Source organism: Pinus tabuliformis, chromosome Q, assembly GCF_031772625.1.
Source record: "Pinus tabuliformis cultivar Carrire ecotype Pingquan chromosome Q, CPIR1, whole genome shotgun sequence".
NCBI lineage: Eukaryota > Viridiplantae > Streptophyta > Pinopsida > Pinales > Pinaceae > Pinus > Pinus tabuliformis.
Genome location: NC_142296.1, coordinates 311,969,082 through 312,041,170, shown reverse-complemented (window position 1 = coordinate 312,041,170; position 72,089 = coordinate 311,969,082). Strand labels below are relative to the sequence as shown.

Genomic DNA, 72,089 nt, shown 5'->3' with positions numbered 1-72,089 from the left:
CAAGTACAGAAAGACATCCTTCAACCAAAGCACAAAACTAAACACCCTCATTTCATAGCTAGCCTAAAATCTCCACAGAACAGAGACAAATTATAAAGAGAGAGCCCTCTCTGATTACAGTGTGGCTAGGCACTGTAATCCAAAGATTGGTTAGTGGTTACCCCGGCCGTATTCCCTTAGAGTCAAAGGGAACAACCTGGGTGTTAACATGTCCTACCTAAACAAACCTAGGAGCGCATGGGCAGGCCCGCACTACAATGGTCCCCTATCCAGCTATAGATGGTGAACCAACAGAAGATCTTGCTTATGGGAAGACTGCAGGGAGTTACAGTAGACATCGACGGTGTAAGCACACTAATAAATTTTGAGGTCATAGAAATTGTGGATGACAGTAACCCATATCCTGCATTATTGGGGATAGACTAGGAAATAGATATGAATGGAGTCATCAACCTAAAGAAACGAAAAATGATATTTGAGAAAAAAATCTCTCCACGTAGTGGTTCCGCGAGACCCAGCCGAAGGAGCGCGTTATACCAAACTAGTTCGCAACGAGGACAACGATGATGAACTGGATTGTATTTACCAGATCATTGCGCCGGATCAAGACCGAGTGAATCTGACCATGGACAGACGAATCTCATGTGATCGTGACAGTTCTTGCACATCGAATTCAGATGAAGAGATTGAGCGGTGGCAGAACTAATTGCATGAGGTAATGACTCTAAATTGTAATATGATGGTTAGATCGCTATGTCGTGCAACCATGGAAGCAAGGTACAGGCCAATGGATGAGGATGCCACGTAGGTGGTCGACTAGCACGAAACGATAATTCTGAGACAAAGGTCGCAGGATGACCCTACAAAGACACCGTGCGCAATGATTGTCCACAAATGGAGCCCATGCCCAAAGATTCAGCGAAAGTGGCGCAGATATCAGAAGCAGGTACGCGCAAGGGTTAGGGGGAAATCCCGTTCACCAGCAGCCTGTGACAAAGTCAGCAGGGGAACAGGGGGAAGTTCGCTCAGCGTTCGCTCGAGAAAATGACCCACCAGGAAATTGCGGATACCACGGGTTCAATGGGCCTATACCAGAAGGGAGGCACAGATGACAGTGTCAAGAAGTAAACAGACAGGAGCCCAGACTAAGCAGGGTAGTAGCAGGTCTCGCGAAATCAAGAACCTATGGGCACGGATCCGAAAGAAAAGCGCGCTAGTTGGGGAAGGAAGCAGCAAAATGAAAGGTAGTGATGCCCACAAAGGCCACACAAGTCTGCGCATAAGGAAATCGGGCCAGGTTGGGTATCCCGTAGAACACGAACGCGCCACGACCCTGCTATCATGGTTGTGCCCGCACCTATGGAAGGATACACCCCACACAGCGGCGCACGAAGAGATAACAGCTACAAAGACACTCGGAAGGTGCTCGCAGCCCGGGCTAGCAGGGAAGTTCCGAAATCGCACCAGGGGTGCGACCACCTGACTAGCTGTAGGAAGCATAGTCCCAGCACCCCAAGCAGTTGAAAGAGGGCATGGGACTATAAACGAGTTTGCGGGAGGCTGATGCGGCAAAAAGGTTCTCTACACTGTCATGTGAGCCACAACATCCAGCAGCGCCCGGGTGACAGCGTTGCCGCGCGGAAAACTCGAGAATTGACTGTTAACATCACTATTCCTGACAAGAAAGTCAAGTTAGGTTAAGGAGAAGTGGGCGGCGGGCCATTAAGACGAAAGTTTCAAGCTAGATACAAAAAGATCTGCTGCCTAAACGGTGTTAATAAGCTAGAAGTACAGGGATGGGATTCATTCAAATTTACATGTTCATCTAATAACCTCTGGATGGCACTGGGATATTTGAGATTGGAACCAGTAACGACCAGAAAACACTCGGCTACCAAGGTTTCCATGAGTACCATGGCAAGAACCCGAGCACGGTTCGCGGAAGAACTATACTCAACCCAGGAGGCACTAGATGAAGCCGTCGCGGTCCCCGAAGTCCCAAAATCCCCACACACACCGCGGTCTCAGAAAAATAAGCAGCCGATGGGGCCAGTCAGGATATCACCGAGGTTCAATAAGCTATCAGGAGCTGAAAAGGGCAAAGCAATCACCACCGAACCTGAGGAGGATGATGAAGATTTGCAAGCTTTGATCGATCAGATTGACGCACAAGATGAGGACGAAGAGGATGCTTTCCAAATTCTGCCATGACCCCCATATATTCCCCCATGGATCGGCATGGTCAAGCTACCTAAGGACGTGGACACTGCAAAGAATACGCTCCAAACCCCGCTTCTTCTAGATGAGATAAGGTTCGATGGGCTACCACTGGGCCGAGTCCCGAGTATCAAGTTCGAAGATTGGGACCTTGCAAACAGTGACAAGTTCCCCGAATTGGCCGAAGACAAATTACTGTCGCGGAAGTGGTTACTAGGTGTGGAGAAGGCGGGGTTACTCAATCTAAGGTGGATACCTCACTATCACTACACAACCCTCACCATCTGTGTTATCCGGCAGTTACTATGTCTGGTACATGATGGGTTTCTCTGGTTGGAGGAGCCGATTCCGATCACAATTGATTTAGTAAATAGGATTACCCACTTGCCAGTAAAAGGGAATGACCCCATAAACATAGCCGGGACAAGTAGCGATGTGGTTCGCGCCAAAACAATGAAGGCTAAATATAAGTTGGAGAAGCGAAAGCGAGGGTATGCAATAGCAAGCATCAAAGACTGAGGGGTGTGAATTGCTACCCAGTTACTAGCCAGTAAACTAATGAGGAAATGTCGTGCAGATGAGGTGCCAGCTCCTGTCATTGCGCTTGCGGAACAGTGCGCGGCAGGGGTTCAGTTTAACTGGGCATAGTTCTTATGCAACAAATTTTTGACAAACTGTCAGGAAGCACAGGACAAAGGTAAGACATTTTATTATGCATGGTTGCTACTATCAATCCTTCTGGTTGCAGGAGAACTGCCGCAGGGTAGCCAGTTTCCCAGCATTGAAGACAACCTACCGGAAGCAGTGCGGTATACTTCGCTCTGGGCTACAAAGGATGCAGCAAGGGCTTCTGACATCAGGGTTTTTTGGACCTTCATGGAGGGTACTATCTGGACACAGATCGCTCACAGACCACGCATGTCTCCAACAATCTACAACACTTTGCAAAGCATGGCCGAGTTCAAAGCAGACATGCATAACTTATATATCCAGGCACGGAAGGATCTGAAGCGAGCATGGGTCACGCTTCCATTCATGGCAACAGATGATGCTATTTATGCGGTGTTAGCAACATGGGCCCTAGAATGGCACGCCCCCGCCAAGGCTATACTAGAAAAAATGGCAGCGCAACAGCGTAAAAAGGACCTCCAACAGCGACTCACTAACTTGGCAGAAAAGGCTCATCAAGGACAATAGGCAGCTTCGCAGAAGGAAGCACCCAAGGAAGTGCTAACCGAAGGAACCACGACAGATCAGGAAATGGCCTCGGACCACGATATGCAACAGGAGAAGGAGATACAGGAACGCACGGACCATCTTACCGAATCAAACCCCGTCAAGCGACCGCGCAGCATGGAATCACCGCACACACGCAAAAAGTCAAAGATAGCCAAAGCTCTAGAGAAGGAGTTTCTTGACAGCAGCAAACTGCTGAGTAATGTCCCTACCGATGCATTGACGAAACTGATCACCGAGCAGACAACTGTGTTGGGGGAGATCCGAGTGCAGTTTCAGGCACTACAGGTCGACCCCCGAGCGGGGCAAGCCTACAATTAACCGAGGGCACAGCCGCAGCCGACCTGATGGTGCATACCAATACAATGAACACCTTAGTGTTGCCAGCAGGTGCTATCTTGGCCGAAGTAGAGGGGGATGTGCAAAGTTGGGGATTGAATCTGGCCGCTCTTCCTAGAGAAACCTTATACCAACTACAGGATGGGATAACCACTGAGCTTCGTGCCTGGGAAGGTTGTGCCCTCCAAACAGTGATGGAGCATAAGGAAAATCTGGAGTAGGTCAGTCTCCAGTGAGATGATTTGATCTCACACACCCAGGAAGTGGAACAGGCCGTGATGGCTGCTTGCAGCAAGGTCCCGGAGTTAGCTATCCCAGCCGAACTTCCAACCACTGACAAGATTCATTACATGGCCACAGGATTCTGTATGGCCCAAGAGGAGGCGCGAAGGCTCAATGGGAATTAAATCTACAAATTACAGAACTAAGACTGAAGGCACAGCTGGCCACACCGCCGGAAATCCAGGAGCAGCGCCGCGGTGAAATTCAAGCAGGATTGGAAATGATAAAGTGTGTTGTACGAGATTGCTCGGGACTGTTAGATCAGTCCCTCCTTACGCTCACCGCCCTCCAGGAAGACCCAACCATACAACAGGTAGAAACCGAGGCACGGGAGTTGCAGCAGGCTTATGACACAGTCCAAGGGACTGTGCAGACGGTCGCTATCATGCAGCGGTTGGCTAAAATGAAGGAGGCCTAGGCTCTCAAGACACAAGTTGACGCCACGCGGCAAAAGGAGGCAGTGCTTAAGGAACGCATCCAGCCTTGGATTGATGAAGCATTCGCGGTCTCCACAGCCATAGAAGGAAAGATAACGCACATGCAGGCAGTATGTGATCCCAGACAGGTAACTCCAAGTGATACGGATGCATCAGCGGCTCGCGTAGAACAGGTACAGAAGCTAGCGGCCGAGTGTGTTGCAAGCACAAGCGATGCGCAGAAATTGTTGAACGACCTCTGCGTGAAGATTACCGCACCAGCCGAGTGACTCGGGACGAGTCACGATGATTGTGTTGGGGGATTGTTGGGTAGCAGAGGGCCCGCATAATAGTGTTGGGGCTCAAAGCCCGCAATTTTGGGAAAGGTATGGTAAGGACTCCGTGAAGTGCGCGGAGTGCGAATTGTAAATGAGTCTAGTCAAAGGGTTGTCCGCCCAAAAATAATACAAAATAATAGGAAGTAAGTCGGCTTTCCCATGGTCCTGAATATATAAATAGAGTAAGGTTCTATGGATAGAAGTCAGTTTTTGGTATGTACTTTTGGATCTGGAATGTAATGGGTTTTTGAAGAACGAAATCTTGAAGCGTCTGTAAGTCCAAGTCAAGGGTGTTGGTAGGGAGATAGAAGCTCTGTAGCTATGTGCGATAAGGCCTAGTAGAGTCCGCAGCTGTGTGCATGGACCCCTGCAGCTAAGTGCGCAGGGCGGATCTAGATGTATTAGTGGAAGAATTAAATAAAGATAAGTTGATTCTAAAATTCTATGTTAAATCTAAACTATTGTGGATTTGGCTAATTTATGGTTGATATAATTGTTTTATGCACGTATACTTATGTTGTGAGTTTCTGCAAATCTATATCTTTCTGGGTGCGCGAACTGGTTGATTATATTAAATGTTTGCTTAAAGACCATAAAAAGTAGAACTAATCCATAACAACGCATTAATAAGTATTAAGGAGTCTCCTGGGTTCGGATCTACACGGAGCAGAGTGGCGCGAAGCCACAGAACGGTGTGCGAACCCTCTAGACCACATCAAGACATCCCAAGGATGCGGAAACCTGGTTCCAGCACCCTTCCCCTCTACCTCGGGTGAGACCTCAGTTCGCACTCCGCGGGCTGTTGCCAAAAGGGTCGGTAGCTGCGGGATTTGTTTGGATAAATAACTCTTCCGAACCTGGGTCAGGCCCATATAAGCCAACACCTCCTCTGCTTAGATGTCTTTGATTCCATAGCCAACCCTAGCTCAGTGGGAGAGGAAATTAGGGTTCAGTGCTCATGGAAAATGATGATTTAGGCACCCTTGGGAATACAATTCCCTTTGGCATTCACTTAACCTTTTGAAACTTTACCCTTTCACTTGACTATTTCCTTTGACAAATTGATCCTTTGATGGCCTGGAATCTTTGGAACACTGAGTTAACAGCTTGGGAACCTTGTACTTATTACATTTAAATAACACAAAATTACATGATGAAATAAGCATTTCTCTTTACAAATCATCTTCACATGGTGAAGAGAGGTCATTGATCATTTTGATACTTGTTGGCTTTATGCAATGGAAATGGTGTTTTATTGGACCTTGAAAACCCTAGGACCTAATGGTAACCTTGACTGATGAAAATTGATGGTGCCATGACTGATATGATGACATGATGACTTTGACCTCATGACTGATGTATATTCATCAAGGTATGACAATGTGCCAACAAGAGGTAAATTTCTAAGAGTAAAGGAAACCCTAATTCAACCTTCACTGACCAAATTTTTGCATGATGACCTAGTGGAATGACAAAAATTTCAAAATGGGACCCTAACATGATATGAAAAGAGGATTTTGATCACTGATGGCAGTATGCAAATATTGACACTAACAAAACCTACAATTTTTTTACTTGTTTGGAAAAATTATCAGAATGTGATATCGAGGGCATACGATATCGGTTTTGAGTGATTCAAGTTGTGTTGGATTCAGGTCATCGAGATCTATGCTCTAGTATAGTTTTCGAACATTTTTGAACACTTTGAAACCTAATCACCAAGCAAAAGAAGGAGAAGCATATATGAGCTATTTCTGATATATTTTGAGCTAATACACCTCACACGTGTGAAGGAAATTAGTCACGTCATCTGCTATAGAAAAGGGTCAAGTCTAGCAAAGTTATACTAGAAGCTGAATCAAGGGAGAAGTCATAGTATTCATCAAGCCAAATTACAAAAATGAAGTCTTTCCATCCAAGCGAAGGGAAAACAAGGTACAAAAGTTGGTCAAAATCCATCACACGAGTTGCAACTAGGGTTTCTAAAGAGGCTATGGGTTGCAGGTCTGATCCAATAAGCTGAAATATGAAGGATAACCGAGAAGGAGGGAGGAGCAAGCATTTTGACCATCATTGACTCAAGGAAGAAGAAACAAATCAAGGAAGCCTTGTGACTTGGTCTTGGAGTGGTTAGTAGGTCAAGGGTCTTGGTCTTGGTATTCTTCACTTGAAGTTTCTATAAGAAGAAGAATTTGTTTGTGTTTTCCTCTCAAGTTGGAGAGGTTTTGGCCCAGTTGATCACCTACATTCTATGTCTTGTCTCCTTATTGTTTATGCTTTGGTACCTGTTTGGTGAAGAAGAACACTATAATAACCTAAGTTAAGAGAAGAACCTAATTTAAAGAAGTAAAAAGCATTCACAAGTAGTTATCATTATAAGGGAAATCACCTCATTCCTATGCCCTAGATTTCTCAACATGGTTTCAAAGCTAAGTTGACAAATCAAGGGTGGGCATCTCAATAAGGGAAATTCAAGCATTCAAGGACTAAAACTCTAGAAGGGCATCAAAGCATATCTAAAATATCATCTCATCCTAAAATCTTTCTGAATTCAAGGTCTACATCATATTCTTAGAGGAAGTAACAAAACCCTAGATTGATCTAAGAAGAAGTCTACACTAGAAGAAGTCTTGGGATGCTCGCTCAAGCCATCATCAAGGAAAGAGACCACAAATACCCTACCTCTACTCAAGTTGAAGAGATCTAAAAATAAAAGTAACTTGAAGTCTACTCATACAAGAGAAGCAAGATCAAGGACGTTGTCATCATCATCAAGTGTTCTAAGGTGATCTCCCTCTCGTTTGAGCAAAGGATCACTATTGAAGAAAACTATATTCATCAAGGAGAAGTTTTCTATTATCTATATCATCATCAAATTCAAGGAAGCAACAAGTTGAAGAATCATATTCACAAGTAAGTATATTTATGTCTGCATTTGAATTTGTCAAAATGTCTTTTTACAAGGAAAACAACAAGTTGGTTGGGGCTTCAAATTTTCTTGCATGGAAGAAAAGGATAGATCTGAATCTCATAGAAAATGAGGTCATGGAACATGTTAAGGGCTTAATCACCAAACCTCCAAAAGAATATGCTCAAGCACTTGCAATATATATGAAAGGGGAAGTAAGGACTCAAAGGATTCTCGTAGAATCCATCAAGGATCCCCTCATTCCCTATGTATCTAAACTTGAAACTTCAAAAGAAATATATGACAAACTGGTAGAGTTGTTTTCTATAAGAAATGTAGGTGAAGTAATCTTGTTAAGACAAGAACTCTTCAAGCTAAGGATATCAAAAGAAGAAGGAATAGCTTCATACTTTATGAAGATATGTGAATAAGGGACCAACTTCAAGATCTGGGAGAAATAACGTATGACAAGGAAATGACTATTGTAGTACTAAATGCACTACCAGATAAATGGGATAACTTACATCAAGCATATATGTGAAAAAAGAAGCTACTCCATTCAAGGATCTATGGTCACTATGCAATATTGAAGAAACTAGGTTGAAGGAAAAAACTGATGTAGGATCAAATGAGAAAATTCAAGCATATGCTACAATAACAAAAAGAAAAGGAAAATTTAGTCCTCATAAAATGAAGAAGAATGTGGCTAAAGTTCAATGCTATGGATGTCAAGAATATGGGAATTACAAGAGATATTGTCCTAAGCTCAAGGAAGACAATAACAAAAGAGGAAGAGAAGAAGCCCATATCACCAAAGAAGTGGAGGAAGTTGAAAAGAAGAAATCCAAGAAAGAGGAAGTTGAAGATCTCTACTATGATTGAGATAGTCTTCCTCGCCTAGTTCTTTTCAAGTTTCTGTTTTTCAAGTTTTCTATTGTAAGATGTGGCTAGCATGAGTCACTAAGGAGCATGATAGGATGCATCATGGCATCATAGAAGCATAGGATTGAAATCAAGAGCCTATGACATCATCATAAGGGAGCATGAAGGATAGCTGAAATAGAAGTCTATGGTTGTCATCTATAGAAGGATGTAACTCTTGGTAACCTCATTTGAAGCATAAGGAGTACTCATGAGAAAAAGAAATTCATCTAGTATAGAGCTCATTATACATCATTCAAAAGGAGCATTTGCAAGATGAGGATGAGCAAGATCCTTCGTTGGAATCTTCATTGGAAGGTTCACTTTTTGAAAGAATCAAGTGTCTCGCCAGGAACTCCAACCTATATGGGATTCATGGGATGATGGTATGATGTCGAAAGAAGTGATGCAGGTCAAGGGATTGAAGTTATTTCAATCAAGGAATCGTCCAAGGAATTCTAGATGACCAAAAGAAAGAGATGAGGTATGTATGCGTGTACTTGATAACATAGAGTAATGTCATATGGTTGCAGATATCATGAATGAAACTCTACCTCAAGAGCATGATCAAAATAAATGATCTTCTCTTGTGAAAGGATGCATGAAGGCATGGTTCACACATTAACTAGATGAAATCAACATAATATGTCCTCATACGAAATATGAGGTGGTTTACAAAGTTAAAGGAACTATGATTGGAAGTTCCTGTGAGGAAATGTGTGAATAAACAAAAAGGAAGAGATCGTGAAAAATGCAACTATGGAGAAGGCAATCAACATCCAAGGACTAGAAGATGACTATGATATCTCCAAGGGAAATATATGAAGATCCTGATAAAGTCTAGATTAAAAAATAAAAATCTAAAAATAAATAAAAATAATTAATTAATTAATTAATTAAAAAAAGGACCCTTGAATATTGTATATCTTTTTGGAGATGTGTCAATACATGCAAGATGTTGATGCAAACAAGGAGATGTCATGATGAAAGACCATCACAAAGATATTTTTGATTTTATGTTCATCTTCTACTTTTGAATAATATTTGGATGGGCTAATGCACGGCTACCAAAGGAAGAGTTGTAGATGTCATCTACCACTGACACTCATGTGGTAGGATGAAAGATCATGAAGGAAACATGATGCGAAGAAGGTAGCAAGGAATTAAGGAAAGGCCAAATATGGACTAATGGATCACTTTCCAATAAAAGAAAGGATGACATCACTGACATGATTCGTAAATGAAAGTGATGGATGATCGATGCCCTACGAATAAGTCCTAAAAGGATGAAGGCTCATGAATAATTAAAATGAATTTCATGACATCAAAAAGAGGAGCTCTTCAAGCAGCCAGTTGTCCCATGATCTCCACCTAAAGATTTGTTGAAAGCAAGTCCCTAGTCAAGAGGGAGCTTGGATAAGTCCTTGATTAAGAGGGAGCTTGGGTACATTCCTTTTATGGAATGGGTTAGTCATCCCTAGTTAAGAGGGAGTGACACATATGGTTCTCTACTTCATGTGTCATGCACTCGACCATGACTAACAGCAGTAAGTCTTAGTGAAGGCCATGAGGAGATATAGACACGTCATTATTTTCTTCACCTGGGAAGATAAAATGGAGGATTGGGTAAGCATCTGATACTCTTTGAGGATGTGGTAGGGCATCCAAGATAAGAGTAGTCATAAAGGACCAATATTCTTTGAGGACTAGGAATCCAAGATAAGAAATTCCTGGTGGGACATACTCTGAAGGAACCCGAGTGGTGTATGTTCTGAGAGAGACAACGATAGAGTTGTTAGTCAAAGCCTTGCTATGTGACAATGCTAGAGGATATGATGCTAAACAGATGGGTTACCAATCTAACTCTTCTTATGATAATTCTTCAAATTGAGAATGTCCAAGTACCTTGTATGGATTATGAATACCTCCCTAGTTTAGAGGGAGTGTTGAAATATGTAACTAGGTTCGATCTTCACAATGACATGTGTAATCATGATTTTATGTAATTGATGTAAAGAATAAAAATAAAATTATTTTGTAACGCTTGTGTCATGGGTTTCATGCTCAAGGAATTTTATTTTATAGTTAAGCCTCTCATTGTGAGCCTTTAAGGTTGGTTTTCATGTCATAAAGTCTAATGAGTCAATGTCAAAGATTGAAGACCCATTTGAATATATTATACGCTGTAAAAAGTGAAGTTAATTGTGTCACAAACCCTCCAAGACCTTGACACAAGCCATACCTCATGTCGGTCTTCAAAAGAGATGAATATGTTTCTAGTATGGCAAGTCAGCCTACCCCTTGGCACAAGTCGGCTTATTTCTATAGGAAGATCATTATATATTGAAGGATCTCAACCTCCATTAGGACACTACTCAATCAAGCATAAGACAAGAGAGATAGAAGTGTGAAGATCATAACAAAGGAACCTAATCACCAAGAAAAAAAAGGAGAAGCATATTCGAGCTATTTTTGATCTATTTTGAGCTAATACACCTCACAAGTGGGAATGACATCAGTGTCATTTGATGTAGAAAAGGGTCGAGGCTAGCAAAGTTATACTAGAAGTTCAATCAAGGGAGAAGTCATAGTATTCATCAAGTCGAATTACAAAAATGAAGTCTTTCCATCCAAGCAAAGGGAAAACAAGGTACAAAAGTTGGTCAACATCCATCACATGTGCTGCAACTATGGTTTTTGAAGAGGCTGAGGGTTGCAGGTCTGATCCAGGAAGCCGAAATCTAAAGGATAACCTAGGAGGAGGGAGGAGCAAGCAATTTGACCATCGTTGACTCAAGGAAGAAGAAACAAATCAAGGAAACCTTGTGACTTGGTCTTGGAGTGGTTAGTAGGTCAAGGGTCTTGGTCTTGGTCTTGGTATTCATCACTTGAAGTTTCTATAAGAAGAAGAATTTGTTTGGGTTTTCCTCTTAAGTTAGAGAGGTTTTGGCCTTGGTTGATCGCCTACATTTTGTTGGGTCCCTATAATACTAGTGATTACCCCATTACTATTGTAGTTGTATCCCTTATTAATATTTTTGTGCCCCTATTGTCCCCATATTGTTATACTTTGCCCCATATAATCCATTTATTGTTATTTTTGTGACTTTATATTATTATTGTTAGGTCGACTGGATTATATTGTGACTCCTTAGACTCCTATATATAGAAAGGAGGTTTTGTCATTTGAATCATCCAAGAATTGCTCATTTGTGTAATGTAAAGGAGATTTCCCCTCAAAGAGGCTAAATTCTAAGGCGTTGATCTCTCTTTTCTATCTTTTTGTGAGGTGGTTTCATAACATTTGGTATCAGAGCTTTGGATTCTAGGGTTTCGCTGCTCCAAACAGGTCATCGTGGCATTTTCACTATAACTTTTTTCTGCGACGTTTCAAAAACTAAAAAAAAACCCATTTGAGAAGAAATCGCGCTGAATCTTGAGTCCAAATTTCAGAGCTTTTCGCACTATATTTGCGGAGATATGATCTAAGGAAGTTTGTCTTTTTGCAGACTCCTGAATTACATTCCAAACAAGTGACCTGGGGAAAATCATCATAAATTTCTCTCTAAGCATCGGATTGAAATTTTGTAAGAAGGTACAAAAAGGGGAGGGACTGTAGTTTCTTGTGTATATTTTTCAGAGCCAAAGGTCGAAACAGTGACTCATGGCACATCGTACAAGTTCGCTCTACTGAACTAGTCTATAATCAAGTCATCTTGGGAGATTGTGCATAACTCTTCCTTGGAGAATCCAATTTGGATCAGAGTGGTGGCATTCGAAAGAGGACACAGAGGGATAATACAAGTCGCAATTTCATAACTAGATGATCCAAAATTGCAGAGATACATCAGATTCAATATCAAGCTTCTACAAAGTGAAAAAAGGTGTGTAGTTTTTTTAAAATTTTTGCATAAGCTTGGTTTGAAAAATTAGTTTAAATCAGTAATTGATGCCCCGAGGAAAGAAAATGCAAACACCTAGTAAGCAACCTGAAATCTCTAGCGTGACTCATGAATAAGAGGAAGAAATGCAACATGATATATCAAAATTACGAGACCAAGTGCAACAAGTGTCACTTGCACAAAAAGCAACAGAATCTAAGATGGATGGTTTAAGGAAAGATGTAGAAGCTAATATGGATTGTTTAAAGAAAGGCGTAGAAGCTAAGATGGATGGCATGGAAGCTAAGATGAATGGCATGAACGCTAAAATTGATGGCATGGATGATAAGATGGAAGAATTGAAGATAAATATGAATAAGTTGCTACAAGAAATGGTCACTAATGGTGAAAAGGTAGTAAAGGAAACTCATGATGAGAACAAAAGAAATGTTAATCGTGATTCTATAGACTCTAATGTTAGATCGAAGACCCACCATATTCCAAAAATCGATATGAGGAAGTTCAATGGCAAGGATCCCGCAACATGGATATTACAGATGGAGCAATTTTTCGATCTCAATAATGTGCAAAACACACAAAAGGTACGTATTGCAACTTTATATTTAGAACCAAATCAGTTTGCATGGTATCAATGGCTTTGCTCTCGTAAAAAATTTATCACTTGGGCAATTTTTACGGAATAATTGACAGCACATTATGAAGATACAAAAAGCAACACTTTTTTTAGCCAATTAATAAGTCTCAAACAAAAGGGTTCAATAATGGGGCACATTGAGGAACTGTTCCAAAAATTGAACATAAGAGTAAAAAATATTCCAGAGGAGCATAGGATTGATGTGTTCATAGGGACTTTAAAGGATAATATCCAACATGATGTTCGCCTTTGGGAACCTGATTCATTAGAGAAGACATTCAGGTTAGCAAGAAAAATGGAAAGCAAAATTATGGCAACCAGGAAACATACCACTCACAACTATAAAGATGGAAGTGTTGCTGCCCCTAATCTTCCACAACCTATAATATTGACACCAAAACAATTGGAAGAAAAAATAGCAAAAGGGCTTTGTTACAGTTGTGATAGCAAATACACTAAAGGTCATAAGTGTGCTGAGAAGAAATTATTCTACATAGATTGTGAAGAGGAAGAAGAAAAGGAGCAAGAAAGGTCAAAAGAAGAGGATATACTCCAGAAACAAAGCCTAGATAAAGATGAAATGAATCCAACCATATCTTGTAATTCATTGGCGGGAATTACCACTCCTCATACCATCAAGATAGAAGGACAAATCAAGAAGAAAAAGGTAATAGTGTTGATTGATTCAAGAAGTACCCACAATTTTATTCATTGTAAGGTAGCAAAAGAATTGAATTGCTTCTTATATCCAGCACCAGAGTGTCAAGTGATGGTTGCAAATGGAAGAACAATAAATTGCTCTGGAAAGTGCCATAATATCAAACTATCTATGGGAGAATATGTATTGACTAGCCCAATTCTTTCCATTCCAATGGGAGGTGTTGATGTTGTACTAGGAGTCCAATGGCTACAATATTTGGGTACAATAGCTTTTAATTTTCAAGAACTTTTCATGAAATTTCCTGTGGAAGGAAAGGAAGTTGAATTAAGGGGTATTGCAGGGAAACCGGGAAAGATAATCAGCTCTAATTGTATGACAAAGCTTCTAAAAAATGAACAAAGAGGTGTAATTGCACAATTATGTTCGCTAGATGTTTCCACATTGGAATCATATATTTCTCCAGACCTCCAAAAAGCCATGGAAAATCATTCCAAGGTATTTGAGACTCCCAAAGGTCTCCCACCTATTCATGATCATGGTCATGCTATTCATTTGATTCGAGGAAGTGTTCCTCCAAACATCAGGCCGTACAGATATCCCTATGCCCAAAAGAGTGAAATTGAACATATGGTTGCATAAATGTTAGAGGCGGGTATAATTCAACCGAGTCAAAGTTCTTTCTCTACTCCAGTAGTATTGGTGCACAAGAAGGATGGATCATGGCACATGTGTCCGGATTATAGGGAGCTCAACAAGCTCACTATTAAAGATAAGTTTCCCATTCCTGTCATTGATGAATTACTGGATGAATTGCATGGATAAACTTACTTCACCAAGTTGGATCTTCGTTCAGGATATCATCAAATCAGAATGAAGATTGAATACATTCTGAAAACAGCGTTTAGAACTCATGAGGGTCATTATGAATTTTTGGTCATGCATTTTGGCCTTACCAATGCACCTTCAACATTTCAAGGTTTGATGAATTCCATTTTCAAACCATTCCTTAGAAAATTTGTGTTAGTATTTTTTGATGATATACTAATCTACAGCAAGTCTTGGAAGGATCATGTTGAACATGTTGACAGGGTGCTACAACTATTGGAAGAGAAAAAATTATATGCAAAAAGATCCAAATGTTTCTTTGGAGTACAAGAGGTGGAATATCTGGGTCATATTGTATCTCATGAAGGAGTTAAGGTAGACCCTAGCAAAATTAAAGCCATTAAGGAATGGAAAATCCCCACATCCATAAAGCATCTGCAAGGATTTCTCGGGTTGACACGGTATTATCGCAAGTTTGTTAAGAATTATGGAAGAATAGCAGCACCTCTAACAACATTATTGAAGAAAGATGCATTTTCATGGACTCCAGAAGCAACAAAGGCCTTCGAGCATCTTAAAGATGCAATGTGCCAAGCACCGGTCTTAGCTACACCAGACTTCACAAAAACCTTTATTGTGGAATGTGATGCTTCAAGAAATGGAATTGGTGTTGTTTTAATGCAAGATGAAAGACCCATTGCTTTTGAAAGTTGTCCAATCAAGGGAAAGTTTTTACACAGCTATTTATGAGAAGGAAATGTTGGCAATACTCCATGCACTTAAGAAATGGCGACCCTACCTAATGGGAAGACACTTCAAGGTAAAAATGGATCATGATAGCCTTAAATACTTTTTAGAACAAAGAATATCCTCTGAAGAGCAACAAAAGTGGGTTACAAAGATGTTGGGCTGTGACTTTGAAATCATCTACAAAAAAGGGAAGCAAAATGTGGTGGCAGATGCACTCTCAAGAAAGGATGAGGATGTGGAAGCATTGTTGTGCGCCATTTCTATTATCCAACTAGATTGGATAAACGAAGCAAGGGAGGAATGGAAGAATGACGAAGAAGTGTGGGCACTTATTCGAAAGTTACAACAAGACTCCAATACGTCTGATACGTTTAGCTGGAAAAATGTTATGGTACAAAGATCGCTTATACCTCTATAAGAATTCCCAGCTAAAACAAAAGATTCTTATGGAATTGCACACTTCTCCCTTAGGAGGTCACTCGGGATTTTTAAAAACTTACCCCAGGGTTAAGAAGGAATTTTTTTGGGAGGGCCTTAAATCAGATATTCAAAAGTTTGTGGCGGAATGTTTGGTTTGCCAACAAAATAAAGTTGAAACAATTAAGACACCGGGTCTATTACAACCTTTATCCATTCCAAGCCAACGTTGGGAGGAGGTTTCAATGGACTTTATCACAGTTTTACCCAAGTCTGAGGGAAAGAGTGTCATCATGGTGGTAGTTGACAGACTTACCAAGTATGCACACTTTTGTGCATTATCACATCCATTTAAAGCCAGTGCAGTTTCTACTGCGTTTATGGAAACAATTCAAAAGCTACATGGAAACCCAAAGATTATTGTAAATGACAGAGATCCCATTTTCACTGGAAATTTTTGGACAAAAATATTTTCTTGTCTTGGTACTCAGTTAGCTCATAGCTCATCTTATCATCCTCAATCTGATGGGCAAACTGAGATAGTAAACAAATGTTTGGAAGGATATCTTCGTTGCTTTGTATCTGATAAATAGACACAATGGGTCAAATGGGTGTCTCGCGCTGAATGGCAGTATAACACTTCCTTCCATACAGCAACAAAAATGACCCCATTTATGGCACTTTATGGATATCAGCCACCATCCATCACATCATATTTAAGAGAAAATTCTAAGGTTCAAGCAGTGGAACATCACATCAAACATCAACAACAAGTCCTCCAACTCTTAAAGGATAACCTCGTGTTGGCACAAAATAGAATGAAACAACAGGTAGATCAACATCGCAGCGAAAGAAGTTTTGATGTAGGTGATTGGGTATTCCTACGGCTACAACCATATAAGCAAATGTCCCTCAAACAAGTTAAGAAGGATAATAAATTATCACCAAAGTATTATGGTCCGTACAAGGTGTTGCAAAAGATTGGTATTATGGCATACAAATTGGAGCTTCCTGCAGCTTCTCGATTGCACCCAGTTTTCCATGTTTCATGTTTAAAGAAGGTTATAGGCGACAAGCTCCCAGTTCAAACAATATTGTCAGAACTTGACGAGGAAGGAAAAATTATATTGGAACCAGAAGCAGTCACAGAAACAAGAACTCGACAGTTACGAAATCGATCGATTTCGAAGTATCTTATCAAGTGGAAGAACTTATCCGCTGAAGATTCCACATGGGAGAATGAGAATTTTATACTGAAGCATCCATAACTACTCAAGCGTTGAGGACAACACTTTTTTGAAGGAGAGGGGCATGTTGGGTCCCTATAATACTAGTGATTACCCCATTACTATTGTAGTTGTATCCCTTATTAATATTGTTGTGCCCCTATTGTCCCCATATTGTTATTACTGTGCCCCATAGAATCCCTCTATTGTTATTTTTGTGGCTTTATATTATTATTGTTAGGTCAGCTGGGTTATATTGTGACTCCTTAAACTCCTATATATAAAAAGGAGGTTTTGTCATTTGAATCATCCAAGAATTGCTCATTTGTGTAATGTAAAGGAGGTTGCCCCCTCGAAGAAGCTGAATTCTAAGGCGTTGATCTCTCTTTTCTATCTTTTTGTGAGCTGATTTCATAACACATTTTGTGTCTCTTATCTCCATATTGTTTATGCTTTGGTAGTTGTTTGATGAAGAAAAACACTATAATAACCTAAGTTAAGAGAAGAACCTAATCTAAAGAAGTAAAAAGCATTCACAAGTAGTTATCATTATAAAAAAAGACATCTCATTCCTATATTCATAATTAAATTTGTGCCAAAAAAATTGAAACCTAAAAGATTTAGATATAGATGATGTAAAGGATATTTACTATTGGATCTCCTCTATAGTTAATTTTTTTTTAAAGGCCATTATATTAATGAGTATAAATTATATTAATCCGTACAAATTGTTTAATTTTACATTAAAAACTTTTTAAATTAAGTAATCCATATTTTTATGTTGAAAATCTTTTCCCTTATTATTTGCTCATTTTTACACTTACTCTCTTATGTCATTTATATTTTAAGTGCAATTCTCACTCATTTGTGGCAAACTTTGCTCATTAATACTCCCTCAGATCGAAAATTCGAGAATTTTATTTTCCCATCCTAAGCAATAATAATTAAATCACTGAGAATTTTGATCTTTAATTCACTGAGAATTTTATTTTCCCATCCTAATCTGTAATAATTAAATCACTGAGAATTTTGATCTTTAATTCACTGAGAATTTTATTTTCCGAGTCTATTGTATTTAATTCACTGCATATGGCTTCATTCGAAGTTTTAACAAATGTAGTTATATCATACTTTGTTTGCCAACATAGAAAATTATTCTCACTCTGGTCAAAATTTTCCCTCTCGGATCCAAAACAATAATTTTTTATTCACTGTGTGGATTCATTAGAAGTTTTAACAAATGTAGTTCTACCCTACGTTGTTCACCAACATAGCAAATTATTCTTGCCCTGGTCAAAAATTTCCCTTAGTACCTAAATAGACCTCAATAAAATCGGTTAAACATTTTCCTCTTACACAAATACAATGTGGGATTCATGCGTTTTCTGATTTTCCTCTTACACATACAATCTGGGATGCATGCCTTTTTCTAGGCTCGGCTTATTTTTTATTCTTTGAAAGAATTTTCAAGCCTGCTTGTTTCTTTTTCTTTTTGTCATATTAAAATTAATATATGACACTACATATTAAGTTCAAGCTCCAACTAATCCACCAAAATTAATGAACATAATCATAATTTATAATAATCAAGTTTTTATTTCAAACCACCTGCCTCGCCATCAATATTTTGGTCTTTCTCACGGATTTGTACTATAAGATGAAAAAGGGCATAATAGCTCCAAATGAATAAATAGTCTTGTGGCACTATGTGATTAATAAATAATATTTTATTTTATATGAGGTAATGGAGAGAAATAATTATTATCATTATAATAAATTTGTGTAGAACCATTATTATTATAATTATAATAACTTAACATCGTTAAAGAGTAATATAACAATCTTTTAATTTATTTATTTTCAATACCATCTTTGTTTACCAAAGAAAAATGAACTCTCGTGACAGCAGGGATATTCTCCCCGGATAACAAAGAAAAATGAACTCTCGTGACAGCAGGGATATTCTCCCCGGATTCAAATGATTGCTTAGGTCTTATCTTTTTCACCAGAGTTTTATGTGAAAGCAAGTTCAAAGTATAACCAGTTCAGCGTTGAATAACGTTATCAGATGTTTGTTACTATATGGAAGGTCATGGAGTGAAGCAAGTTAATAATTTTGAGCTGCCTAGTGAGAAGAGAGCATTTCTAAATGCTTACAAGCAGCCATCCATAGCAAGGCAAACACAACTAGAGTTCTTTCTTGGATCAACAAAATTAATCCATCGAGCGAATGAGGCTAGGGGGCTTGATCCTAATTATGAATTGCAATTACTTCAGTGTTCTCTCTCCTAAGGCTTGGTCTCTTGATTCTACACATTCCAATTCTGAATTCTCTAATTTTTTGTTCTCTTTCATTTTCGAACTTGATAGGATTTTGGGCTTTTCTCCCCTCAATACAATCACATTTCAATTTTGAATTCCCTAATTTTTGGTTCTCTTTTGTTTTCGAGCTTCATAGAATTTTGGGCTTTTCTCCCCTCGATGGGCTTATCAATTTTGGTTGGTATGTTTCTGCTTTACTCTTGGGCTTATCAATTTTGGGTAGTATGTTTCTGCTTTACTCTCACCCCCTTTTCTCCTGTGTATTTATTGTCTCCTACCCCCCACTGGGCTTCACCTCAGCTCAGAGAGCAATATCTGATGTGCAAGAAGACAATCTGAGAGGTACATTCCTGACACACACATGGACCTAGCAATCTCAGAGGTACATTCCTGACACGCACATGGACCTAGAGACTAAAGACTACATGGATTCCTCTATATTAGACTCTAATAGAGAGTCTAAGCGGTCTGGCCTAGAGGACACCCCAAGCGAAATGAAAAGCTACAAAGCACCGCCTCATAGCAACCGTTTAATTTTTACTAGTTTTTCTAATTTCAGTCAATTTTTGTTTTCTATATAGCACTCTATGCAGTTTTTGTATTATCAGACCTTGAAATTATGAACAATTTCAAAAAAATTGTTTATGCTACTACTCTGGTTCATATTTTTTATCATTCTATAAATATTCCAATTTATACACTTTTCTATTTTCATTTAAATCTTTTTTCACTCTTTATACACTTTACTTTCTATTAAACCTTCTTTCTTCTCTTTATACACTTTACTTTCTATTAAACCTTCTTTCTACTCTTTATACACTTCACTTTTTTTAACAAGAAAATTTGATTAAAGTCTCACCTAATTGTTTAATGTTTTGTGCTCAATGACCATTTTAAGCCACAGCACTATCTTGGACATGCCTTATTCCAATATAAAAAAATGGATTCCACGGCCCAAATTCAAAAAATTTGAACTAAATAACATAAATAAATTCATCCTTTGATATGAAGTCTCACTTAATTGTTTGTTTGTTTAATGTTTTGTGCTGAATGACCATTTTAAGCCACAGCACTATCTTGGACCTACCTTATTCCAATATAAAAAAATGGATTCCGCGGCCCAAATTCAAAAATTTTGAACTAAGTAACATAAATAAATTCATCCTTGATAGGATAGTATAATGGATCTCAGTTTGGACACTTCAAAATTCAAACTGGTTATCTCAAATGTGTTTAAAATGTATGAGATATCTCATGAATATCAAGTCACTTTTCAAAATGATTCATTCACAAAGTGGATCATGAACTTCTGCTTAAGTGGCAATTTTGCACCCTTTTAATGTTGGTTGATGCTTAATTTTAGTTCGTGGCCTAAATCTTTGGTAAAAAAATCTTCATTGTACATATAATGAATTTCTAGTTTCAAAAATTCATTCACAAAGTGGATCATGAACGAACTTAACTGGCAATTTTGCACCCTTTTAATGTTGGTTGATGCTTAATTTTAGTGCTCATGGCCTGATTCTTTTGTAAAAATGCCTTCATTATACATGAATGTTTAAAAAATTCATAGTTTTTTTCCTATGGAATATACATATTATAGTCCAAAAAGGAACTGCACAGGCCCTTGCAGCGTTGAGAAACGGTTAACAAAAACTGGCGTAGAAGGGCCCTCAAAATACTGATAACACCAACATAATGAATTTATAGTTAGTAAAAAGGAACCATTTTTTAAATAATAATTAGTGAAATGCAACCGTTTTTAAAGGAAAACAAAAAGAAAGAAAAATATTCCATCTAAAAAAGATCACCCTTGGTTCGAAATGACAAGAAACCAAATGACAAAGGCAATTTCTTGATGTATGCTTTTCTTATCACCAATTTATTGGAATACTTACAAAGAACACCTTATTATAAAGACCTGAAATAAAAGTGGATCATGAACTTCTGTTGAAGTGGCAATTTTGCACCCTTTTAATGTTGGTTGATGCTTAATTTTAGTTCGTGTCCTAAATCGTTGGTAAAAAAGCCTTTATTGTACATATAATGAAAGTATAATGAATTTCTAGTTTTTAAAATTATTCATTCACAAAGTGGATCATAAATTTTTACTCAACTGGCAATTTTGCACCCTTTTAATGTTTGTTGATGCTTAATTTTAGTGCTTATGGCCTGATTCTTTTGTAAAAATGCCTTCATTATAGATGAATGTTTAATGAATTCATAGTTTTTTTCCTATGGAATATACCTATTATAGTCCAAAACGGAACTGCACAGGATCTTGCAGCGTTGAGAAACAGTTAACAAAAACTGGCGGAGAAGGGCCCTCTAAAAACTGATAACACCAACATAATGAATTTATAGTTAGTAAAAAGGAACAATTTTTTAAATAATAATTAGTGAAATGCGACCGCTTTTAAAGGGAAAAAAAGAAAGAAAAATATTCTATCTGAAAAAGGTCACCCTTGGTTTGAAATGACAAAGGCAAGAAACCAAATGACAAAGGCAATTTCTTGATGTATGTTTTTCTTATCACCATTTTATTGGAATACTTGCAAAGAACACCTTATTATAAAGTCCTGTATTATGGCATTTTCTTAAAGGTATGTTTGCTCATTACCTCCAAAGAAAAGCAGTCATATGTCTGGAATAACAAATTACGTTGACGGTTGCACAGTAACTGCATGACAAAAAGGCACTCGTGCGCATTTATTTCATTGCTTGCAGGATAACAATTGTATCCACCGTCCTATGTCGAATCCAAAAAAAGAATTGAAACTTAGGTCGTCTGTAGGACCCTTCATATTTCATCTTTTAACTCCTGAATATGTTATAACAGTGGATATGCTACAACCACTTGGAAAACACTAGCATTTAATCATAAAATCCTAAATTGGCTAACCAACAATGCTGCTGTCAAAGCCCTAACGATCTTCATGGCAGCAGTTACATTTACAAATTCTTAAGCAGTACTAGTAAGATCAAAAAATGTCCAAAATATCTGTTTACATGGACATAGCATTGGGTTAAAGCAAAACCATCACTACCACGTGGACAACTCAAGTCTATACTACAGGGAAAAGTCTCAGGCACGAAGAGCATGGTCATTTGTGATAACTCGCAAATATTGTTCATCTCAACAACAACAAAAAATTCTCTCAAGAATTTCAAGGGATCCTCGTTTTTTCCAGCACTTGATCACCTAAAGCACCTGGTCTGTTCCAATATACATCCGTTTCTATGATAATGTGGAAGAGGGCCGGCTACGTTAAACTAAATCCCATTAAGTTCAACGAATAGCCATGGTGAACTAAACGAAATTTAGTTAAACGTGCCTCTGGCTGAAGAAATCCAGCTTCAGGGAACTAAACAAGTGCAAATCGCTTGCACTCTTGACTACATCTTCAAGGCTGTTGGACAAGTCATCTTGCCATACACATTATATACTTGGGAAAGGTAAGGGCTAACGGTCCCTTGCTGAACATGCTGCAATAGGGACGACACAATCTTCAGGAGCACCTCTGCATCAACTGAATAACTTAAGTGTATAGTCGGTGGTACTGATAACCACACATTCTCAGCTGGTTGGATGAATGGAGCAGAGGGTTCGTTGCACAGTCGAGCTATTGATTGATCTGTCCCCCACTTCTTCTACTTCAATGGAGAGCAGATCAGCACGGCATAAGAGGGCCCAAGCAGATGCCATACACTTTTTTGAGTAGCGAAGGAAAATGATAATGAACAGATTGGACAATTGTGATCGAGTGTCAAACTTTATCCAACTCCACATTGTTGGAAGCCCACAATACTCTAAAAAAATGCAAGGACTGCTTGGAAGCATCAAGATGCACCTTCATTTTCTGAAAGAATGGCAATCTTCCCACACTGCTCGCAGATTAAATACAATTTGAGATGAGGAAAGCATTCAATACAAATGTGTATTTATGCTGAAATGACAATTTAAAAGTGTAAAGTTTCCTTGCTCTCTCACTTAACTATAAATACTTGACTTCTCAAAGACGAACAGGCAAGCCATAATTCTGAAATGATCTGATCTCTCCCCCACGACCAGCAGTGACTATTACTAATCCCCATGCCACAGCTGCAGAAGCTCCAGATTGGCCTTGGATGGTATTACCAAGATGAGTCTTCAGAGTGTCATAGTGAGAAGAAGTACTATTTGATCGGCTCTGTTTTCTTGTTGGAGGAAGCTTCTCCTCAGGCCATGTTGCTGAGCCTTTAGACGAGCTATCAGAGAAAAAAACTTTCGAATTTAGATCATCTGGGTTTCCAGGAGATTCAGGGAAAGCCATAAAAGATGACAGACGTGAATCCGAGATACAAGCTGAATATCTAGAAAGATCATCTTGGCCATCCCTATCTACCATATTCTGTGAACCACATGAATGTGATACTTGAGAAATATAATGCAAAGGAGTCTCTGATTCCTGCCCCTCACCAGCTTCTCTTGAAAGAAGACCATTCTGATATCCAACATCCTTACCTCCCTGCAATGAAAGCAAATTGTGCCTCTGACCAAGCATAAATTCAGGTGAATTCCAAACTCGAGGCTGAAGCTTCATACCAGACCAAGGAATTGCAACTGAAACACCCTGTGATAGAAAGTGTTCATGTGACCAAGAGGACTTTTCATGCCTTGCACCAGAACCACGAGGGCTCTCATGATTCCAAATATAAACACGTGAATCTTCACTAGCACAAACAAAATGTTGCCCATTCGGTGCAAATGAGGCAGAAATTTGACTGCAGGTGTTCCGAAAACCTGCAAAAGAAATTCCAGTACAAGTTCAGGCCAATGAGCAGGGAGAGAGGAAAGGTTATATTTCTGAAGGATTAGAATCTCACAGCATAAAGCATAATTAAAGACCTTAACTAATGTTACCTTACATAATTAATTATTACATTAGATTTAATCATATAGAATTCTAATTGCTGGACTGGTACAGAATTCCTGTATTCATATAATGGATATGATATGTCTCCATTGTTCAGGCGAAGTTAAAACACAACACTAACATAGAAGAGATATAATATGTGCTTGACTACAATTGGGTGTGGTGTACGTATTCATAAAGCTAGGACCATCACTATTACATGTCTGAAATACCTTCATTGTACAGCTGGGAAAAATTAATAAGGTGTCATCCTGTCAGTAGCATTATCCCTTTCATCAAGAAAAAATTACTACTTTTTCCTCCTTAGTGACAAAACTATTCTTAAATTAATTCACTTGAGAGAATATTTGCAAGAAATTGAAATTTCACTGCCTTTAAAGCTCAAAAATTCTATAGGGTTTGTCATGAAACTATGTTACTGTTTATGGTTTTATTCCCCACATCAGTGTTTAAGTAGATACTTTAGCTAATATAGGAAGGATAGTATGGGCGCGGCTTTCTTCTAGTCAAAGCGACTTCACATTATTTCAATATCAGGCTTTCTTCTAGTCAAAGCGACTTCACATTATTTCAATATCAGGCTTTCTTCTAGTCAAAGCGACTTCACATAAACGTGATTTGTTTGTGCTAAAATCAACAGATGCAGAATATCATAACCGGGATTGGTTGTGTGCTAGAACCTAGGTAGTCCCAATTGAATTGTTAATTAATAATAAAGTTGGCATTGAATTGTTTTTTACTCAAAACCATCGCTTTGTGTTGATCAATAGTAACAATCTGTATAATTTATGTTTTATTGCAATTGGTTTTTTTAAGTGAATGTGTCCAGCTACCTCCTCGTATAAGATTCATATAATAGAAGGAAACACAATTTTTTCAAATAAAAAATTATTTACTACCTTTATATTTGCAAACAAGCTCAGAACCATCATAAACTCGAACTCGTGAATCTGCAGACGTTATCAATACTTTCTGAGAAGCTCCTCCTGGTGCAAACTGAAGGAACAAAAACACACATTACTCACAAAGAACTAATTCCAAAAGAGTCGAGTAAAACAAGCAACAATGTGATTTCCATTCACTGCCTGATCCTCACCTGAAAACCAGTAATCTTCTTTCCAGAAGACTTTTTCCTCTTACTACACACATTCAGTTGATTTTCCAACTGTAGCTTGTTACCTGGTCCACAAGATAGTTTCCATCAGTTATTAACCAACCAAAGGCTATACAAATTCAAAAATGTGAAGTTAAAATATGAACCAAATATTCTAGTTATAAACGATGGAGGTTGACATCCAACCATGCAGAAGTATACTTTATAAAGGGATCGATCATGCAGGGTAAAAAAAATATAAAATCAGAAGAATTCTTGAATTTGAAAAGACACAGAATTTTGGTCCTTACAAAACTAGGTAGAACCATCACTCGATAGGAAATAGGCGATTCATTTATTCTTAGGTTCAATTTTCCTAAAAAAAATGTAAATTAACCGTTCCCAAAAAGAAAACATGGAAGGAAAATAGAAGCAACAATCGATAAAAAAAAATGGCTTCCATAAATGTATATACTAAATCGACTTCGTTGACTATCACAAAAAATTACCATGTCAGAACTTATCCAAAAATTCGAAAAAAGGGCATCTGGTTCCAAGGGCTGGCTCTGGTATACAATTAAGCAACATATTATGCACATGATGTTAAGTTGCACAAAACGCTGAAACGTCTAGAAGTTTCAGAAATGGGGACGGCCCGAAACGCTACCCCAGGAAAATGAAAACGCACCGAAACGTCATATAGATATATATATATATATATATATATATATATAGTTAATATTAAATAACACATTACTTTCCAAGAAAAGAAAGAACGAGACGTATAAATGACATTTTAGAAGTAAATCCAAATTTATATTAACTCTAACATATGATTACATGATGCAAATATCCAAAATTAGCCTTTATAGATGAGGCTTTACATCCAAGGCAGCTCCAAAATCAGCCTTTATATACGAGGCTATATGTGCTAAAACTGAAATAAAAAGTGAGCTAATCCTCATCAGCAAAGATAGAACAAGATGGTTGTTCAATAGAAGAGGCAACTCTACTAGTACTTCCAGTGCGCACCACACCACTGTCACAAATATCAAGAGCAGAAAGAGAGCTCTAAATCTGGACATTTGGGTGTTAGAAGGGGCTCACGCCCTTCTTCACCCCTTAAGCTGGCCAAAAAAGGTTAAAAAAAAAAAAAAAAAACCACCTTTCTGCTGCCAGAAACATGACCTGTAGCGGCTGAAATGCCGCCGGCCATACCGTACGGCGTTTCAAAATCACGAAACACCATAGAGTACAGCCAATGGTGTTTCAGCCCCGTTTCAAGGCCTTTTCAGCATTCAGGGCAGTCTCCGGTACCGGAACACCACCTTTTTAGGCATTTCCTGCAACATGTAATATTTTCTAATTTTAATGAAAAATTGAAAAACGATAACTGTTGAGTACTTTGTGTTTATATTCAGCACTCTAAAACTGTTTGTAGAGATGCACATTCTGCATTACACACCACAAACTACAAACTACACTAATAACATGGGCAATTGCCTGTGGAGTCCAGAAAGGAAAAAGGAAAAACAGTAAACAAACAAACAAACAAAACTCTAGGCCCAGTATGGTTTTAATTGTAATTCTTAAAGTCAATATAAATTGTATTTTACTTTCATCAACTTCATTTTTAACATTAAAAGCTGAAGGTGGAACTCCCATCCCAAGCATCCAGTTAAGTCAAAATACCAATCAACCAGCCCATATAAAATTGTATCACGTGTTTGATCATGATGCTGGATTCCTAACGAAAATATTGTTAATCGGACAACAAAAATTCCCATGTGTATATGCAAGAAGCAAAATGAACAGAACAAGGGCTTCTCGTAAAACATTTGAGTAGTATCTATGCTCATGGCCTATAAATCCTAGAGAACAATGATCTCTAAGGAGCGTTAGATGTTAAACATCGAATAGGCTGAATAATTATAACCATTCTTATCTGGCTCAGCCTAAATCTGACCAGTTTTCAAAATTTAGTGTACTTTTTTTAATTTTTTAATAGTTTTTATTTCTTGAGTTCTGAATCGAGTCTTCCGATTAAACAAGCAAGGAATTCCCTTTACTAGTCAGAAGTTAAGAGCAGTTTAGTACCCATTATCAGGAGCTTTATCCTGAGTAGAGCAGGGATTTATATGCTCAAAATCAATCCTAAGTACTGGAGTACAAATGTGTAAGATCAATAGTGTACCGACCAGGTTGATTTATTCAACATTTTGGCCACACCAAGATCAGACACTGTATCCAATCAACAAAAATGTATGCTTGGCATACAATGTTGTCATACATTATTTTATTTTTTTAATAAAATTTTATTTACCTACCAAAAAATGAATTTTCATCATTCCATTTCCTCTCATCTACCACAAAAAATCTTCAATATATGCTCAGAAGTTCCACTCGTATTGCAAAAACATATTGACAACTTTTGTGAAATACAGGAAGCTATGCATTTGCCATGAGATCTACTGAACTCTACACATACGTCTCAGGCAACGTGCATTATTAATGGAAGAAATTCCTTGAGGTGATTGGTTTGCAGGATAGCCCATGCATACAATTCAGACCAGGTCCTGACACCTGCCTTATTTCATAATTGTTACAAACAGAAGCTTGCAGTAGTTGACATGTTGTATTGGTTATGAACTTACGAAGCCTGCAAATGAAGAGGCCTAGATGCAAATTTGGAAGTAAGAACGTCTAGTTCTAGTTAATTTCCTTTGTTATGTAACCATTGAAAGACAATCCCACTTCCATCATCCCATTCCAGCTTAGGGATACAATTACATCATGAAGTTTAGATATATACTTCTGTGTTAATGTGTTTGAGCCTTGTGCATCTCTGACTGCTTTGCATTGCTACCCGTCTATCCTTCTGCACCGCTAACTTTTTTAGAGTTGAGCAATGACAAATCGACCACCAGAAAATAACATAATTTAAGTTGGGTATCAATCCCATGTCTTTTAAAGCAAATATTCGGGAAAATGCAACCCAGGCGTTTATAAAGTACAAAAAATAACTTGAACAATCTGAACATTAAGAGCTTGCCACCAAGAGGTCTCTTAAAGTAAAGGTAAAGCTGAAATTCAATAAATACCTTAACCACCTATAAATGCACAGAAGTGTTATTTTATTAGCACAAGAGAGCTATAGCCCCTATTAGATATGGCGTAAACAGGATAGCAAATTTCTGATGATGGCCTCACCTATATATATATATATATATACTAGACCCGTTATGTGGGCCTTGTATCCATCTGTACATATTGCAAGAAGTATAAGTAAAATGTTTAATGTCTGTAGATACTCCAGCTTAGGCAATATCATAATCTCCAAAGAAACTAAACACACATGTGCACACACAAATTATTTAACTGCAAAATGCATGTGGATGTGCTGTGAGCCACAGAAGGAGAAAAATCATATGCCTTGACATATTCTCTGCTTTTACAGGTATGGATTTATATTTTTGTCATTTGTATCCCATGTTTTAGTTGCAAAAAATTAAAATCACCATGTGATCTCTCTAACAGTCTTACCCTTTCCTGGCACTAGCTAAGTAATAGAAAACACATCCACTACCTTTTGGCCTACTCATTTTAGACACCTGGTATTCACATAAAGCAGTCATACTACTGCAGTGAAGCATGGAGGTGAAATGGTTGCAAGTTGCAAGTGTTATTTACAATATGATATATCTCAATTTGAAAATTGTATATCTTTTCTCAAACTGTAAACTTCAAAGATGACTTCTGCAGGTGCACAGAAAAGCAGGAACAAATTAAAATAGATCACTATTCTTAAAATATTAGCCATCCACATTGGCTCTATTTTTTAAGCAATATTGGTAATGATAACAGCTATATAAATGTGCATACTCTAAGAGCAGGAAAACAGTGACAGGCTACAACCCAATAGTCCACTTTTCTGTTTCTTAAAGAAAGGGTCAGCCCTACCTGTACAGAAGAAAACATTAAAAGAAGTTATCCCACCAAGGGCATCGTGTGAAAGATACTATCCCAAAATGGTAATTATGATTAATAGTAATTTATAATTCCTGACCTGTCGGTAAACTATGTGATACACATGGAAGCTTGCAGCAGTGATCACCTTCAAAGTTCAGTTATTAGTTCATAACATCTGCTTAAGGGAAAAAAATTGTTGGACCACAAACATTTTCTTAAGAGAAAACACCTGGTTCCAATTTATTTTTTGTGTTCAACAACCATTGGAATTATAATCGTGATTACTGATCCTTCATTATAAATTATTTGCATTTGAACACCACAAAATGCTCATTTGATTGAGCCTTGTTCAGGGTTGAAAAAATTGATATCGCCTTTTCTGTTCTGTACTCTTATCCTTGTCTACCTTTAACTTTTCATACTTGATCCATAAAGATCATTCGCTACTTTAAAATCAACAACAGAAACAAGAGAGAACACTTCCAAAATTATTTATATCATAAACCACTCACACAAGCATGCAGCCTCATTTATGGAATCACTCCTATGGCAGTCACTAAATGCAGCGGAAACTACTAGTTATGGCCTTGGGAATTAAATACATATATGATAAGAATCCAATGCTCAGAAGAAATTTGACATTGATATTTGTTGCAACTTGCTTTGAAGGAATCTATACCCCACTAACTCTACATAAAGTCAAACTTGGATGCTTCTAATAACAAAATTACCACTACATACATGCCAACAACAAGGAGGCCACACAGTGGTCAGCCAAAGTCTTTTGATGCTTTGTGGATTTTCAAATGGCTTCTGCCTCTTTTCCAAGTCGTTTTTGTTTCATTAATGGACCACAAACAGTTTCTTAAGAGAAAACACCTGGTTCCAATTTATTTTTGTGTTCTACAACCATTGGAATTGTAATTGTGATTACTGATCCCTCATATTTATAAATTAATTGCATTTGAACCCCATAAAATACTCATTTGATTGAGCCTTGTTCAGGATTCAAAAAATTGATATCATCTTTTCTGTTCTGTACTCTCTTATCCTTGTCTGTCTTTAACTTTTCAGGCTCAATCTATAAAGATCATTCGCTACTTTGAAATCAACCATAAAAGAAGATAAAATCAACAACAGAAACAAGAGAGAACACTTCCAAAGTTTATCATAAGCCACTCACACAAGCATGCAACCTCATTTTATGGAATCACTCCTATGGCAGTCACACTATATGCAGTGGAAACTACTAGTTATGGCCTTGAGAATTAAATATGTATATGATAAGATTCCAATGCTCTGAAGAAATTTGGCATTGATATTTGTTACAACTTGCTTTGAAGGAATCTATACCCCACTAACTCTACATAAAGTCAAACCTGGATTGTAATAACAAAATTACCTCTACATACATGTCAACAATGAGGAGGCCACACATTGGTCAGCTGAAGTCTTTTGCTGCTTTGTGGATTTTCAAATGGATTCTGCCTCTTTCCCAAGTGGTTCTTGTTTCAAGGCTTTGTGACATTAGCATCAAGTCTCTCATCACGACTATCATGAGGGTAATGAGTTTGTTCTTCGGCCAGCATCTCACATCACAAACCTTTTCTATTCACTAGGAGCACTATAATAGTTAATTAAATAAGGGTGTTCCCTCTTGCCAACCTTGTTTGGTATTTCTGTTCATAAGCTAAAGGCACACCTCAAAGAGCGCACACATGCAGATGACAGTTGTATTTTTACATTTTGTGCCAACTACTCTTCTATTGCTCACAGATGATGTACACCTGTTGGCCTCCCCTCCTAAGGGCTATAGGATCAACTTGATGCCCTAGCCATCAGCAAGACTAAAGTCATGATTTACTATGTGTCCATGAATACTCTGTCAAATTTCCACTTCTACAAAAGGAGTGAGATAGAAATCACCATAGCCAATAATTATTTAAGGGTCCAATTCACTGTTGTCACAGTGAGATTCAATTTGTACCCTGTTGCTTATGTTGTACAAGGACTATTCCTGCCCTTAAAACCAACATGTCCAACATTTCAGGAACTTGGCAGCCCTCAAAACATCTCATAGTAGGAACTCCATCAAGGACTTAAGAAACAATCCCACTGTACCCGCATCCTTCCTTCCTTGCCAAATTCAGTTAATTTTTTGCAACCATTCCCAAATACCTCAATTTATTAGGTGCACTCCTCAAAACATATCAAAAATAGTAGGAACTCCATCAAGGACTTTAGAAACAATCATTGTACTCACCTTCTTCCTTGCCAAATTCAACAAATTTTTGGGAACCATTCCCACATACCTCAATTTGCCAGGCTACTCTAAGAGATCACCATAGCATATACTTATTTGAGGGTCCAATCCACTGTTGTCACAATCAGACTCAATTTGAACCTGCTGCTTATGTTGTACAAGAATTATTCCTACCATTAAAACCAACATGTCCAACATTTCAAGGACTTTGGCACTCCTTGAAACATCTCAAAAGTAGTAGGAACTCCATTAAGGACTTAAGAAACAAACCCATTGTACCCACCTCCTTCCTTGCCAAATTCAACAATTTTTTGGGAACCATTCCCACAGACCTCAATTTGTTGGGACACTGCTCAAAACATCCCAAAAGTAGTAGGAACTCTATTAAGGACTTACAAAACAATCCGATTGTACCCACCTTCCTTGCCAAATTCAACAATTTTTGGGGAACCATTCCCACATACCTCAATTTGTTGGGGTCACTCCTTGAGACATCTCAAAAGTAGTAGGAACTCCATCAAGGACTTGAGAAACAATCCCATTGTACCCACCTCCTTCCTTGCCAAATTCAACAATTTTTTTATAACCATTCCCACATACCTCACTTTGGTACGGTACTCTAAGCCAGTCCCCATGCTAAACCCTTTATGGTGATGTTTAAAATAGGAAAAAATAAAATATAAAATAAGATCTTTTAATGCATGCCCTAATCATCCCAAAATTTAAAACCTAAGATAAAACATGACCAACCTTGAATTTTTTGTCAAATTTTCATTTCATTTTTGCACAAACCATGTACCACTCTCAAAGCCACCATCCATTTAAGCCATCTCACACTATGTGTATTTGAACCAACATTTGTTGCCGGAGTAGACGATTTTGCTTGGGGAATCAACTAGCAAGATGTTTACCAGTGTGATTGTAGGTCAACAACCTAAACACAGCAAACAGTTTGGTGTTTGAAGGGACAAATTTCCAAGTGTTGCTTGTTTATTACAGATTTTGTTGGATAAGTCAGTGGTTTCCAAAGTACTGAAGTTTGCACTGTGGGTTTGCATATTTTCTTCCTTGTACTTTTTCCAAATTATCAGAACACCAAACTATCGTGTTGTAATTTTGTAAGTTGTGTTTTGGATTATGATATTTTAATATTTTGTAATTTTGAGTTGTGTTTTTTGGATTATGATATTTTGATTTTGTAATTGGTTTGGAACTTGCTTAATTCTAAAAATTGATAGTTATGTAGTAAACTAGTTCCATTTCATCGTTCTTGTTTTTTGTGAATAATTTATATATTTTTAAATTATATTATAAATTTATATGATGATGATAATAATGATGATGATGATGATGATGATTAACATACACTGAGACCATAGTTTGTTATCAGACCTTCAAAAAGGTAAGAAATATGTGGCTAAGGGGATCAAATCTCTTGAGGTGCAAACCTCTTTAAGAGTGCAAAACTTCCCTGCCTTCGCCACTCACCCCCCATTCTGAAAACTTGTGCAACACAAACTGTTGCCCAACCCTAACTTAGCAAGCAGTATGGATCTCCATGTGCATTTTGAGGGATTTTTTGTTAAGACACATCTCTTCAACATGATCCCTCAAGTTGATTGTTCTCTTAGGAGCTAAGATATAGGATCCTGGGTTGCTACCTGCTGAATAAGCTCGTATAAAGCAAGTATAGCCCCTCATATTATTGCATATGAAATGCTACAAGCAAAGGGTCCCATAGGGCCTTAGCAGGTTATGTTTAGTGCCAATACCCTCTGGTGGGAGAGCATCTTCAAATTTATCTTCTTTGTTCACAAGATACAAACCATGGTAAATTCAGCTGCAAGACACAAGAAATACCCCTAGTTAGACCTTTGCAAATTGCTCCTAAATCAAGATTTCAACTAATAACCCCCTAGCACAAAAATGATGTTGGTTCTCTGAAGCCTCCTCACTTATCCAGTGCATTTGCATGTGTCATGACACTGCCCCCTTTCCACTATTATTTGTCAAACCTAATCACCTTTCATTCAAAACAAAAATCAACAAAGTTATAACAAAGATATCTATTAACAATACATAAAGGTCACATGGATCTCACATCCCTAGGATTGGCCCTAAGATGGCCTTCTACTTGGCAAGCTTTCTACTATTGAGAGACAACACTATTGTCCAGCCCTAGTCCACCTAACACCATTGACCACATGGCCTCAAGTTCCCGCTCAACAAGTTCAAAATTTGTTCTCATTAGCATCAGGTTGAGCCTAGCCATTGTATAAATGTATTCCACAAGAGGGATATGTTTGCTCCGCCATCTGCAAGAGTTGAAGTTTACAAAGCATTTCATTTTCAAGTGCTCTATCTATTACAAAATATGTGGGAGTTATCACTTTCTATTTCGTGACTCTGGAGCATCCCTCTCCTCTTGCTATTTTGATCAAAATAGTGGTAATTGACCGAGGGATAATGTTGCAAGAAACATCCATATCTAGCCTATGGGGTTGACTATGTCTTCTTTTTAGCACTTGAAAGTGCTAAGCACCATGCGGATCCCTAGAATTGGGCTGTGCAAATTCATTGCAATTGTGTACAGACTCTTGCTCAAGGGCCAAACAACCCATCTATACGAGGACATTGAGAAATATCCATTCATGTAGTAGGCCCACTCGAATGTCTAATCCAAGCACCAAAACTCATATTACTAGATTCTTTACATCCTCCTTAAATGTTATATAAGTTTCTACATGTTGTTTCTGAGCTGCTCCCGACATCACCCAACCAAGCCCCTATCGACCTTGAGCACTTCCCTGGCAACATCATCAAGTCGTATGTCCATGCCTACTTAGTGATTAATGTGGCAATATATACTTCTTCTGCAATCTCTGTCTTTTTCATCTCTTACTAATGATACAGTAACTCTTTCCTTTGTTTTATTACCTTGTCACTTGCATCTTTTAATTTTTAGCTTTGTTTCCAAGCTGCTCCCAACATCACCCAACCAAGCCCCTATCAACCTTGATCACTTCCCTGGTAACATCATCAAGTCGTATGTCCATGCTTACTGAGTGATTAATGTGGCAATATATACTTCTTCTGTAATCTTTGTTTTTTTCATCTCTTCCTAATGATATACATTAACTCTTTCCTTTGTTTTATTACCTTGCCACTTGCATCTTTTAATTTTTAGCTTTTTGGAGTAGCCCTTTGCACTCCCACCATTTATCATCAATAATTGCACTTCATAGTACCATTAACCTACCCCCTTTTGGCCATTTCAGAACATTAATAATGTAACCCATTATCTTATCTTATTACATTAAAAAATTTCATCTACCGTACTAACATGTCAACATAATTCTACCCATTACAATTGTTTTAAACTTTTGAAAAATACAAATAGAACTTACAACACGATATACCAAGACTCTCACTGATAATTGACCTGATCTACTAAATACTGACAGTGATAGCAATGAACCATGAATGTCAATCATTGAGACATCTTAGCTCTTAAGCAAATGCTTCTTTTTTTCTCTCTTTTTTCCTACAAGCCATCTAAATGGAAGGTCCTCAAAAAGCCACATCTTCCTCGCATTCTCTGCCAAAGAAGTTCCCTTCTGTACTAATCCCATTACAAAAAAAACTAAAAATTGTTCAAGCATGTGGGGCTTTCATGCCCCAACACATGAAATATCATGTACACGCCTATGAACATCATATGATGCCTAAATCACCTGGTTCAAGTTTGAGTTCAAGTCCAAGAAAAGTTCGACACATAAAATTTTGGTAATAAAATTCAGCTTTAAGTTCAACAGACTATAATATTTAGATATTATAAGGTTCATGTCATAAAGTTTAATAAACTCATCCTATTTCTTGTAACTTAGTCAATAGTGAGTATCTCAGCTCAAGAGAAGTTGAGATATTGTCTGTGTTTGTTTCACCTTCGTATGAATCATTATGTTCCAATCATATTGGGAAACTTGTCTCACCATTCCCCACCTGCCAGCTTCCAAACCACCTAATCCTTTTAATATTAAAAGTCATTTCCTTAAACTAGTTTTACATGGTTGTCGACTATCACTAATAACAACTTTTCAAGTCTCAAATTTCTGGCATGGTACAAAGGGAGAATGTGTGATTCTCATGCCAACCTCGTCACAAAGTCATCAAAAAGACGCATAACTATGCTGTTTGATTAGAGAAGAAAAATAATACCAATATTAATTGATTAGAAATGAATGGTTATAACTTTTTCTAAAGGTAATGAACTGTTGTGGATGTTTATGCATATGCCACTATGGGAGATGGGTGCAGGTGAGATATTACCCTTCTGTAGCAGAATGGCATAAATTATAAATGCATTACATCCATTAGTTACAATCTACTAAATTAGAAAAGATCCTGTAAGGTGTTATAGCCAATTAGACATCCATTTATTGTAACATAAGTTGGGTGCTGTAGTAGGAAGAAGAATGGATAATTATGAATCACAACATTAAACACAAAGCCCTTTAATGCCCCACCCAGCTCATTCAATTCAAAAATAACCATTTCCCAACTTCTTTGAAAATTACCCATGTTTCCAAAGAAGCATACCTGATGTATTATAGAAGCGGCAACTTCCCTTGATAGATCCAACTAGTCCTCCCTGCTTTACCAGTAGAGTTTGGAGTAAAAAGTTCAGGATCACTTATTACCATTCTAATCTTAACCACAATCATTTGGTCCACATGATATACTAGGAAATATAATAAGAAAGAGAAAAAAAGCACCGGACCTGTCCATCGGGAGTGTAACATACTGCAGTGACCATTTCGCGCAGATCACTCCAGTCAACAACCTGACGGTCTGGAATACTCCAAATTCGGGCTTTTCCATCCAATGAGCCACTTATGAAGTATCTCTCATCAACAGGATTGAACTGTATACAGGTCACTGCCTCCCATGTGAAAACCATATATAATAATTAGGAAAATGAATAATGAACAGCAAGCATCAGCAAGAGACTAGTTTTCAACAGAAAAAAATTTCAAAAATATCGCTAGAACTGCAAATAGCCACAGAGACACAACTGTAAATAACCCCATATTTTCAATATTCTGATCGTTTAAAAGACAAAGAACTCAACATATTGGTCACTGGAGGAGGGGGCATATCTGTTGCAAAAAAGGAAGTAGCAAGGAAAGTGTATAAATTTGGGTTCAAAATCTTTGATCTTACCAATATCATTATGAGAGAACACCTTTAGACAACCTTCATGTCCCAGTTTCCATAGTCGAACTGTTTTATCCATTGAAGACGAAAGCAAATACTGCCAGACAATCCAAAATAAAATGTTAAGCAGAAATCTCTCTAAAGCAATCAGCAACACACACCAAGTAAACTAAAATGCTCCCTATCCTAGCATTCGTTCACTTCATAAATTCTCAACCCAAACAGATTATACGTCCATTACATATAAGGACGGGCATTCATATTATGAGCCAAGACACACCTACTGGAAGAAGGGCAAGTAACGGGATTTGGACGGAATACACATTATTAACAGAACCCTTAAGCCACAACATTTCAATAATTTCTGCTCACTAGAATGACAAATTTTAATTTTCATGGTTCCAAAAATATGTGCAAAAAGGCTTTACAGCTACTTCAAACAAAACGAAAATCTGTATACATCACAAAACAAGACCACTAGAGTATGCCTTATGAACCATAAGACTGCCTATAAAAATCTAGGCATGCTATACATCAATTTGACATGTCCCACCCGTAGCCAAAAGTTTCAATATTGGGATCATAAAATTCCTCCCAGAAGCAAATTAGTCCTATCAGAAGGTTGTCCTGAAATACGGCAGCCACGGAAAATCCTTTAAGAGCTAAAGTATCAAATGTATGGCATTACAAGTGTCCTTTCATGTTGAAAATCCTTTGTTAGACAGCAAGATTTTGTTACAGGAATTATCTTTCAAGAAAACAGCAATCCATATGAATCAAACGAAGAAATTAGGAAAAGACACGAAATAGGAACAAACAGCTCTTCCATCCATTATATCGTGTTCAATAAAATGGATATATAAACTCGTAGTCGACGCTGATATCCAGTCCGAATCCAACTGACCTGTGATGGGGACCATGAAAGATCAAATACATCAAGAAGGTGACCATGAAAAGAACACACTGGCTCTTCTGAAAGCTGGAAAACCTTATTAGGTAAAACTATACAGTCTGAGTTTGAACTCTTTTTGCTGCCTATGATCTTCCCTCTTTTCATTTTGTTTGCATGGTCTTCAATACTTAAGGGGACTAGCTCTTGCAAACCATTCATGGAAAAGTAAGCACTAGAAGCATATAAATCTGGTGTATCAGCCCCAAACGTTCTCATTGATTCAATCACTTCTCGTACATGAATGACACAATCCTGACCGGCACTGGCTAGATAACGCCCATCCAAACTGAACTTCATCGTCCAAATAGAGCCCTCGTGGGCTTCAATCTCTTGACCCATGTAAAGAGCTGTAAACTCCTTATAACGTTTCCTATAGTGGCGCACTTTAGTCCACTGAGGCTTCCCCCAAGGGACATCAAAGGAACCAGATCTTCGCCTACTTCTCTCAGAATCATAGTTACTTTGATCCTCTTTAGGCCGCCTCATTGAATAGGCAGCAGATTTTAGGGCTTTCAGCCAGCTTCTCCTTTTGCTGCTTGAAATCTCTGCATCATGATGATGTACTCCGTTACAATCTGCTTGGGCCACCCCACTTTCCCTGCGCATGAGTTCTTGCACAAGAGGAGAGAGCCCCAGCGACCTTTCAAACTCATCCATAGTTAGCTGTCTATCTGTTCCAACTTCTCTAAGCTTGTTCCATAGACCATCTTGCCCCAACTCGTCTACAACAAACTCCTTGCCACTGTCTAAGTTCTTAATTTTGCACATGCATTCCCAAGTGCCATCTGAACGGGAGAAAATGGTGCCCCCGAATTCTCCATTATCCTCGCCCACATCTGGGGTACCATTGCTTGAGCTACTAGACCTGACCGAACCCTCTCTCAAACCGATATTAACAACATTTTTACAGTGCGTCTTCCTGCCACTCGATCCTGCAGTTCTTAATACGGCCCCGCTATTCTCTCTGAGCCTTTCAATTCCATTTGGAATGTTTGCAGTTTCCGTAGAACAAGTTGATTCAGCAGATGTGGAATTCACCTGATTCCCAAGCTCGCTGGGATTAGCCAAACCCATCCGCACAAGAAACCGCTGCCGCCTTTCTTGAATACTACTGGGCGCTCTTTTCCAAATCTCGTACTTAGACCTCGCATCGGCATTTCTGCACCCCGTCTCATTATCTGCAGCCTCTGATCCTGAATCTGAAGGTGATAACATTTCCTCCAGACTCTCAAAAAACTGCTCGTCCTCCTCGTCGCCCGAGCAATCCATTACTATTTTCTGAGATTACTCAGAAATTCAGCTAAATCATCGATACTTTTTCCTAAAGGCATCAAGGACAAAATAGGCTTAGAAACCCCTAACTTTCCTTATTTTCAATTCTGAAAGAATCCATAGACGATACCAAATCAGACTCTACACGGTAACAACCCAACAAAATAGTTACGCGGACCGATTTTAGCAGAACCCTGGTTCCGAAAACCTCTCAGCAGAGCAAAGACATCTTCTTCTTCAGAGCTCTTCACCAAATTCGTCAAAGAAAAGGGGCACAAATTCGTCAACGAAACGAGGCACAAAGTTCCCATAAAACGCTTCTTTCAAAGCCCGAGTTTGACCGAGACCTCTTCAGGGGAAAAACCCGAAGATGAAAATGACCTCAGGCCACCGAAACACCAACTCTTTATAGTAGTCGTAACTCATTTTCTCACCTGAAATCCAACCTCGGGACCCCAAGCTTTGATCTTTAGGCCGATGCAAATTCGATCTCCGAACCGCATAGCGGCAAACTCGTAGCCGTTATTTCCCATCTTCAACCCCCGCTGCTCCAATTTTTTGGGCCACAAACAAATTCGACCTCAATGCCGCAATTAAAAGCTTCAATCGTCGCAGCTTTAAGCTTAAATACTTTATCTTCATCATCGGATGCTCGAACATGTTCAAATTAGCGAAATAATCTCATAAATTTCTTAAACGGCCAAAATTCTGACCGATCTCCCACCCGGTCGATCTTCATCGACCATGCAGAAAATCGCAAAACACACCACCAAAAGACCAGCAATCTTGATTTTACATAAAAGCTCAGAATGAACCTCGAGATTTGGGCAAAATAACACACACGAGCGAAGCACGAACGGGCCCAAAGATCAAGATTTGGTCTGTAAATACCTCCAAGCAGAAAAACTTCAATTCAAGGCCGGAATCCCACGTCCCTCCAATTCTCGGTTACCTCGATCGATCCAATGGTTCTCCCCGATAATATCCCACCGCTGATCTTCATCTATTCCTCGGCCTTCGCTCTGCTCGTCCATCGCATTTACTCACTCGGTTGAAATTTAGAAACTTATCCCTTTGTTGCTCCGCATCATGGGTGAAACGCGTGCATGTGGCACCGTAATAAATTCCGCTTTACCGCTCGACGAGGTCAATATAATTGTAATTATTGGTAAAGATGGATCGGGGTTAAATTTTATCCGGGGGCTGGTCACTGTTCACGTCGGATAATCTGGGCGACCGCCTGGCCGCCGGTAATTGTGAACTGTACAGGGGCGCAGAGCTCCGCCGCACACCGACAGCTGCCTTCCGCCGCCCCGGTTTAATTGCATTGAATGGAAACAAGTCAGAGGAGGCTGTGTTTGTTGGTTTCCTTACCTATTTTTATTTAATCCAGAGCAAAGGGTTGACGACTGGGAAAGAGGCTGAGGGTGGTGATCCATTTACTTTTTTCAGGGCCGCTCGCCGTGTTTCTCTTTGACGTCAACTGACGATAAATAGACATGACGATGGAATAGACCATTCATCCTTTGTTTGCGTATTTAGTTATATATGGTCCTCCCTGCTTCAATGGAATGTATATTATCTGTACATATTAACACTACCAACACTCGCACTTTCCAACGAAACCCTTGCGTATGCTCAAGTACACAAAGGTTTAAATTTTTCGGTTTAAATTTTTCATGGGCATTGAGGTAGGAGGAAGGTTAAATATTTTAAGATATTATATATAGAACCAAATTAAATAAGTATGGAAAGTTTTGGGAGTATAATATTTGGAAAATATATATATATAATAGAATTATATGTAAATTTTGTATTAAGAAAAATTAAAATATATAAATAGTTTAATCAAAATTAGTTAATATGAATTAAAAATAAGAAAGAAAAATTGGAATGGAAAGTATAAAAATAATTTTAAAAATAAGATTTAGAGAAAGAAAGATATCCAAAAATTTAAAAATTGTTGAAAAGTTATATACAAAAATTTGCTGTTAATATAAGTCAAAATAAGACAGAAAATTTGGAATTGAAAATATACTAAATAATCGGAATAAGAGGATATAGAGAAAGAAAGATGCACAAAAATTTAAAAATTGTTGAAAAGTCACATACAAGAATTTTGAATGAAAGGAAATTGGAGAAAAAAACATAAATGAAAACAACTCCAACATACATGGCCATAGCAAACTACAATACTACTTAGAGCTTAACATTAGGTGGTGTGAAAAACATGTAACAACACAAATAATGACCAACTTCCACTAGTTGAGATGTGAAGTAGAAATATGGGAACAAGCTAACGAGTTGTAGCAGAAGAGGTTATGTCAAAACTTAGGAATGGGGAGGTAAAAGCTAAGCAACACTTCCCCTAGAAGAGGTTATGTCAAAACTTGGAGTTGAGTCAAAGGGGCAACCAGCGATTAATGTATAAAAAAGAGGGTCAAACTCAGTGGAGTAGACTAATTTCTTGATTTTGATCCTAATATCATGCCACTAGCTCTAGTTATCATAATTTTGTGCTTTATTGTCTTGGAAAATGATACATAAAATGTAAATTTCTTATCATTTATGGCCCTTTAGTGTCATAGATTTTTTAATAACATATATCTATCATAATTGAATACAACATTAGCTACCAACATTATTGTAATAGAATCATCCCTTTAACAATCTTTGAGCTTAATAATAAAAATGAAAGATTACAATTCATAAATGAACAAAAACTATCATTTCATAAGGTCTCTAACATTACCTAATTTCTTGTTAATTAAAAAAATTGAGGTACATATCTACATCATCTTCCCCACCATGAACACTTTCATTCTCTTGTTATTTAGCTAATTCATCTCAATAATTACATGGTGTTATTAGATTATTCATCGTGATAATTATATGGGGTTACTTGTCTGCATCTTCCTCCCCATTGTGACCACTTTCATCCTTGGATTGTTATTGTGACCACTTTCATCTTTTGGTTGCTATTGTGACAACTTTCATCCTTTTGGTTGTTTAGGTGTTTGATGTCAATAATTATTGAGAGTTTTAAAGATGGAGTTTCATTGACTAAATCATATAGTTTAAGTTATAAATAATTTAATTATGAGGTGTAAAATATCGTTCACAAAAAATAATAGTGTTTTTCCTACTGAATCATTAACAAATATTTTTAAATAAAAAATTAATATAGTTAAAGATAGGTATTGTTTTAAATTTTTACCTTTTTCACTTTCAAATCATACAAATTGTTGGAAGATTGTAATTTTTCTATTATTTAAATTGCATTTTTGCATCGAGAGAAGTAGATGTTGTAATGTTATGTTATGTAAACATTTTGACTCACTAAAATTACAACAACAACAAAAAATTAAACCAACACGGATCCATCTTAACTATGGATCTATCAAAAGGAATTAAATATCTTGAGGTGCAAACATTTCCTCATGTTTTGACTCAAAAAGGAGGTTTAATCCAAAGTTAAGATGGATATATAAATGGATTCAACTTATGACAACTCAAATCTATAATTTCAATAAATCCTTGTCCAATTTTAAGCAAAACTAACCCCAAAAGTATGGCACAAAATATAAACCTTTAGAATATTTTTGAGTAAAATTAATAACAAAACAAATCAATTAAAAGAATTGCAGGTTAACTAATAAGAAAAATGGTTCTTTTGGACACATTTGACAATACAATTTGAGCAAGATTGTAATTTCTTATTATTTAAAATGCACTTTTGAATCCAACAAACTAAAAAAATCACAAGGGACTAGAACTTTGTAGATTAAACAACTTAAATTTATGATTCTTAAATATTTTTACCAAAGTCTCCACAAAATTGACAAAAAAAAAGTATTTGGAAAAAAGTCATTTCATCTATTGGTTAAACTAAATAATTTAAAAATATTAACTATAAATTAATTATTATTATTTATTTTTTTTGGCAGTTGGAAAACCTATCATAACTCATTTGTCAAACCAGGAGAACCATAATAAAAAATAAATTAAAAAAGTGTAGGGTTACTAATAGGTAAAATGGTTTTTTGTACATAATACAATTTGAGCAAGATTGTAATTTCCTATTATTTAAATGCACTTTTGAATCCAACACCCTAAAAAAATCCCAAGGTACTAGAACTTTGTAGATTAAACAACTTAAATTTGTTGAATTGAGGCTTCTGTGATCCATATCAATTTTATGAGAAAATTCTTCGGCATAGAACACGTGATATTACATTTGTCGACGCGTTTCGAACCAACCAGTGTGGTTCATCGTCAGGACAAGTTGAAGAATCAGATCTAGGTTGCATGTTAAATAGTTAAAGCAGGACCTCCAACGGCTATATTTGACCAAGCAACGGCTAAAGACCGGGATGACGGATGAGTCTCTACATCTTTTAAGACATGCTAGATCTGATTTCAACTTCGAAACCTACAAGTGTTCCCGTTCAAATTGATGAACCTTAGTTGCGATGGCTTTTCTGTGGAGGGATTCAATTGTTGAATTGAGGCTTCTGTGATCCATATCAAGTTTATGAGAAAATTCTTCGGCGTAAATCACATGATATTACATTTGAGAAAATTCTTCGGCGTAAATCACATGATATTATATTTGTTGACGTGTTTCGAACCAACCAGTGTGGTTCTTTGTCAGGACAAGTTGAAGAATCAGATCTAGGTTGCATGTTAAATAGTTAGAGCAGGACCTCCAACAGCTATATTTGACCAAGCAACGGCTAAAGACCGGGATGACGGATGAGTCTCTGCATCTTTTAAGAAATGCTAGATCTGATTTCAACTTCGAAACCTGCAAGCGTGCCCATTCAAATTGTTGAACCTTAGTTGCGATGGCTTTTCCATGCAGGGATTCAATTGTTGAATTGAGGCTTCCATGATCCATATCAAGTTTATGAGAAAATTCTTCGGCGTAAATCACATGATATTACATTTGTCGACGCATTTTGAACCGACCAGTATGGTTCATCGTCAAGACAAGTTGAAGAATAAGATATAGGCTGCATGTTAAATAGTTAGAGCAGGACCTCCAACGGCTATATTTGACCAGGCAACAGCTAAAGACCGGGATGACGGAGGAGTCTCTGCATCTTTTAAGAAATGCTAGATCTGATTTCAACTTCGAAACCTGCAAGCATGCCCGTTCAAATTGATGAACCTTAGTTGTGATGGCTTTTCCGTGCAGGGATTCAATTGTTGAATTGAGGCTTCTATGATCCATATCAAGTTTATGAGAAAATTCTTCAGCGTAAATCACATGATATTACATTTGTCGACGTGTTTCGAACCAACCTGTGTGGTTCATCGCCAGGACAAGTTGAACCAACTTAAATTTATTATTCTTATATATTTTTACCAAATCTCTACAAAATTGACAAAAAAAGTATTTGGAAAAAAGTCATTTCATCTATATTAGTTAAACTAAATAATTTAAAAATATTAAGTATAAATTAATTATTATTATTTATTTTTTTTACACAGTGAGAAAACCTATCATAACTCAATTGTCATAACTCATAACAGTGAGGACAACCATAATAAAAGAATCAATTAAAAAAAGTGCAACTAATAGGCAAAATGGTTCTTTTGGATAGAATTCGACAATACAATTTGAGCAAGATTGTAATCTCTTATTATTTAAAATGCACTTTTGAATCCAACACCCTAAAAAATCCTGAGGTACTAGAGCTTTGTAGATTAAACAACTTAAATTTATGATTCTTAAATATTTTTACCAAATTTCCACAAAATTGACAAAAAAAAAAGTATTTGGAAAAAAGTCATTTAATCTATTAGTTAAACTAAATTATTTAAAAAGGAGTTGTCTTGGACTTTCGGGTGCCGCAAAAAAAATTGAGGTGAAATCTTGATTTGTGTTATTTAAACTGGTTTTTTAACTGCATATTTGGATTTAGCACCCTGGAAAACCCCTGGGACACTTTGATTGTGCAGGCATTACCCATCAAGCTTGTGGTTTCAATAAATAACTGCATATTTGGATTTAGCACCATGAAAAACCCCTAGGACACTTTGATTGTGCAGGCATTACCCATCAAGCTTGTGGTTTCAATAAATTAGTGCCGGATTTTAGAGAAATTTGACAAAAAAACTCACCAGAAAAACTTTCAAAAGGTCCCACTAAAGACAACTACATTTAAAAATATTAACTATAAATTAATTATTATTATTATTTACTTTTTTTACACAGTGGGAAAACCTATCACCATTATTAAAGAAAAACCATACCACCTAAAATAACCCGCTCACGAGCTCTTAACCAAACAAAACAAGTTTAAGGTATACCACCTAAAATAACTGCTCGTGGTCCATAAAGAAACGAACTCTTAACCAAACAAAACAAGTTTAAGGTATACTTTAAGCCCAATTTTTATAACTTTAAATAACTACCCTATTTAATTATGCTTAAAATAATTTATTATAATATATCTATATAATTTAATTTAACAACATTCCTTGGAAAAAAAATCAATATAATTTAACGACAATAATAAAATAATTATATAGATATATATTAACACAAACACCCAATTTCAAGACATCCAACAGAATATGAATAAAGGCTAGATCTTCAATAATTTTAATAACAGTAAAATTCCTCATACTAAAAGCCACCTCCTTGGCTAAAGTTATTATTTATCCCGACAAAAAGGGAAGGTTGTCTTTGAGTGCTATTCGTGTCAAACGAATATGGTTATATATTTAGCTTTATGGTTTATATAAATCTAAGTAACGTAATCCTGTCTCCAATCTCAAGGTTCATGCTACAATTACATTTTTCTAAATCACCATGTCTTTACTCCAATATTAACTTTAAAGATTATTTAAACCAAATCTGTAACGAACTCATCACAGAATATTATATAATATTTACACAACGGCACCACGTGTCTGTATTCGGTATTGTTATGTTATTGAGATGGAGAAACATTGTGTGTAGACGTTTCTTGCCATTTGGTGGACATTTGAATAACGCTACGCGTTATTAACCTTTTCAACCTTACATTGCATGTTCTTTTTAGATGGATGGACTACATACTGCCAATGTTCCTTGGAGTTGTGGTCTCAAGACTATCTTTCCTTGATAGTTGTGGGGTCTTGTTTATTCATTGTGTTGGAAGCATGGAAAAGTGTAACCTCGTCCCTCCAAAAAGCCTGAGATTTTGCAATGTTGTGTGCACGGTGGAGATGTAAAAGTTAAGTGAGAGAGTATCTGCTACATTTTTTTTTGGGATGCCCCTTGGTGTGAGTATTTATCTATTTATATTAGGATGGTAAATAATGTTATTAAGTTAATATAAAAGTTTATATTCACAACATCTCTTTTGGATGCTTTTTCTTGGGATGACCTTTCAGTGTCATAGTTTTTTTATTTTTTATTATTTTTTATTTTAGGATGGTAAACACTGTCATTAGGTTAATATTAAAGTTTGTATTCATAACATTTTTTTTGATGCTTTTTTTTGCTAAAAGTAGAATGTTTTTTCTTCTTGGAAAAATTGTAATTTTCATTGATATAAGAAAATTACATATTGTAGATGTTGTTCGCATATGCTATATGTGAGGTTGTTTGCCTATCAAAAAAGAAAGTATAAAACAAAATCAATAATTCTCCACTCATGGAGAATATGTCTTCTATGTTGTTCAAAAGAGATAAAAAAACTCCTCGCAGGGAGTACAGTTGTCTGTCATATATATACATTTAGTAGAATCAAAATATAAAAATATGAATATGTCTTCTATGTTGTTCAAAAGAGATAAAAAAAACTCCTCGTAGAGAGTGCAATTGTCTCTCATATATATACATTTAGTAAAGTGGAAATATACAAATATGCTAATAATTTAAGCAAAAAAACTATAAACATGAGAATCAAGCTCCTCCGGTTATGCTATGTAGTACATATATGGACGGTGTTGCTATGAATAGAATGTCATATAAGTTGTTGTTGTTGTTGTTGTTGTTTTTTTAGGTTAATATAAAAGTTTGTACCCACAACATCCTTTTTGATGCCCTTTTTGTTATGAGTAGAATGTCACATAGGGTTTTTTTTAATTCAACAATGGTAAATTTTTTTTTTTACTAATATTGCTATTAGGTTAATATAAAAGTTTGTACCCACAATATCTTTTTTTATGCTTTTTGTTATGAGTAGAATGTTACATAGGTTTTTTTTTTTTTTTTAATTCAACAATGGTAAGTCCTTTATTTTGAGGCATAAATATAGGAGGAGTTGGTCTCTAGCTTCCATCGATCATATATTGAAAAGTGGTTATTGATTTTGCTTTCAATTTTTTTATTATTGATAAGTGGTTATTGGTTTTGGCTAAGTCATTATATAGTTAATAGACATTAATTTTTGGATAATTAGTTGGTCATTTGCTTCAAATGGTTAACTTATGATTTATATGTGGGAAGTTTTATCGTAAAACAATTTGTATTTTAAATTTCAAACAAAAAATACCTATCTTTAAAAAGTTACAGATGGGTGGGGTAGTCTTTTATTAAAATTAATATAAATTGTTTTTTTTTTTTCAGAGAGAAAATCATAATGGATTATATTAAGAAAATATAAAGATCTAAATACATGCTGAATGCTGAGTGAGAACTGTTGGGAACAGTCCAACAAAGAGTCCATCAAAATATTGGTCCATATGAAAATGAGGAGCATGAAAAGCATAAGAAACCACATAAAATGTATAAGTCCAGATGAAAGCCAATTGAGGATCCCGGATAGCTGAAAAGCCCGAAACGACCAATTGGAGGGATCATATTGCAGAGAAAAAAATTGCTCTTCATATGGCAGATATGAAGGAAAAGCGCCTGAGCTTAAACCAAGGGGGGCAAGAAGCCCATTATAGAAGTCAAAATGGAGGCCAAAGGCCTGTCAGAATTCTTGAAAATACTGTCGTTCCTCCACGACCATAGGAACCAGCAGGTAAGAACAAAAAGGGAGCGCCGGGAGGAACATTGGAGTACACTTCGCTTAAACCAACTAGAACTAGGATGGTGATACATCTGATCCAAATTGCAAATCATCAACCGACTATAAATCACACATCTATTTCGAAGAAAAAAACAGCAAAGAGGCTACTTCTTATGTGCCGATTTAATTGTGAAGATTGTTTGAACAATGGCGAGACCCAGTATAGCAATTGCCCCCACCGTTGCTAAAGCTTTCCAGTACGATGAGAAATGGTCCCGCACAAGCTCTGCAAACTGGACCCTAATTTTATCTCTGTAGTGCTTATTCACACTTTCTTTCAATGGGACAAAGAGATCCGCCATATTCGCGATCCCAACATCCTTGCATAAACCGTTGAATAGGTCGGCAACCTCTTTGTCACTCCCAATCAGTTTTGTAAGGATTCCCATTGATCTGAGCAATGCCACGTCTTCTCGCGAGTCGATCAAGTCGTCCATGAGATTCACGTAACTACTCACGAAATTGCGTTCTGATGGCTTGCACATCTCCCAAGCGATTAAGTTACGGAATAGTACCTCTGTGCCGTATGTGATATAGACCACAGGAAGATAAATTATGGCCCTCTTCTGGTCGAACGTAATCCCACTTATGCCTCCATTGCATGGTCGAAATTTGATCCCAGCATTTTTTAGTTCTACTACAGTAGGGATGCTTTCGCAGTCAGCATCCAGTGCTTTATGTTTGCCTTGGAGCATTAGAAGGAAATAGCCAATACAACTTTTAATTGAGAGGGGATGCTCAGCTTGATATGGCTCAACATCGGAAAACTGATATATAATGGCCTCGTATAAGAAATCTAAAATATGATCAACATTTCTTTTAGTCATCCTATCCATTAGAGAATCTTTATCCTTCCAGGAAATTTTGAACAAACTCGATGTTCCATTCTGCAGCAGATTCATAAGCTCCCACTTGACCGGGTCTTCCCCGACTTCCTCCGATCTGCTTTCCCCCACTTTCTCCAATCTTAGTAACTCTAGGAGAACGATCCAAGGTATCTGATTCTCAAGCATCACAATGTCCTTAAGTATATTGGATGCAAGGAGCTTGTTTTCCAAAATCATAAGGTCATTCCTGTGAGCCGGGTCACACTTGTGCCCACCCAGAGTTCTCAATACTTCTAGAATGCAGAAACCATCCAAACATAGCATCCAAGCAAGGGTCTTTCCATCGTAATTGATATTTTTTTCGTAGATGGCCCTCATTTTGTACTCCACGCTGAGGGTTGCAGTGGGGAAAGCCATATCATCTCGCTTGATCTTCATCTTGTTCATCATTCTACGCAGGGCTCTTTCTTTGTGATTGTTCATAGGAGCAAGCTCTTCACTTTTGTGATGAAGTGGACCCAAGGAAACTGTTTGAGGGACATATGCTTTCCTTTTTGTGTCTTTCAGGAACTCTGGAACTCTGAATATCGAAACTCGAGAATTCTCGAAATTTGTGCTGAGCCACATTCGCGGCCTTTCACCGCCCACTGATTGTCCCCGTAGCCTCTGCTGCCCGTCATCACTCTCGGCATCTGCCTGGATCTCATCACTCTCCTGGATCTCACCACTCTGGGCTGCCAACTCTACAGACACAATGCTTGCATGGCCACTGCTAGACATTTTATTATCACAATTCCGGTGCAGAGAATACTTTGTGTCTCTCTTATTACAACTATGTCTCCGCTCCAGTGGAGTTTCTAAAAACTTTCTCCACCTTATATAAATTGTTTATATCAATAGTTAATGAAATTTTAATTTAAAATAATATGAATTTATATTGAAGCAAAATGAAATCTTTAAGTAGAACATTTCCCAATGGAAATTAGTTCAATTTTTCTAAATGGAAATTAGTCCAATTTTTTAAAGATTTATCTTAAATAATGTCAATATTTAATTAAAGGTCCTGCTTGATTAAGATCAAGGCTTAATTAAGATCCAGATTGGATATGAAAAAAGCATATTCCTCATAAATACATAAAACAAAAAATAATATTAAATTCAAAGAAAAAAAAGAAATGATAATATAAATAACATAATAATAACATATTTTAATGAAAATAAATGAAAAAAATATATAATAATAACATATTTTAATGAAAATAAATGAAAAAAATATATAAAGGTTAAAGAGAAATATATATAAAGATATAGTATAGTTAATTCTTACCAAAATGAAATGTGAGGATTTTGAAAACAACCACTTATAAGTGTAAAACAAAATAGAATGAGAACATTAAACTCTTAAAAGCAAGTTAGAGAAGAAAGAGTATATGATAAACCCATATATAAATTATTTAAGAAGATTTAAAACCTCAAAGAAAGAAGGTTGATGGAAATGGTAAACTAATATATAGGGTGTCTATCACCTACCATAATCTCTATATGGAAACAAATATTACATGAAAGGATATGAGAAAGTGAAAAGCATATAATATAGAGGGAAGAAGACTATCTACACACCCAAACTAGTTGGTGGGGAAATAATACTAAACAATGTATGAGGGATGTGCCTTCTTTCTCATGTTGCAATTCTTTCCCATGTTGGAATTCTTTCCCATGTTGGAATTAGGTAGATAAAAAAATTAATAAGCTATTAAATATTACATGAAACTAATAAACTATTAAATATTACATGAATAAATAAATAAATTACACTAATATTCCTTGTTGGTATTTCCTTAATTATTAATATATTCTTTCTAATACTCAACCAACATTTCTAACAAGTATTATTATTAAAAAAAACTAGTTTATATATTAAATATCATCATATAATTAATTTACTAAATCATGATGTCACATGAATAAATAAATAACTTACACTAATATTACTTATTAATATTTCCTTAATTATTAACATATTCTCTCTAATACTCAACCAACATTTCTAACAAGTATTATTATTAAAAAAATATGATATTTCAAAATTAGTAAATAAATTCTTTAATATCATATCAGGTTTATGAGTTAATATAAAATATTTTTAAATATTTTTTAAACTAATTTAGATTTATTTTAATTTCGGATTTATTAAGAGTCGAGAGGAATCAAATTTTTCCAGGGGCAATTTTTTTTAGTGAATGTAAAATTTGAAGAAAAGTCTTGAAAGATTTAATCCCTCTCGGAGCTTGATAGATGAAGAGTTAAGATGGATTTAGGCTGGTTTAATTATATATTTTATTTTTTAGTTAATTTTTATTTTTATATAATTTCAATGAGTCAAAATATTTTAATTAAGAATTTTAGTATGGAAGAGATGTTGTAATGTCATGTTATATTATGTTATCTGATGTTACAAAAAAAATAAATAAATATATATATATATATATATATATATATTGGAATGAGAGGTGGTTTTTGGGCATGTGGTATTGATGAGCCATGGTATTGACCCATGATATGGTATGGTTAATAACATGCATGGTAAATTGGGGTGAGTATTGATGGTTAAAAAAATTGCTATATTGTAAGTATTATTTTGATTGTGAAATGAGAGATGGTTTTTGGACTTGTGGTATTGATGAGTTGTATTGGGCCATAGTATGGTATGGTTAATAATATCCATGGTAGAGTGGGATGAATATCTATGGTTAAAAATTTTGTGATATTGTAAGTATTACATTTTTATGTACTTATTAATGAAATTTAAATGTGGTTACAAAATTATTATTTTAATTATATGGTAATATGGATCTGGATTTATAGCTACTATTTATATCTTATATATTTTAATGTGATAAAGGGGTAAATATATCTCCAAAGCAATTATAATCATTTTTCTTTTGGATTTAATAAAAAAATGTTATAAAATGTTTTAATTGTGAAAAGAGAGATTGTGTTTTGGCATGTTGTATTGAGGAGCCATGATATTGTAACAAAGTCTATTTACTACTTAATAATATATATGACAAAGTGGACTTGAGTATCTATGGTTAAACATATTGTTATATTGTAAGTATTAAAGCTTTTATGTGCTTATTAATTAAATTTAAATGTGGTTACCAAATCATTATTCTATTTTATAAGGTAAAATAAATCTTAATTTAATGTTGCTTCTTATATGGTATATATTTTAATATAATATTTATATTATGATTTATTTATTTTATCTAAAAAGTTATTCCTAATTTTATTAATAAAAACAAAATTACAATTTACAAGATAACAAATTAAATTTTATTATTTTTACTACTTTTAACTTTTTACCACCACTATAATGTCTCCCCTGTACTGAACTCTATATTAATTTTAACCCCACATGTAAATGTTTACCAATCTTTTATGTATTATAAATTTGACATATTAATATCAATTCATTATATTAATACACTGGACTCGATATTAATTTTAACCGACTTATAAATATTTACTAATCTTTTATATATTATAAATTGGACATATTAATATAAATTCATCATATTAACCTGATATGTAAAAATGTTAGCAGATTTTTTTAAATTATACCTACACGTCACCTGTACATAATAATATAATTCCAAAATTATGGTCTAACAATGGTCTGTGTCTGTGTGGAGATTTAATCTTACAAGTCTGATGCAAAACTATATTACTCACTCTTCCTTAATTCTTATAAATAAAATATAATATATATATAATCCATTGAAAAAAACAGCAACAATAATCAATTCAAACCTACGATCTCGATCTCATTTTTAATTCTCGTAAATAACAAAAATATATATATATAATATTACATATAATATTGTAAGGCGAAAGGTATAAGTTATTGTTCATAATTATAAATATCCTTTGGGAAATAAAGTTTGAATAAACTTTAGGCTAGTTCTCTGGATTATGTTATTATCTTATGATGGGATTTGTTTTTCTTTTAATTCTATTTTGTTTTGGCCCGACTTTGATATGAAATGACGTTAATATCCTCAAGGTAGTGGTGTTTGGTGATCTGCTCCATTTGACTAATAATTTAAATAATTTATAAATTTATGAAGGTTGAGTTGATATTGATTTTTCATATAGTTATATTTAATTAATTAATTTAGATTTATTTTAATTTTGGATATATTAAGAGTTTAAAGCAATTAAATTTTTTGGAATGTAAATTTTTTTTTAGTGTGAAATTTGACAGATTTGATTCTTCTTGACTTTTGATAAATCTTCAGTTAACATATAGGGGTTATATTACATAAGCATGTCATTAGCTAAACCATAGATTGTCAAACCCCGGAGCCAAAAAACTGCCAATAGTAAATTATAATAATAATAATTATTATTATTATTATTATTGTTACATAACATTAAAACTTGAGGAAAAGTTTGCATTTGAGAGATTTGATCCTTTTAGTCGCTTGATAGATCATAGTTAAGATGAATCTATGGTGGTTTAATTATTAACAAATATTAATTTTATTGTTAATTTTTTATTTTTATTTAATTTAATTTTATGTAAAATAACCGAGTAAAAAGGATTAATTTAGAGTTAAAATGGATATAGGTTAATTTAATTATTAATCATTAATCATTAATCATTAATAATTATAATTTTTTATTTAATCCCATGCCATGATCTGATTCTCCATCTTTTCTTGAGGATGAACCAAACTAGATGGTTCAAAAACTTAAATTCAATTATTTTATTATATTATATTTTATATTTTATCTTATCTATTTAAAATATTATTTTAATAATTTTAAATTGATATATAGACTAACTTATTTTACAAGGTCATTAATTTGTTGTATATATATATATAGCAAATTAATAAATTGTCACAAATTAATTAATTAATTATATATATATATATAATTGATGATTGTGTTTACCTTATATGACATTATAAATATATTTTTGGCAGGGCATAATTTTTGTTGTTTTTAGTGAGACTTTTTGGAAGTTTTTCCAGTGTAATTTCTCTAAAATCCCACAGGAATTTATTGAAATCACAAGTTTGAAGGGTAACCCTGCACAATGGAAGTGCCTTATGGGCTTTTTAGGTGTTGAATCCATATATGCAGTCAAGAAACCACTTTACATAACACAAATCAAGATTTCACCTCAAAATTTTCTCAAGAAACCACTTTAAATAACACAAATCAAGATTTCACCTCAAATTTTTCCAGCAGATTCAGGCACCGGAAAGTCCAAAAAGTCACTAAAGGCAACTCCTAATTTTCTTGTAAACTAGGTCGTCTATATTTAATTATATTTAGTATTTATATTACATATTTTATTAATAATTAATAATATAAAATACAAGCTTTGGAGGGAAAAAGGTTGCGGAGAGCTCTGCGAAAAAATGGGCGCCGAGGGTTTCTGGAGATTCACTGTGGAACGCAGAAATGACGTTACAGCACCCAGGGCCGAGCTGCCGACAGTGCTGGAGAGTGCCATTGATCCTGCTCTGCTGGTTTTACAGGCTCTCGAGGGTTTTAATGACAAGGGTACCGGGAATATGGAGAAGAAGGATTCGGGTCTCGGGGACCAGAGACGGGCCTGTTCTCTGTTGCTGGAATCGCTTCTTCCTCTCCTGGCAGTCCCTACAATGGGAGACGAGCGGCCCGTTGTGTCTCCGAGTACTAAGGAGCAGGCGAGGGTTATTGCCAATGAGTGGAAGTTGAGGATCGATGTTGATGCGGATCCAGCCAATGCCGCCAAGCCCTTGGAGGCCCAGGCATTCTTGCAGCTAGTAGCTACTTTCGGCATTGTGGCTGATTTTCCGAAAGATGATCTCTGCAAGCTTGTTCTTGCGGTTTCATGGCGCAGGCAGATTCCGAAGCTCTGTGGTGCTCTCAGGCTTTCAGAGAAAATGCCAGGGTTCATGTGCCAGGGCGGTGAATTCAAAGGGGGCAACGGTACCGGTGGATCCGACGCAATTGATCAGCGGCCTTTCTACATATCTACAGCCCTATCCTTTGCAGCGGATCTGGGCTGGAGCGAAAGCTACCATCGGCAGACGCTCTCTCCTCCCCTTCCGCCTCCAGTGCGTCAAGAGATAGGAGACCCAATAGCCTCTAGCCCTGGGTTGCTTCAGAAAGTTTTTGAAAGTCTCTCTGCCCCCTTTCAGGTACAAATCACACAGATCTCAGGCAAGACCATTCTGCAATGGGTATACCCTTCAGATCTGGTGCAGAATCTCAAAGTAAATCTGGAACGCCGATTCGGGATCCCCTCTGCCCTACAGAGACTTATATTTCAAGGTAAACAACTTGATGATCCTCTTCCCCTCTCTTTTTACAGCATCAAAAATAATAGCTCTTTAGTGTTTTCCCTACATTTGAGAGGCGGCGCTGCAGGTCAATCTTCTTCTGCTCCTCCCTTCTCTTACAAAGCTGCAGTTCACTATGAGATACCCATTTCCCCTGAACCTCCCAAACCCAAGCCTTTTCTGGTTGACAAGTTAGAGGAGGTTCCTCTATTGAGATCTCCCACCCTGACCTTGCAGATGACATTCAAAAATTTGTTGAAAGGGCCATCATTTGCAGATTCAATGGGCTTTGGCCTCGCTCTAAGGACCTTTATGACTGGATCAATGACAACTGGACTCACCATTGCAAGGTTTGCTTCTGCTCAAAAGGATATTTTATAGTTCTGTTCGACAGTCCTAAGCACTATGAAAAGGCCTTAGAAGAAGGTCCCTGGTTCATGGGTTCAGCAGGACTCTTCTTAACTCCATGGTTCCCAGATTTTGACCCAGCCTCTGCAGTCATCACCAAAGCCCCTGTCTGGATCAGACTTCCAAACTTTCCAGCTCACCTGTGGCATACAGCAGTCTATCGGAGGATAGGCAACACCTTGGGCAACTTTCTAATGGGAGATTACAGGCGGGAACATCAAGGTCTCTACACATATGCTAGAATATGTGTGGAGCTAGATCTGAGCAAGGGACTGCCAGAGCAAATCAATCTCAAGATCAATGACTCTGTCTGGACCCAGAACCTGGATTACGAAAACACTGCCTTCCATTGCCGCCACTGTCACCTAACAGGGCACCTGCAGAATTCCTGCCCATCGCTAACTGCAAAATCGAAAAAGGGCAACTTTGCAAAGACCAAACCCAAGCGTTGGACCCCTTGTTCTCCGCCGACAACAGTGAGCTCTGATTCCTCAAGCTCGGAAGATGAGGAGAGCGATTCAGAACCGGACCAGGCGCCTCAGACGATGGATCCGTCCACAGATACTCCTGCGCACACCACTGTCACAGCAATCTCCCAGAAACGCGTTCATGAGACCTCCTCTTCTGAATCAGATAAGGAGATCCCCCTGATGGAGAATTCCAGTCTTCAAGTTGTTGTAGCTCATATTCCCCAGGATGGCTGGATAAAAGTCAATAAAAAGAAAGGGAAAAAACACCGTGTTGAGGTTTCTGCCCCTGTGGGGTGAAAGTCAATTTTTGTTCTCAAGTTATTTGTTGTAGCTCCGTGATTGGTTCACTCCTTCTCCGGGACCGAGGTTGATAGTTTCATCATTTCCGGTCTGCCGGTTTCTTGTCTCTCATGATTGTACTATATTTTACTCAATAGAAATAGTTAAATTTTACTGAGAAAAAAAAAATAATATAAAATACAATTACTTTTGAAAAAAATTAAGTTTTTGTTTTTTTTTTAATAGAGAATAATTTAATTTCACAGAATAATTTTAACTAGTAAAGCATTTTTTCTCTTCAATTTTGCCCAAAATTTGGTAGAGATTTTTGAGAATCATAAATTTAAGTTCTTTAATCTGCAAAATTCGAGTGCCTCAAATTTTTTTTAGAATGTTGAATTTAATTATACATTTAAAAGTGCATTTTAAACAATAAAAAATCGTAACCTTGCTCAAAATTGTATTACCATATTAAAAAAAAACTATTTATTACCATTAAATTTACATCCAAAAGAAAAACCATGGCTTAACTATAACTACTCATATAAATAGAGTATTACAAATACCCAACCACCTTTTTCCAATTATCTATATAAACATTATGATATATTTGTTGTTTTGTTATATTTTGTATATTAATGAGATTCTCTTTTAAAATTAACGCAATTTTCTTCTAAATGACTTTCATCAATTAACCCTATATATACTTGTGAAAATTTTGGATCTATGCATATCATTATTGTATAGACTTTAAAAAATGTTAATTCAATCTTCTTCTTTAATTAACAACCTCATATATATACTTGTGAAAATTTTGGATCTATGCATATCATTATTGTATAGACTTTAAAAAATGTTAATTCAATCTTTTTCTAAATGACTTTCATTAATTAACCCCGTATATATTTACTTGCGAAAATTTTGGATCTATGCATATCATTATTGTATAGACTTTAAAAAATGTTAATTTAAAAATTAGTGATAAATATAATGATACCAATGTTTAACTCAATAAAACCATAGGAAGTATTTGCTTTATTATACGTTAATTTAAAAATTAGGGATAAATATAATGATATTAATGTTTAACTCAATAAAACCATAAGAAGTATTTGCTTTATTATATGCAATGAAACCATGCAGGCTTGCTTTTATCTATTTGAGGAAATTTTTCGATCTATGCAAATGATTATGGTATAGAATTTAAAAAGTGTTATTTTAAAAAATTATGATAAATATAATTATATTATTTAGCTGTAATAATGTGAAGTGTTTTATTGCTCACGAGGCTTTGGATTGAGGATAAATGGGTGTATTGTTAAGGTACTCCTTGCGATAGGTCATCGGTTCAAATCCCCTGTGGGTGCTTAGGTAGTATTATATAGAAAAAAAAAAATGGGAAGTATTTTATTATATGTAGTGAAACAATGCATGCACACTTTAACATAGTTTTTTTGTAATCTCTGTTTATTGATTTCTATTAATATTTGAAAAACAAAATTACATTAGAAGTTATTTTGAGCATAGTGTTGATTTGGTCAAATGATTAATAACTTGTTGAAAACATAACAAAAGAGCAACCACCCAAGTGTGTACCAGGTGTGACATACTAAGATATCAAACACCAGAGGTGTTCAAGGGTTTTTCTTTCTTTCCCTTTCTCCTACGGACATCTACCCATCCTACAGATTTACCAGTTACATTTGAGGAACATGTCATATCCTCATCTTTCAAAGAAAGCTCCATCACTCTCGTCTCCTCAAAGTACGGGACATCCTTGTCACTATCTGAAGGATCAGACTCGTGAGGTTGTTTTTTACTAGTGGTTGTAGCCACAATTAGTGTTGATGAACTTGTCGGATAAATCTTTTCCATTGAAGCCAAAGGCGTTGCAACTGTGGGCTGCACAGGATCTTGGGAGGTTGAAGAACTAGGATATGTCTTTTCCTGTTGAGGGTTATCTTTCTTATGACTTGCCGCATTCTTACCATTTGAAGCTACCTTCGGATCACACGAGTAAGAGTTGGGTTTTCGTGGCTCTGAGGATCCTAACACTCGTTTAGGGAATACATTCTGAAGATGCTCAGGGTGTTGACAATTTTTGCATCTAAAAGTTGTTTTTTCATAGTCTAGAGGTTAATGAAGTTCCTTTCCATCCCATTTTAGGATGATTTTATCTGAGAGACCTACACTTAAATCCAATTCAACACATATTCATATGAAAGAGATGAACCCACTAGCTATTTTCTCACTATCTATTTTGAAAAGTGACCAATATCATTTCCAATAGCTTTAAGGAATTCTGGTGTAATCCGTTAAAGGGGAAGGTTTGGGAGTCTTACCCAAACCGGAGTGGCCAGAGACTTCATGGAGAGTCGTTTGAACTTAGGAAACCATGGTTGAATTGAGAGTCTTACGTGACCCCAAAACCAAGGTTCCTCATCAAAAACCTTCTATCGGTCCTCTAGATCCTTGAATACGTCTACAAAATAACCTTTAGAGAAAAATAACAAATCTATGTTCTTCGTCCAGTTCAGAAAAAACCCACACCCCCAGGGTGGAAGTCGAGGGCCAGATTCTGTTGAAATGACAGATGAACGCATGCTTAGTATAATGAAGAATCTTTAACGTTGTGAAGAGTTGATTCATCTGGATCATTGGAACTTCTAATGAATGTTATACCACAAAGGATTGGCCCATAAGGGCCTTCAAGGGTTGGGAGATAGAACCTGCATTGAGAGATTCTTTAAATGATTGGGGTTTTGAGGCAAAGGATGCCCCAATTCCTTTGACACCTTCTTTTAGTGCAACAATGAGGGAGACAAAGGCATCCTTCTTAATTCCATAATCCCTCAGAGCATTTGCCAAATTTAATTGCGAGCCCTCATAGCGGATTTACGTACTCCCTTTTGGGATACCTATCAAGTGAAATATTTTGTCTGTGAGTGAAGATACAACCTCTTGTTCACATACCCCGAGGCACAAAGATTTTCCAAATAGGGTTTTAACAAATATTGGGAATTTCTAATTGTCAAAAGCACCAAAACCATCCCACGGTTGAATGACATAAGAATCAGGAACCCTCTTAGGAAGTTTCTCAGATATTTCATCAATCACTATGTAGGAGTGTGTTCTGGTGTCAGGTAGAGGTGCAGTGGAGGCTTGGAGGGCCTCTCTATCCTCTACAGGGACGATGCCAACAATGCAGGTCTCGAACTGTCTTTGGAAGGAGCTTCAGATCCCTGGTGTGAGGGGATGAAATGACAAAAGAATAGGAAGCGGGGGGCTGCAGAGACAAAGGGTTTCTCTAAGGAGGTGCAAGAGGTGGTGCTCTATATTGTTGTTAGCATGGTGAATTATTGTCCCAGGTATCCGAGGAGTCCTTTCACAATTACGCTAATTTCAACTTTTGAATCACTATTCATGCTTCAACATAGTTAATGTGAGGATGAAAATATAAATTCATATGAGGATATATTCTTGTTTTTTATTAAAACGCTTTCTGAAAAATTCTAGGAAAATTGTGTAATTTATAAATAATTTTATAAAAAATGTTTGTGATTTGTTTTGTTATATTTTCTTTTTTCTTTTTTTTTAATGAAATATACATATTTTATTAATTGGTTAAGTACTTTAAAAAAATGTTTTTTCTTCATATATTGGGAATCCATCAATAAAATCCATAAACAAAATTATTTTTGTTATCATTTTAAAATATAGTAGATGGAAAAATTTGGTCATGACTTTGTTTACTTTTATCTTGTATGTATTATTATTTGATATATACCTTTGAATATCATTATGCATGCCTTTCTCATAGAATAATGGTTTAGCATAGTAGGAGGGTTTTGAAGAAACCTACATATCCCTCCCTCAAAGCTCTTAATAAAAAAATTAAGATACAGGTAGGTATATTATTTCCTTATAACATACCATAAGATTTCTTTATATAAAATTTAGGTTATTATCAATGTTGTCACAAATAAAGCAAATACTAAAATTTTTGAAATACTCTTATCCCACATTGCTAATGAGATAACACATTTAAATATATTTTTATCTATGGTGATAATGTACTTCTTTTTATAAAGCATTTCAAGATCAAAAGTTGTAATAATTTTTATTCACCTTTTTTGTTTTACTATTAATATTTTGCTATTGTAACATATATTGAACACTATTATGATAAGTGTGAATTAGAAACCATACTTCTTAAATAATATTGGTTATACCAGCATAATGCATGTATAAGGGATAACATGTCATTATCATAAATGGATTTTCACACATTTTGATGGAAGTAAGTTTTTTTTTTTTTTTTTTTTTTTTTTAGAGAGAAAATCAGGATAGTTATATTAAGAAAATATAGAAGTCAAAATACATATCATATCTGAGTGAAAGCAGCAGGAAGAATGCTGCAGATCATTGGAGCGTACTGATGAGACAACATATATACATTATCACTGATTTTATAGAGAAAAACCAGTGTGAGACATTGAGTCCGGCCTGGAGCAAAGAAGCGTAGCCGATAGGCAAGAGAAAAAGCCATGAACCAAAAACCACATTGTCACTTCAAACAGAAACAGACCATCCAAAAAAGATGTGAGAGTCAGTCCAGTAAGAAAATACATCAGCATTGAAAGAAAAATGCCGAAATATGCTGTATATGAAAAACCAGAGCCGAATTGGAGATTAATCTGCAGGAGGCAGATTGCCCGTGATTTGGGTCAGAATAGTATCAAGGGCCCGTCTGGAGTTCTGAAAGATACATTCATTCCTCCATTTCCAAAGATACCAGCAAGTGAGGATAAACAAAGTGCGCCAAGAGGGGGTCTGTGCGCGCCACCAGTTGAAACCTTCCTGTACAGATGAAAAAACTTGATGAGGAAAACCATATATCAAAGATAATTCATACCAGATTGTTGAAGATGAGGCGCAGCTGAAGAACATGTGTGCATTGGATTCAGCATCTAAAAGGCACATTGGACATCTGCCAGGGCCCTGCCATCCCTTTCTTTGGAGAACCTGCCAGGTGAGGTTCCTGTCCGAGAAGAGGAGCCATGAGAAAAGAATCATCTTGAGAGGACAGGAGGCTTTCCACAATTTGAGGGGAAAGATGGGAGAGGGAGGTGACTGTTGAGGAAGAAAAGCAGCATAAAGATCTCTGACAGTGATAGGGTGTGTTGAATTCTTGAGCGACCAGATGAGTTCATCCTTGGACCCCGATCGAGAGAAACCCCTGCAGGAAAAACCATTTATAGCAGATGACCAAGAGGGACGAAGAGGGAGAGGAAGAGATAAATCATCCGCATCCTTCCACACAGGGGACTGAGATGACCAAGATTTTATTAATTTGTCCCATGTGAACAAGCCCCTTTGGAAGAAGAAAGAAAGCAAATCCGGGGGAATCTTTGATTCCAGATCAAAAACAGTAGAATCCAATCCAATAAAAATGCTGGAGCCCGTGAACAGTTTCCATCTTAGATTCATGAGGAAGAGTGACTGGATCTTTCTGAAACCCCGCCAGATGGGGGAGCCTCGACTGATGCCAAGAGAGCGCCTTCTGTACCAGAAAACCAAAGATTTTCATTTGAGGTATTTCTGATTTATGATAGTGCTCCATTGGCATTTCCCGAAGATACCTCTGATGAGGGATTTGCATAGCAAGGCTTTCCCAAAAGTCGGCATGTGCAGAAGGCCCCAACCGCCCAGCACCTTTGGCCTTGAGATGGAGTCCAGCTTAACAAGATGGATCTTTGACTGATAAGTTCTGCCACCCCATAAAAAAGAAGCCGCCAGAGAAGCCATTTTTCTTGTAATAGATGCAGGAAGTAGGAAGAGGTGGCCCCAATATACCGCCAGTTGGGAAAGAACAGAGCGAACCAATATGTATCTGCCTGCCAAGGATAAGAAGCGCATCTGCCAGCATGAGATTTTCTTGTAAAAACGTTCGACCAGCCATTGCCAATCCTTTGCATGATAAGCTTTTGCTTTTAAGTGGAAGCCGAGGTATTTAAACCCGTCCTTAATCAATGCCAATTTTATGCCAAAACGAGCAGCGATCCATTGTGCTATGTCCGGATTTGTTCCATTGTGATACAAAGTGGATTTATCTTTATTGATAGAGAGGCCCGATGCCGAGTGAAATTTCTGGAAAATCACATGTAAGCAAACCCATGAAGATTTACAAAGCATCGCGAGAAGGAGAATGTCATCTACAAAGAGGTTATGTGAGAGGGAAATGTCCTTGCAGATTTTGATCGGCCTGCATCTCCCATCTGCAACTGCCCGATTGATCTGTGTGCTAAGGGAGTTCATTACAAGAATAAAAAGAAGCGGGGATAGAGGGCAGCCTTGGCGAAGGCCCCTCTCCGCAGGAAAGAAAGAAGATGGAATGCCATTGATGAGAACTGAGTAATTGACGTTTTCGACACACGCCATGATCCATCGAATACCTTGAGCATTTAATCCAATTTTTGCAAGAAGGATTCGAAGGAAGCCCCAGTCTACGCAATCGTAGGCTTTTTTGAGATCAATCTTCAGGACTGCAGCATCTATATTTCTTGTTGTAATTGAGAAAAGGCACTCCTGCGTCATAGCAACAGCGTCCAAAATAAGCCTATCTTTTAAAAAGGCATGCTGCTCCTTTGTAATGAAGGAATTTAGAACCGCCTTCAGCCTTTCGGCGATGATCTTAGATATGATTTTAAATAGAGTGTTGCAAAGGGCTATCGGCCTGAAGTCGGAGAAAGATTCCGATTTGTCCTTCTTGGGTATAAGTGCTATAAAGGTGGCAGATAGCGCACTGTGAATGTTCCCAGACATGCGAGAGGCATCCACCATTCCCAACAAATCCTTTTTGAACAGATCATAAAAATGACTAAAGAACTCAATCGGCCAGCCATCGGGCCCAGGGCTTTTTTCCCTTTTGAACTTTTTGATGGTGTCCAGAAGTTCCTCCTCCATGATAGGCTTAAAAAACTGTTCATTTGCGTTCTCGTCAAACATTACAGGCATCTGATCCACGGCCCATAAAGAGTCATATGCGTTGTTGTCCTGCCTTTTATAAAGGTTTTGAAAAAATCTGGAGGCTTCCTCCGAGATATCCTATTGAGAATGGAAGAAACCTCCGTTGCCATCCTCAATCTTCCAGATGGAGTTTTTGGCCCGGCGTGCATTTGCGAAGTTGTGAAAAAATTTAGTATTTCGATCACCCTCCTTGAGCCAAGTCGCTCTACTTTTAAGCCTCCATAATGCTTCCTCCTTTTGCAGCAGCTCGATCTTCTTTTTTTCCAGGGACCTAATGAGGACTTTTTGTTCAAAAGTTAGACCATCCTGAGCCGAATTAGAGAGATAACTTATTTGGTCTTTGATGACAGATAGCTCCTGTTTGTCCAAACGCCTCTTCTTGATCTGCCAATCCTTTGCTGCTTTTCTGAGCATTTGAATTTTTTCCCGGAAGGTAAGTAGGAAAGCATCTTGAGAAAGATGGATATCCCTCCAAGAATTAGCTATAAGAGCATTGAAAGATTCATCCTCAAGATGGGAGCTGTTAAATTTGAAAGGGTACCCCAACTTGCAATTCATGTGCTCCCATGCGAGGAAGATGGGTCTATGATCCGAGGAAGGCTCCAAACCCGTTCTGGCAACAGGCATCCCCCAGCTTTCGATTATGCTAACATTAATAATAAAGCGGTCTATACGTTTTGCAATGTATGCTGAGCCCGTCCTGCCATTTTCCCAAGTTGGGACCATAGGGTCAGGGATAACATCTACTAAATTCCTATTTAGCAGTTCCCGACACATTTTATCGGCCAAGCGATCCTGTTTTCTACCACTGCCCCAGCACTCCGCAGCATGGAGGGTCAAATTAAGATCACCCGCTATTAATAGGGATTTTATGTCTAGAATTTCAGATTCAAAGAGCTTGTCCCAGAAAAAAGATCTGTCCCTGTAGGGCGCGTAGATGTTCAAGATGTTGATAGACAGTGACCTTCCTCTGATAGAAGCTGAAATGAGAATCCCAGCACAACATTTGAAAGCCTTTGCTCTGACAAAGGCTGGGTTCCACAATACTGCCAGACCACCAGACATTCCTTCCGCTTCTGTAGCAACCATATACCAGCTGGGGAACATTCTTCTGAAAAAAGCCAGAGAGACCGAACTTGGATGCATTGTTTCCTGTATAAAAATGATGAGAGGATGAGCAGAAGCAAGAGTTTCTTTTAGCGCCAGGAATTTAGGGGCGGCACCCAGTCCCCTAATATTAAAAGATACTAAAAAAGTCATTTGGAGGCTTGTCCAGCCTGACATGCTCTAAGAGGCTGTGAAGCAGTAGGTTCCATGATTGGGACTTCCACAAGAGACAAATTAGTGACCCCCAAGTCAGAAGCAATAGTTCTGCCTCGAAAGTGACGGCTATCTCCTTTTTTCTTCTTCCTGACAGTGATATTTTTGGCTGAATTGGGACTAATGGATGGAAAAGACGGCTTATGTATAGTGAGAGGTTCGAGCACCGATGGGTTCCGCTGAAGGAGGAGTTCAATATCGCTATCGAGACTATTGACAGGGGATTGTGTAGGGGAGTTGAGAGGGGTAGGGGTTACCATAGGTTCCTTACCCTTTTGCATGGCAGGGGCCGGCCCATTTGAAGATGGCGAAGAGGAGGAAATCTGAATCGGGTGTGATCCCACCACAAAATCAGCTTGATTCTTCATCTGCGGAGAAGGAACAGGGTCCTCATCTTGCGGTTCAGGAATGGGGGGGCAAGGAAAATCCGCCAGTTTTGGCGACTCAGATTGAAATTGGGATTTGAACTGAGAGCAACGAAGATCAGTGGATTGAAAGGATAAGAGATTTTCAGAGTCATTTACATCTTCAGAATCTGGCCCCGAGCTTCTTTTCTTTTCTGGAGGGGACCTGTTTTTCCTGTATTTAGATCGGTACCTGCAATTCCTAATGAGGTGACCCGTTCGATGACATGAGGAGCATCGAAAAGGGATGCCCCAGAAGTCAAGCCTTTGATGAATTTTAAAACCCTCCCATAAAATCTCTATCTGGTCCGGATAGCCCCCCTTGTAAGGCCTCTCAATAAGAATCCACGCGATTCTCTTGTCTTTTTCTCCCCTGACCCATGGGTCGACATATATGAATTTGCCAACAGCGTCTCCGATCATAATGAGAATTTCAGTCGTCCATAATTCTAAGGGCAGGTTTGGGAGCTTGACCCAAATCATGCTGTGTGTTGGAGTGTTTTTGAGCGGGTCGAAACCCATGAACCATCTTGACAGTGAGAGAAAACTTCGGCCAGAAACCCAAGGTCTATTCAAGATCAGCTCTAAATCCGAAGCCTTCTGAAAATGGAAGGAGAGCCAATCTTTCATGAGGCGGGAGATTATTGGAGTGTAGCCAATAAGAGGGGACCAAGAAGCTGAAATCCATTTCCTCATGCTTTCCTCATTCATTTCTGGAAAATACCATTTTCCAACCAGAGCGTGCTTTTGGAGACTGTCAATCCTTTGAGACAAAGAAGAACAGGTCACAGAAACAGCTTTAGGAGGGGGAACGGTTTTAACCGGCTCTCTAGGTTTGTGAGGGTGCCGACCGCGGACATGACCTTTATTTTTAGAAGAGGTGGGACCCGACTTAGAGTCATGAATCCATTTGGGAGCTAGCATTTCATTCACCGTGGCATGCCAGCTGAGATCTTGTGTGGCATCATCACGTGCCTCCTCTGCTTCAATGGCAGCCCTAAAAAGAGCCCGCGTGGCAAGAGAGTCATTGTCTTCTGACATTCTGATCAGAGGAGATAGTTCGAGAAAGGAAGCCCGAGTACCTCAAACAGTACTTGATAAATCTCTAAATAGATCCGGCAGAAAGAATTACCTGGAGACGTACAGAGGAATAGTTCTCTCGGAAGATTATGTCAGGATCTAAGGACAGATACCAAGATATAGAAATTAAGAATGAGAGCAGGATGATATCAGGTTCTGGAAGAGGAAGGTGAAGGACGGCAGAGAACTTAAAGCGAAGACTCCAGAGAGACCCAACCCAGCCGTCAATATGTCAAATTGTAGGAAAAAAGGTGGTGAAGACGTCAAGAAAAAAGATATCGTCAAGAGATGGATCAGAGACATTAATTAAGAAGCCTTCATGACCCGCCGGAAAATGATTTGAATTGTTGACACCGGCGATAGCATCTCACTGGAAAGAGTATGGCTTCTGAGGATGGATTCGAAGCTGTGATGCCCCCTGGTAACAGACCTGAAGCCACAGACAGGGATACCTATACTACTGGCTGACTGTTGCAGTCAAAACAACAACAGTATATGTGAATGATGCACCACCATCTCCCAAAGTGAAAACGAAGGTCTGAACAGGGATTGTAGATGTAGAAAGAAGCTTTAATTCTATTCAGGAGGGATTTAAACATGATTATCAGATAAAAACAGAACAAGACCTCCGACTACCTAAAACAGAGGAGCCTATGCTACCCAGACATATCTCCTAGAAACATAAGCAAAAAGCTGATAAGCATAAACTTCTATAAGAAAAACGAGAGGTCACTAAAAACCAGTTCGCTGTTGCTAACTTGACTGAGCAATGGATAAATTGACTGACCTGAGAAATGCAAAGCAATTAAGAAAGGAGTGGAGTGTATGCCATTTCCTTATTTATTAATTGGAAACATTATTCAAGTTCTCCGCTTTATCAAGAAGATTTTCCCTATAACAGATTTGAAATTCGAGTAACAAGATTCACATAATTATTTACAAACCCTTAGTAATATCCAATTAAACCAAAAAATCCCATAAACTTGCATACATATTTTCATCTTTAACATTCTACAATAAACTCGACTATATTTGGTTTTGCTTTGACTCCTTCCTTCAAAATTATGTGGCCAAAATATGCCATCTTTTTCTTTTAAATGTACACTTCCACATTTTAGCATAGATTTGGTTTTCCTTTGACATGGGTAGTACTTGCTCAATGTGCTCATTTCTAAGTCTTATTGTAAAGAACACGAGTAAACACTTTCTTAAATATGGTTAGAAAAGTTTTTTTACGACATCTTAAAAAATAGCCAAATCATTTGCCAATCCAAGCAATATCATATTGAACTCATAACATCCCTCCTGGGTTCGAAATGTTGTCGTTGCAACATCTTCTAATCAAACATGGATATCATAATAGACTAATCTTATATCTAATTTCAGAAAGTATCTCATCTTAATCATCAAGTATTTCATTTATGAATAGCATGGGAAATTTACTCTTCAATGTGCTTTTGTTAAATCCTCGAATGTTTATACACAACATAAAAGACCCATCCTTCTTTTGAACTAGGATGACCATAGTAGCATAAGGACTTTTACTTTTCATAATACCAACATAGATCTATTTTAAACACGAATCTAACATGAGCCAAGAGGGATCCAATTTCTTCACCTACAAATTTTTTTATGAGCACACATTTTTTTTTTTTTTTTTGTAAGCTTGGTAGTACTCCCTTTTCTATTAATTTTTCATAAACAGATAGTCAAATATGGTTTTCAAAATACTGTTGGTGGCCTCAACCTGCCCGCAGGAAACCAGGTTTGTTGGCCACCTATCCGCATCAAAAGTTGTCCAAAATTTAAATAGTTTAATTCTTATCATCCAGGCTACATTTGCTACTTTATCTACTATATGCTTCATACTTAAAAAGTAAATGCTAATCGACATAATAACAAAATTTTACTAGTTGGACTTCTGCTTCATTCATCTGAGGAATCTATTGGAGTCGGGTCTTTTGCACTCGACCCAGGTGCTTCACTTTGCATCAGTGTCTGGAGTTGTTGTTCAATTCTCTTTAGGCAGAGATTGTTATGATATTGTTGCATTTGAACTGACTGGATCTCCTTCTGGAGATCTTTCAGGCTTGGTTCTGCTGGTCTGTCCACTTCTGGCTCTTCTCTATCCTTGTAAGTTGTCATTGCTTTAGCTAGGATGTTTTTCATAACCCAATATTGTTGGATGGTCTGCCTAAACAATGTTTGGCGACCTCGGGTATGGCCTGGATCCTGAATTATGGGCTCCCATTCTGCTGCCTGAATTTCTTCATTCTCTATGTTGGCATTTAACTCTCTTTCCCATTCGGAAATGAATGCTTTTACTTCAGTCGGGGTTCCTACATAGGGGGCATTGATTAGATTCTGCATACTTTCCTGTCTTGTTTTACTTCCTCTGTTCCTCGGTGGTTTGCCTTTCATTTTCTGCTCAGCCTTTCCTGTTCTTCTACTCCCTTTTCATCCCCGTTGTTTGCCTTCCTTTACCATCGTTGTATGCTCTTTGTTCTTACAGCCCCTGCACTCCTTTGCCCTCGGTTGATTCAAGTTCTGGTGGGCCAGAGCCTAATGAACATTGGATTTTATACTACCTGTAATGTGAACCAGTAATAAAACATTAAAATCCAGAATAAGTTTGTCCTTAGTATTCTTACTTTGTTTTATGGTCTGAGTTTTGGCCTTTGCTCTACCTATTTTTTCTGTATTCTTCTCCTCACTGTCAGTTTGAAACCACTCCGCTACATTCTCATCCTCGGCTCTGTGTCCCCTCTATTTCTCATTCCCCCTAAGGATCCCAGGTAACCCCATCTCCACTCATAGTCTAACGGGCTAGAGATTTTACTGAATTCAGGGTAGCTGAACTTTGTTGGCCATTTCGCCACCAGGATGGACTGCCCTTGGTTGTTTTTCCAGTTCTAGTGTCTGTCCTTCTCCCCGACCTGGTCCAAGGGGCAGCAGCACCCTCGACTTCTCGTAGAGGCCTCTAGGCCTTTTGTCTTCGCAATTCTGTGGCGGTTCCTACAGGCAGGCAATCTAGAGTTTTCTCCAAGTTTAGTTTTCCCCCCAAGCCTCTTACAATGCCCTTTTTTCCCCACCCATCCCAGCAGGGTAGCCATCCCTTTATTCCGAGAGATTTTCCTCAGGTAATTACGAAGGGAGACACTTAAATTCTCGCTATTTTCAGCATCTATATGGCCCGATAGTCTTGTTCTTCCCCATGACTAGTCTGTTGTCTTACAGGGTTCGGTTTTTCCCTCCCACCCTTCCCGAAGAGCTATTAGGTCGAGCCCATTCCAGGTTAACAGACAATTATCCTTGAATACTTAGGAGTTTCCATTCCTTCACTCGACTGGGAGACCAGTAACACAGAACCAACATTTTTCTATAATTTTCATTACTTTTCTCCTTAAATTCCAAATTCTTCTCAAATTCCATGGCATTGTTACCCTAACGACATAGGGGGAGGCTATAAGTACATACTAGGTATTGCTTTCGATGGTCGTTTGCAGATGAACGCTCCTTGACTCTCAGCATTCACTAGCTCCGTCTGGTCGTTCTTCCTCCTCTGCGTGCATGTAATTATCCTTCACCCTTGCCACCTTTTTCCTTAAATTGCTCTCCCGCCTACCTATCCTCGATACCGAGGTACCCTCCACTTGCATTACTTCGTTGTCTGCCTCCCTTTCCTTTGTGTGTAAGTCTCAGTCTATGTGCATGTTGGGTTGTGTTATATTCTTTCCATGACTAGCCACAGTAGTTGAAATGAGGGGTTAGAGGGGGGCAGAGTCCCCCCTTCATTGCACCGATGTGTAGCGGGGGGTTTGAGGTGGTGGTAGCCCCCCTCTATGGGACCCGGGGTAGCGCCCCGGGAATTTTTTTTGGACCCTATATTAGGTGGGCGGAGCTACCTATGCTTTTGTGCATGGCTTTCGCAAATGGTTTTGGGCATGATGGTTTTCAGTCCATGGTATTTTGTAGATCTAGTCAAGGAAACTACGGTTATGTTCTAATCGAGGCTTAATGGATTGGGGTTTACAGATGCTTCGACATGTATATATATGTATTGTAACATTGAAAGGAATATAATGAAAAATCAATCTGGTAGTCCCGGTTTTGGGATCCAGGGGAAACTCTCTATGTATATTTGTTTTATGTGTTATGCTCTCGTCAATGTTTATTTTCTGTTTTTAGAATCCGTATACAGGTAATTTCTGTACGGGGTTAAAACCTACAGTTCCCACTTACCTGCCTAATTACCTGCCATTTATTATCCTTCATCATCACCTTTCCATTTCCGGCTGCTCTTGTCATCTTATGTTTCCCATTTTCCTTCGCTAGCTTACCCGCCCTCCTGCCATCTGTCCTTTCCTTCTCTCCTCTACCCTCCATTTCCCTCCACACCCCGATTGGGGATTTTGTCCTTCTTCCCTATCTTTTCTTAGAATTTCCATGAGGCTATTCATTCCTTTTGTTCGGCTTATATCTTCGCTCGGTATATCTAAGTTGCTTCCGGGTTTGCCACATCCCCAGTTTGCTAGGTAATCTACTACCACGTTCCCTGATCTTCAGACATGTGTCAGTATGATGTAGTCTATCCCTTGGATTAGGTGTCCTATTTCTTGGACTAGTCGTGTCGTTCTCCAACTTTGGCTTATCTTCTCCCATTGGGTTCCTTGTTGAAGTTTTTTCACTATGTCTATAACCAGTGTCGAGTCTCCTTCCACCTCTATTTTCTGGAAATTTTCTCTTCAAGCTATTTCTAGCCCCTACTTTAGCGCATAGAGTTCTGCTTCATTATTGCTCATTTTTCTGCAGTTCATAGCGAACAACCGGATGGTGTTTCCCTGATGGTCTCTGAACACACCTCCTGAGCCAACTGCACCCGGATTTCCTTTGGCTGCCCCATCGAAATTTAGTTTTATGAAATCCTCCAGGGGGAACACAAAGTGGTTTGAGGAATCACAGGGATTAGGTTTCTGCTTCTAGGAGTTGGGCATCAACATACGAGGACTCAGGTTTAACCTCTCCATTATTCGGCGTTCTTGTGGAATAGTTTCCCAATCCTCTGGGTACCATTTCTCTGCAAAAATCGACTCTCTAATGTTTTGAATTATCATTTCCCATAACTCCATTGTTGTTCTTTTTCCCCTTTAAAAATTAGTCGGTTCCTTTCCTTCCACACCCCCCAATGCAGGAATCCAAGGAAGATATTCTAGGCTCGATTCAAGATGGGATTCTGGTATAGTTTCTTTTGCCATTTTTCCATTGTTGTTTTTGTATTTAATTGATCCTTGTCCGTGTGGCCGAATAGTTGTTCGTGGTTTTCCCATATGACTTCACTGTAACTGCAAGCATTTAGTAGGTGTTCCATCGTTTCCATTTTTCTTTCACATGTGTAGCAAAACGATGGACCCTGCATCCCCCTTACCTATAGTTGATCCCATGTTAGGGCTTGGCCATGGAGGACCACCCATAGGAAGAAGGCTATTTTCGGCCACAGTTTGTCCTTCCATATACGTTCCCATATGGGTAACCCTTGTTGTTGTTGATGTTCTACTTGCAGATAATATCCTTCTTGGATAGTGAACATCCATTTTATTTTGTATCCCCACCTTATAATGTCTGGTCCTTCCACAGTCGCTATTCTTCTGGAGTCCATCTCCTTATCGTAGGTTGCCCACTATATAGAATCTGGTGCTTCTGGCCAATGTTGTCTTCTCTTCCATTTTCTCCATTGTTCTCCTGTATCCGTTTCCCAATAGTTTTTCACCGTTTGATTTGCTGGGTTGTTTGTATTTAGGAATATTTCCACTAGATCTGGCCTACTAAATAATTTTT

The 72,089-nt window shown here is 37.4% G+C and overlaps 2 protein-coding genes across 2 annotated transcripts; both read right to left on the bottom strand.

The window, feature by feature from the left end:
* Nucleotides 1-22,163: 22,163 nt before the first annotated feature.
* Nucleotides 22,164-40,201, bottom strand: LOC149219456 (uncharacterized). The gene is made up of 7 exons (XM_089384371.1): nucleotides 37,757-40,201; nucleotides 36,859-36,949; nucleotides 36,416-36,573; nucleotides 36,235-36,286; nucleotides 25,407-25,489; nucleotides 25,210-25,306; nucleotides 22,164-24,177 (listed from the first exon to the last, which is right to left on the bottom strand). The coding sequence occupies exons 1-7, from the start codon at nucleotides 39,071-39,073 to the stop codon at nucleotides 23,408-23,410; spliced, it is 2,568 nt and encodes an 855-aa protein (XP_089240497.1). The 5' UTR covers nucleotides 39,074-40,201; the 3' UTR covers nucleotides 22,164-23,407.
* Nucleotides 40,202-48,197: 7,996 nt separating this feature from the next.
* On the bottom strand, nucleotides 48,198-49,700 carry LOC149219455 (putative UPF0481 protein At3g02645). The gene has a single exon (XM_089386824.1). The coding sequence runs from the start codon at nucleotides 49,698-49,700 to the stop codon at nucleotides 48,198-48,200; it is 1,503 nt and encodes a 500-aa protein (XP_089242950.1).
* Nucleotides 49,701-72,089: the final 22,389 nt, after the last annotated feature.

What these genes read in the sequence shown, in the direction of transcription:
- LOC149219456 (XM_089384371.1), bottom strand. Translation starts at nt 39,073, where the DNA reads ATGGATTGCTCGGGCGACGAGGAGGACGAGCAGTTTTTTGAGAGTCTG. An exon ending in GTTACACTCCCGATGGACAG is followed by an intron (nt 36,287 to 36,415) that starts GTCCGGTGCTTT and finishes CTGGTAAAGCAG; the next exon opens with GGAGGACTAGTTGGATCTAT. An exon ending in CCGCTTCTATAATACATCAG is followed by an intron (nt 25,490 to 36,234) that starts GTATGCTTCTTT and finishes CTTGTGGACCAG; the next exon opens with GTAACAAGCTACAGTTGGAA.
- LOC149219455 (XM_089386824.1), bottom strand. Translation starts at nt 49,700, where the DNA reads ATGTCTAGCAGTGGCCATGCAAGCATTGTGTCTGTAGAGTTGGCAGCC.